General features: G+C 38.7%; 3 protein-coding genes across 5 annotated transcripts in view; 1 reads left to right on the top strand and 2 right to left on the bottom strand.

Annotated features, from left to right (window-relative positions):
* The window catches only part of snx18a (sorting nexin 18a), a 14,652-nt gene extending 1,708 nt beyond the window's left edge, over nucleotides 1–12,944 (top strand). The window contains exons 1-2 of the mRNA XM_031305719.2: nucleotides 1–195; nucleotides 11,480–12,944. The exon at nucleotides 1–195 is cut by the window's left edge and continues 1,708 nt beyond it. Of these exons, the coding sequence (XP_031161579.1) occupies nucleotides 1–195; nucleotides 11,480–11,733 (449 nt within the window). The 3' untranslated portion in view covers nucleotides 11,734–12,944. The remainder of the gene's footprint in view (nucleotides 196–11,479) is intronic.
* A 15,839-nt stretch (nucleotides 12,945–28,783) lies between these two features.
* On the bottom strand, nucleotides 28,784–58,072 carry cspg4b (chondroitin sulfate proteoglycan 4b). The gene is made up of 10 exons (XM_031305682.2): nucleotides 57,773–58,072; nucleotides 52,550–52,713; nucleotides 46,257–49,832; nucleotides 45,134–45,607; nucleotides 44,153–44,329; nucleotides 37,830–38,028; nucleotides 36,215–36,346; nucleotides 33,876–34,048; nucleotides 33,176–33,359; nucleotides 28,784–32,657 (listed from the first exon to the last, which is right to left on the bottom strand). The coding sequence occupies exons 1-10, from the start codon at nucleotides 57,897–57,899 to the stop codon at nucleotides 30,598–30,600; spliced, it is 7,266 nt and encodes a 2,421-aa protein (XP_031161542.2). The 5' UTR covers nucleotides 57,900–58,072; the 3' UTR covers nucleotides 28,784–30,597.
* Nucleotides 58,073–59,199: 1,127 nt separating this feature from the next.
* si:dkey-193c22.1 (uncharacterized protein LOC567837 homolog) lies at nucleotides 59,200–63,902 on the bottom strand. 3 transcript variants are annotated; one of them, XM_031305737.2, is made up of 9 exons: nucleotides 63,811–63,902; nucleotides 62,713–62,740; nucleotides 62,468–62,617; nucleotides 62,252–62,372; nucleotides 61,832–62,044; nucleotides 61,526–61,609; nucleotides 60,887–61,028; nucleotides 60,477–60,639; nucleotides 59,200–60,020 (listed from the first exon to the last, which is right to left on the bottom strand). In XM_031305737.2, coding segments are annotated over exons 2-9 (1,110 nt in total). In that variant the 5' UTR covers nucleotides 62,715–62,740; nucleotides 63,811–63,902; the 3' UTR covers nucleotides 59,200–59,785. The 3 variants fall into 3 exon arrangements, with proteins under 3 accessions (XP_031161597.1, XP_035854838.1, XP_031161599.1); XM_035998945.1 differs by having other exon boundaries at nucleotides 63,700–63,884; XM_031305739.2 differs by having other exon boundaries at nucleotides 62,713–62,745; nucleotides 63,705–63,850.
* Nucleotides 63,903–72,089: the final 8,187 nt, after the last annotated feature.

Raw genomic sequence — 72,089 nt, 5'->3', positions numbered from 1 at the left:
AAGCCTTTGAAATGGACCAGCAGGCGTACTCTACCGGACTCAACCAGGCTATATCCTTCACTGGGGAGGCGTATGAAGCCATTGGAGAGTATTTTGCTGAGCAGCCCAGAAAGGATCTCGACCCAATCATGGATTTGTTAGCTCTATACCAAGGACACCTGGCAAACTACCCAGACATCATCCATGTCCAGAAAGGTAAAATAATAATACTGTACATTTTATACATTTGTCACTCACTGATTTATCATTTTGTATAAGGTTGCTTTCGCAGGATTCATGAAATCATGACACCAACCTTTAATGTTTAGTTTCATTTCTTCTTGTCTATTACAAACTATTGTTATAGAAAAATTAGACTAAAGACAAGATGGTTTCAAATTAAAGATATAGTCAGAATAAACTCCAAACTAAACTGAACAACACAGGTACACACAATTCAAATCCCAGAACAACACTAGGAGACAAATCTCACTCGTCTACTACTGAAATGTTTCATAATCCCAGTGGTCCAGTCAGTCTAAATTCACCACAAATACACTTTAAAATATATTAAACATGAAACAAAATGGTACCTGTGGGATCATAAATGTCGTTCCCAAACCTTACTTTCAAACACAAATTTGGCTGAGGATCAATCAACATGTTTTAAAGTAAAGAAATAAGTGTGTTTGCTGGCCGTTAAAAGATAAACTGTGTTATTTGTTTTAGGCTATTTGAATTGTTATACTTGTCAACAGCAGTCAGCAGTCAGGTTACACTTATAGCTTACGTCACTTTGTAAAACAAATAGGCAGTGTTTGCATTTGGGAATCGGTTTACATGCTGCTGCCCCTGTTTGTCCCACTTGCTTAATCAAATGGGCGGCACCCGTTTGGCTGTTTAATTTTCCATTTACAGGGTGATACTTTACTTTATTCTTTATTCAGGACACAAAAAAACGGTCCATAGCACAATACAAAACAGCAAAAGACAGACAAATACAAGACAAAACACATACAATAAGAAATGACTACAACAGTCAGAGTTCCACAATACACAAAAAGAGTGTTCAGATATTAGCATATAGACTAAAATGCCAATGGTTCCACTATATCGAAGTGAACCTAACCGCACTCATTGCAGGGTTCACTAGTGTTGCAATTATGCTGTTGAATGACTCAGTTAGTCTACACATACATCTGTACATGAGATTCCTGAGTACAGCAGGACAGGTACATAGTATTACATGTTAGTGCCCTGGAGAAAGAGAATGTCCTGCCTGGCTTGTCGATCACAACACTGACGCAAAAATAACATTTGCAGCTAAATCCTTTACAAATGATTGTCCACAAGTTTAGTTGTCTTTGCACAGAAAGTCAATGTTGGACTAATCTAGGCCATCCTACATGACCCTAACCCGATGATTGTTCTCATTGTGTGGCAAAATGTCACTCTCATGAGAGGCAACACTGTTATGCAAGAGGCACAGCATTGTAGCATATGTGTTTAGAGGGAAGCTCTCACTGCTGTTTACCATGTGGGAATGTGGCACAATTGCTTCCTTCTGATGGGAATTAAATCACATGAAACGTAAATCTTCACAATCACAGACAACTGGAAAGAACCCCTACCAACAGTGCCATGTAGGACACCATATATAGATGGGATGGGCCTATACAGAGGATGCCGTGAACTAATCCTTCTCATTCCATGCATTATGTTCAGTCCCAGTGCTCTAACCTCCTAAAACCACATGGCTCTCAAATCAAGGTGGGAAAATAATCTCTTCATCCACCAGTCAGAGTCCCCTGCGGTGTCAAGTATTTAAATAACTAGGTACATGGTTACTTACCTGTTGACATCTTGGTTTATCATTTGGCTCTCCCTACAAACACTGGGCCCGTTCAGTACACAGTCCACAATAGACAACACTAGGGGGAAACAGGACAGACTGTGTTTAGGCTGCAGTGGGACACAAACTTCCCAGTCAGCTCAAATCAAGCTTGCCACGTAGGCCACACACAGCCCAAATAAGGCAAACAACCATTTAAACAGTCTGGTGTGATAAGCCCGGCCTTAAACCACAGATACGAAACCCTGATTCGATACCACACGTGGAAGACCTTGCTGCGGGCACAGTGTTGAGGAAAGACGTCAGGGTGCAGTGAAACAGGGCCTCACCACAGACTGGAAACAAAGCTGACGGTAAAGCCAGGGCATGCAGCAGATGAAAAGAGAGCCGCGTGTAGCATATTGAATCCCAAATGACTTTGATCTTGTTTTGTTTTTAGTGGACTAAGGTTGTTTAGTCCAGTTGAGCTTGTTTTATTTTCATGCGTGTATCCCTTTCACCCTTTATCATTATACAAGCGAAGAATGCATTCCTTATTTATTTACTTATTTATAGGAAAAGTAAATCACAAAAAAACGGTTAAAAGTGCAAGCAGGATCTTTATGTAACCACTCATACTACTAGACCTTTTGGTTGCTATATTGTGCCAGTATATGCAAGAGGCTATAAACATTTATTACGCCACATGGTAGTGACCGTGATATACAAGGGGGTAAGCTTCGCTTCAGAGCTCGAATCTCCTATGGCGCCATTTTGATGCTACAAAGCGATCACCCCCCGTTAGCATTCCATTGACTGCCATTCATTTTGACGTCACTTTGACAGCGAATAACTTTACATCTGAAGCGTTTAAAGACTTTATTTGTCCATTGTTTATTTCTAAAGAAACACAACAATGTATAAAAGGCTCCATTACCTTGTACCTCACGGTATGGCTCCGTAGCAGACGTTTTTGTAAAAATAGGCTAACGATATCATAACCACGCGACTTACTGTCGCATAGTAGAGGAATTACCGTATAGTACAGGAGAAGCTCGCAGGCAGTTTGGACTTACATTAGCTGTTTAAGTTTAATTACTTATGTTAACTAGCATTTTAGTTAGCAATAATTAGCCTGTGTCCATGTTATCTCCTTACATATACCTACGCTCTCCTTCTCTGCAAGATTGGGAATTACTGAGATTTCTCTTGGCACAGCTACCAGAAGACTTCCAACTTTCAGACACGTTGCTCACGTCACATTTATGTTGTTTCTCTCAGTTGGAGGCTGCGCAGTAACGCTCAGCGCTCACCGGAAAAGTGCTTCTAACGGCCTTCACTGGTCTCCGTCCAGAGCAACGGGATCTGTTGGTCCATTCTTATATACAGTCTATGGTGATATATTGGAACCGTTAATGTGCCTGCATCACATTAAAATATTTTCAAAAGTTCCCTTGTTCATGACAGCTGAATGGCTACTTGTTACGTAAATTGCCTACATGTTTCCAGTGCAAATGCAAATAGGCTACCCTTTGCAAAGTCTACTCACCTCCAAGGTTTTGTAGAATCATCCAGCACTTGACATACTGCAGTGAAATGACTGTAATTAGTAAGAATAGGTAGTTTTTAATGAAGCCATAAACACTGAATTTCACTGGCATATCATTGTGTGAAGACAATATGCAGATCGGAGCTTAAACATACACCAGCTGTGGACATGTTCTGAGTTTGGCATTTTTTCTGTCCCTTTGTCTCCCTTTTCCTTTCTCTCTGTCTCTCATATATTTAATAAAACAACCTTTTTCCATCCCGTGTACATCATCTGTTGCTCGGTTCTAATACGCCTTTCCTGATAAACGTGTGGAGGAAATGTTCACTAGTGCTATTCTTCTGTTATGAAGTGAGGTTTATTGCTGCCTTCTCGCAGTTATAAACATGAAGAGAGGCTAGGCCACATCCTTTGTTGTCATAGACCAGAGTACACATTTCCGCAACAGAAGTGGTCACACAGAAACTCATTGGACCAAGTATGGCCGGCTGGGACTCAAAAGTGCTGTATTAATGCATTGGTGGGTGCTCAAGATTTAAAACCAGTCAGAAAGTAAAATGGTCAGCAGCGTTAAAATTGTAGGTTAAGGCTAATATGCTTGGTCATTAACCCTATTTAAGAGGTTATCTCTTGCGGTCATATCACTGTTGCTCTGTTTAGGAGAAATCTGTCAACACATTGTCAGTTTTATCAACAACTCAATTCCATTAATAGCTCCCTATGTCCGTCTCATTAGGGCTGCAGACAGCAGGCAGGTTTTTATTTGTCCCCTTCAAAGTGACCAGTGAAATGTGAGCTGTCCCACAGAGGGACACTGAACATAACCATATTGATCGCCACCTCTTCTGGGACCCCATTAGCCATTAGCGTGGAGCTTGACTGGGACAATGTTAGCTCATGATATTGGCATCATACTGTATATTGTGTGGCTTCCAGAAACGAGTTTCACATCCTTTATTTTTGTACAAAATGATATAGGGGCCTTGACACAATATCAGATCAGGACATGGTTTTGTTTTATTTTCTTATTTTGGGTTCTTGGGAAAGAGTAAGGGAAGAGAAGGGTTTCACAAATGCTCACTGTTTACAGTTTAACCATAAGGTTAAGTCTGGTTTGGCTGGCTACAGAAGAAGCTATTTTGTGTTACAAGTGAAGAATCGTATTTCAATTCAGCATTATTGAAGTGTAAGAGGAGGGGATAATTGAATATTAAAACTTTTGCATGTGTTAAATTGAAATCTAAAAAAGGTCCAACAGTTTATGTTTAGGTGAAAACACGTCTCTTTTTTAACACAGCTCACAGTCTTTGTCAGGTAATATTGAAATACAACCAGTTCTTCTGCTTTAACTTCTTGTTCAAACACTTACTGTCTGATCATGTTGATCTTGCCTGCAGTGTTTCTTAGAGGTAAAACTTGTGGTTGACTTTAGACCAGGGCATTTTAATAATTTAGCTAAAATAATAGAGCGCCACCCATATGCAAGTAATATTTTTATTTAGTAGCTAAAAACACTTAGAAATCGAGTCTTCATCGGCCTCACAAATTAGACTATTTTCAGGGAGGAGCCCACAGTGAGTATGTTTACATGCACACCAATATTCCACTATTATTCCAAATATGACAATATTCCGAATTTGATACAGGTCATGTAAACAGCATATTCCGTCTGCATATTCTGAAAAAGGCCTTTTTCCAAATTTAGCATACTTTTCAATTAAAACGTGGGATATTCCAGTATTATTCGGGTTGTTGAGGCATTCTTTGGACATGTATACAGCGCATTCGGAATATGCGTCTCAATCGGGTTTTTTACTGTAGTTTACGGCCTACGACCAGCTCTGTGCGTTGCTATGGTTGTTGTACACAAACCAACTAGCCAACATGCTGCAGTAGAGATGCATGCCCAAAAGAAAGGAAGGAAGGAGAAACACACCTACTTTTAAACACACGAAAGACGTTTTTTGGATATGTGCAAACATATTGTGATCAACATGAATGCAAAGAGGAATGTTCTCAATTACATTTACATAATACTTTATCCTTTTTTTTAATGTGTTTTGTTTCCCTTGTTAATTGTATCTATTGAGCACATCAAGAGGATCAATTTTGTTTCTCTGTGTGTGCCTAGAAATGGCAATAAAGGCACCTTTTAACCTTTTAAACTTTACCTGTACCTGATCTTTACCTTTACCTGATCTCATCACACTTTTATCACTGCATGAAGAGATAGAACAATACCAGATAAGTAAGGGAAAGCACCAATTTACAACAATGTCATGTTTTCCTGCTGAGTCATCCTTTCGGCAGACACTCCTGTGCAAACGCTGCAGGTCTGTCTGATATATTGCTACAGGCTATTTAAAAATCCTCTGATGCACAAATGAATGACAGGTGGCTGAGTGATGAGGTGGGGATTGCCGCTGGTTGTTCGGGTCACAGGCCCGCAGTAGCTCTGTGTTGTGTAACCAGGGATTACGTAAGAGCGGAAGTGGCTGCCTCCAATGAGTCTAGGAGGGCTCAATGCCACCTACGTACACCCAGAAAGGATTTCTTCAGGGGCGTTCATCAGAGTGCCTCCTTATTCATGGTGTGACACTGCAGTATGCTACAGATCTCATAGGGGGTGGTCAGTAATCAGTAGCTCTATATCTTGTATCTCCATATATTAACACAACAGCATTATCAGTATCTCAAATACTGGTGGTGTACGGTATTTTTCAGTCACTCAGTAGCAGTGAAAAGGAAAGATAGGAGAAGCAGCGGTTGTGCAACAAGACATGCAATATGCCATGACTTAACATAAGAGGTGATATATTGTGATGAAATGTGTTTTTTTCTTCTTCACATTTTGTATTATTATTTATTTGGAAGTAACACACTACAGAAAAACTACAAAATTCCTGCACTGCAGAAAGTGGTACAGACAGGTGTGTTGGATCATAAACTCTGACCGTAAAAGAATGCTCCTGCACACTGTCGATCACTTATGACAGTAAAGTAAATATATTGTTGTTGGCTGGACAAGACAAGCAATTTGAAGACTTCAACTGACATTTCATAGACTAAACAATTGATTAATTGAGAAAATACAGATATGATGCAAAACATCTATATTTGCAGCCCTACTTGACAGACTCAGTATCTAATTGGTGGTTTTGTTATTGAAGCAGGGCTGCAAAGAGTAGCCTACTTGCAGCAGCTGTGAAATGATTTGGCTCTCTGTATGTTACAGTTTGCTGACACCATCTTCTATAACTGAACTCTTGCCTTTCTCATAAAATCTCCATGACAACAATTATTCCACCTTAGTCCATTAGTGGGCTTTTAAAACGCAGGAAGCCAGAGACCTTTAAGGTACAGTACAGTAAACACCTTTGGGATTGGCATTTCAGTCTTTAGACAGCTGTGTTTGTTCCCGCCTCCCCTGATATCTTTACGTCTCTTTCTGTCATGTCCAATCTGTTGTGCATTAAAGGAATTTCTAAGATTTGGGTCAAACTGTAGCTGAGGGAGCTACAGCCAGATAGCAAACTGGGAAGACTTTGTGGGGAAGGGCAAAAGAGATGTCTTTTTGGGGGATTTTGTCAACATAATTCTTTGCCCTGCGGGCTGTAATAGCCTAACATGTTTAGGGTTGTGAGTGGAGAGAGAGAGAGAGACAGAGAGAGAGAGAAAGAGAGAGATATATTAAAGTGCTCATATTATGCTCATTTTCAGGTTCATAATTGTATTTAGAGGTTGCACCAGAATAGGTTTACATGGTTTAATTGCCGTACTGCACATTGCTGCAGCTCCTCTTTTCACCCTGTTTGTTGAGCTCTCTGTTTTAGTTACAGAGTGAGGCATCTCACTTCTGTTCCATCTTTGTTGGGAATTGCACATGCGCAGTAGCTAGGTAATGACAACTAGCCATTAAGAAGCAGAGCATGAGGGCGTGCCACGCTAGCAGCTAGGCGAGCATTATAACATGTGTTACAAAGTGACGCACGTTTGTCTCTGAAGTAAAGGCTGGACTACAATAGAGCTGTTTGGACCAGTTTGTGAACAGTGTTTTCTGTTGGAGATGGTAAGTCCCTTTGGGGTGGACTTTGGGCTTTTTCACTCTTTAAACCTATAACGTGCACAAAAAGATATATAACACAATAAAGGAAAGGGAAAAAGCCAAAAAGCATAATATGAGCACTTTAATGTTTATAATGTTTATTGTGTTCTGTCCGAATATTTGGACAAATTGTATTTTGATGCTTTGGCAAGATTGTTATTGAAACTTTCATCATGCCAATGAAGCCCATTTGAATTAAATTGAATCAAATTAAATTTACAAAAAGAAGTTGTAAGGCATTTCTGTGAACCTTAAGGGTAGAAAGAAGCCAAAAGCAGGGTTAGGTTAGAAACTCTTCTGTGCTCCCTCGTTTCAGGAAGCAAGCAGGCTGAATTAGACTTTCAGTGTGACTTTGAGTGCTGGTGACTAAGCTCACATAATGACTACAAAATCCCACGATGGGCCAATACAGGAAGGTTTACTGCATGCCTTAAGGGCCCAAATATCACCTGGTGCACCGATCCGATCTTAAGATCGGATATCGGTCCCGATATTGACAAAATAGCTGGATCGGGGATCGGAAAAATTAACAGATCCATGGGCCGATCCAGCTTTGTTAGTTTGTTTCCCTTTGTCGCACGTGTGTCGCATGCTGGAAGAGTTTAGGGTACAAATAAATAAGAATTCAATACATTACATCTATGTTATTTTGTCTTAGTTAGGAAAGTAATGTTTAGGAAAGTATGGTGCCTTTAGTCTCTTCCACATGGTGAAAGGAAGGTATAAGTTGGAAGGTATACAGTGTATTAGTAATTCAACAACAGTATCGGATCGGTATCAATGGTCAATTGGTCAATTGGGTCTTTATTATCCCCGAGGGGCAATTCGTTGTGCAGCAATAGAATGCAACATAAACAACACATAAGCCATACAAACAACAGACACTATCAATAGAGGGCACAAAAAATACATACTACACAGAAGTCCTCATTTCACATTGAATTATTAACAAAGCCTATAGCAGCAGGGACAAAGGAGTTTTTGTGTCTGTTTGTCCTGCATTTAGGCAGACAGAATCTGCGGCCAGATGGCAATAACATGAAGTAGCCGTTCAGGGGGTGGCATATATCAGCCAAGACTGACTGGGCCTTCTTCAAGGTCTTTGACTCATATAGCGATTTTAAGTCAGTCAGGGAGTTGTCGGAAATTTTGCCACACACTTTAGTTATGTATTGCAGCCGATCGACAGATACACAAAGCCCAGGCATCGGTATCGGGACTGAAAAAGTCGGATCAGTGCATCCCTAATCTCACCTTGGAACACGCCGCCCTAAAGCCAATGCTCAGAGATTACATTGTCTGTCAGCTGGTTATGCCATGCGTGGAGTTGCACTTGCATTTGTCTGTGGCCTTTTGAACAATTACAACATGTCAGTGTTGAACACTATAACCTCACACCTGCATAGAGTAGTACATCTGTGTTTCAAAGTATTGAGTCAACCAATGTTTCTGCCACATTGAACAACGAACAAGGACAGAACTAGTTTCATAAAAAGTTTGATACAAAACATCTGACGGTGCCTTCCCACTGTACACAGACAATTCATATAAACGCGCATCCGCCCTGCCCCGCCGGTCGCTTGTTACTTGGTCCACTCGCCAGGTATCCCAGAATTCTTTGTGCAGCGAATTAGTCGCTTCCCATACACAATGAATGAGTGTAAATGTTATTGCCAGTCAGGTCGCGTACACTGGGCAGGCACCGTCAGGGCTACAACTATTATTTTCATGATCAGTTAATCTGCTAATTATTTTCTCGATTGTTTGCGCTTTCGAATGTCAGAAGATGTTTGGAAAATGCCAATCCCAATTTTCTAAAGCAGCTTCTTGCCTTACCATCTGCTTCTGCTTAGAATATCACAAGGGCTGCAAAGTTAATAAAAAAAAAAGCAGAAACATGTCTTTTAAATTTCAAATCTTTGGCCCACAAAACAAGTTTGAAATCCAGAAATAATTTTGGACAAGCACAAATTCTAAGAAAAACACTAAGAAATTATGTAAGTACACACACATTAGCATTCATGTCACAGCCCAAGGAAACGTTTCTTTGACTCCAGATGTGACATGTAAACATTTTTAAGTAGTTAGATCAGACAGAATGTCATATCCTGTCAGTTTCTCTTGCGTTTCAACTCGATGCTTATTGCTCATGACATTTCTTCCTAGACTCGGTCAGAAAATGTCAGCAGTTTGATAAGTCATCTGTCATCTGCTACTGGTGATTTGACCCTGCCTTCTGCTCCCATTGAACCATCTGTCTGGGAACTTTTAGGCTAATTTCTTGTTTTGGCAACAGTATGGCTGAAGGCTTATTCCGCAGTAAGCAAAACTCAGCAGGGTTTTTGTTAAAGAGGGGAACAGCAGTGACAGTTGATATGTGTGAAAATGGTAGGTTTGGAAACCATCATGTCGTGGTCCTCTTATGCCATAAGAGTCCACCACAGTGACGACTGCAAGTAGCTCTTCCTGGCAGAGTGGAAACTGAGAGATGAAACTCTCAGTATGAGTGTGATATGCTGACGTTCTTTTTGTTTTTGCAAGGTATAGTTTTTGACCTGGTCATGGTTTATTTAAATTCACGTGTCGTGATCAAAGCAGTGTCCAACAGCTGAACAATTGAAACTCATCAATAACCACCAACTGACAATGATGGGTAAAAGCAAGTAGTTGATTTTTTTTTTTAAATAATTTCGTCTTCATTTTTAGCCTTGTTTTAATAAAAGAATTCGCGTGAAAGAACTTGAAAATGTCTAACTGCAGTTGACTGTTTTACCAGCCCCACCCCCTTTAGTTGCTGTTGCTAAGCGAGTCTAGCCTTCTGTTCTCACACAATGATGATGGAAGATGAACCACTCAAAACTCATCAATTTATTATTATTATTTTTTTTAAACAATGAATTCCTGATGTCAGGCACATTTATACAAAAGTTCTCATTTCTAGAAATAACAAGTGTCAATTGCAGATTTTGTCAGTCTTAGCTAGCTAGCTAAAGTTAAGCTAACTTCAGCTTCATGAAAATGCTGTCTCTGACTTACATTTTAATGTCTCCATCTAACTTGTTTCAAACTGAGCATCCAGTGAAAAAGTTTTTAAATATGCTCTTGATGGCTGGGATAGGCACATGTTTAAAGGGTATACTTTTTTTTTATTTTTTTTTTTACTTTTGAACTTCTATTATTACTTTTGATGTGTTTTGATATTTGAGTCTTTGTACTATTCCTTGTTCAGTGTGGTTTGTAATGCTGCTGTCACATGTGAATTTCATCCCTCCATCTACATATTGTGCTAAACAACAAGACATAGAAATAAAGAAACAGCATCGTACTTGTATAGCATTATGAGTATGAAAAATGGAAGATCAGACAGAATCGTATTTCATTCCTGTTAAACAATGAATTGCTTAACCGTGACATCAGCATTAAAGAATAGCTAAGTCTTACAAATCAGACTTATTCACATTTGGTTGTGTTCTTACGTATTCAAATTGCCAACAATCATTGGTAGATGGTATCAAACTGGCAGCAAAATCCCCTTAAATGGTTGTTTAGAAAAGGCCTTTGAAGTGACATAATGTAATAGATATATTTTTAGAGTCGGGCCCCCTCACATTCTCTAACTATAGACACGGATGTGGTTCTCAGGGAGTTTGGAACAAACTGTTCATCAAACTATTTTTGGCCAGTTCCTTGAAGTTATACATTTACTGTAAAGCTGTGCTCTTGAATCTTTTTTATAGCAAATAATATTGAGATTATTAATTAACTTTCCTGTGAAAGAGTCTGAAGGTCAGATGTCTGTTTGATAAGCTCATGTCTTAAGGAAAGAACATTGTTTAAAACCTAGCCTTCTTGTGGGCTGTTTTCCCAGGCTGGTTAAAATAGTATCTGGATGATTGAACATTGATAAATAAAAGGCGTGGGTGTTTTCCATTTGCAGAACATGCACTCTTGTGTGATCATGAAACAAAAAATAAATCTTGATTTTTTTTTTTTTTCCTCTCTCGTCCCCCAACAGGAGCCCTGACAAAGGTGAAAGAGAGCCAGAAACATGTAGAGGAGGGCAAGATGGACCGGGCGCAGGTGGAAGGCATCGATGAGCGCTGCAACATTATCTCCTGCGCCACGCTGGCTGAGATCCAGCACTTCCACCAGATCCGCGTGCGTGACTTCAAGGCACAGATGCAGCACTACCTACAGCAGCAAATTGCCTTCTTCCAAAAAATCACAGGCAAGCTAGAGGAGACTCTGCAGAAGTATGACGACGCGTAATTGACTGCTTGTCTCAACCCGTCGGTTTAGTGACACATGCAACTCCCTCACCCAGCGGAGTGACATACTGGGGAATGCTGTTCAACCAGCAGGGAGAGACATTCAAGGAGATGACGCTCCAGTAATAATGACATTTCAACCAAATCCAGGTTTCTGTGTGTGTTGGACACATTTCTGGGGACTGGATGTTCTTGTTTAGAGAGGATGTGTAATTTAATGAAGTTAGGCCAACTTGTAACCCAAACAACAGCCTTTAGATTGAATGAGAATCAGTAATAACGATGGTGTACCACTTGGTCCGGTGGGTGGGTGAATTAAATCTAATCAATATTATGACCCGCAGAGAGAGAACCTTGTATCTGCTGCTGCGTAAACACCCGGCATAGGACTTCATATATCAAATGTTTTTAGCCTTACAACACTGTTTTAAACTGACTGTTTATACGTGACTGCCACTCCAAGAGCAGCGATGCTCCAGTGGGTAAAACACTGCCTTCTGGAAACACTCAAGCCCTTCCTGGTATCTCTCTCCTTGGACAAACGGGACAAAATGTTTACAGACACCTCGCTGTGCAGCCACTGTCACCACTGTCCCGCTGTGCCTTCTGGTTACATCTCTCTGGTCATTTTTGTTAGTGGTTACTCAAAAGCTTTATATACTGTATATGCAGAAATATATTCTATTTGTTTTTACAAAGCTACAAATGTTGTAGTCTTTGTAAAAAAAAAAAAAAAAAAAAAAGATCACTGTGCTTTGAACGAGGGCAGTGTCTTACATGGGAGATATTGTTCGATTGTGCCATTTTTTTTTCCTCCAGTGGCCCCAGGATTGATTTTTCAACACTTACACAGTGTGACAAAATCAGGATCTAGAGAGGATTACCTGCTTTGACAATAGGAACCTATGCCTTACACAGGGCACAGTCAGCACTGCACAATTTAAGGGACGAGTAGGATGGACACTTGCTTTGCCGGATACCTGAATTTGTGTCAACAAAATGTTGATTTTCAGGCTTAGTTTTGGCTTAGTGTTATGAGACAGGCTGTTAATGGGTAGAGGGTTCCTCACCTGTTTTAATAATACAGTCTTTTTCATAGCACACACTTCTAGACAGTTCACCTGTACTGCTGTTTTTAACCTTTATGGTGTTGGTTGCATCATGAAGAGATTAATATAGAAGCCGAAACGCAAAATAAATTCCTCCTTCACACAAAGCTGTTGGTTGGTCCTGTGTGTTTTGTCAAGTACTTTACTTTCATCTTTTGTTGCTATTCATGTGATTTGGACTGCATATGTCTGATCACTTCAGTCCAGAGTATAAGCCTGAATACAGTGAACAACCGGGAAAAAGACAATAAAAAAACTGTATGTGCTGACAGCTTAATCTGCCCCTTTTCAAAACGCCTCAGACACTCACTATAGACTTTATACGACCCTTGTAATGCAGCCACCTTCCCATTTTATAATGGCAGAAAGACAAAGAGAGAAAATGGTACAGCTCTGCAGGTTTCCTTGGCTGCATCCCTGGAGGACTGGTGTGCCATGTCAGTGTTTCATGCTAAGCTCACGCTCGGTTTGCAGATCTGCTGACAGCACAGAGCCCAGTCAGCCATCTGGGACATCTGGCCACTGTTACGAGTGCCGGAGCGTATGACAGTGAACACGTAGTCAACAGGAAAAGGTCAAAAATTGTTTTTCATTAGCTGTCATCTCCACCACCTATAACCCAAGATAACCAAGATGCAGAATAGTGCTTATTGGAGATAACATGTTCTCCTCGTACAGATGGTCTGATTTGTTATTAAATTCTCCCTCGGCGCGTTAACAGTTTTGTCCAATGCTGGCTGCTTTGCGCTGGAGGGAAAATAAGAGTATCACCAAAGTCATTAGCATACATTTTCTGAGAACCATGAATATTGAAAAATGAAATTTCAAGGGATCACCAAGGTTTTTAGGATTCATCCTCTGGGCATCATGAATATCTGTACCAAATGTCATGGCAATCCATCCAGTGGTGAAATGTATCTAAGTACATTTACTCAAATACTGTACTTAAGTACAAATGTAAAGTACTTGTACTTTACGTGAGTCTTTTCTTTTCATGCCACTTTCTACTTCTACTCCACTACATTTCAGAGAGAAATATTGTACTTTTTACTCCACTACGTTAATCTGACAGCCTTAGTTAATAGTTACTTTACAATTAATATTTTTGCACACAAAACACATGTAGTTTATAAAATACGATGTTTTATTATAAATGAAACTACCCAACAATTTAACGGCCTAGTCCATTCCAGCTGAAATGATTAGACAAATAAACACAGAACTGTTTTGATCGTTTCCAGTTTCTAAAATGTGAGGATTTTTCTGCATTGAGTACTTTTACTTTTAATACTTTAAGTACATTTTCCTGATGATACTTACATACTTTTACTTAAGTAACATTTTCAATGCAGGACTTGTACTTGTAACAGAGTATTTTTACAGTGTGGTATTATCACTTTTATTTAAGTTAAGGATCTGAATACTTCTTCCACTACTGAATCCATCAAATAGTTGTCAAGACATTTAACTAAAAAAACAACTGTTTTGTCAACATGTTGGTGACGCTAAAGGAAAAGTCAGTAATTTCACCTTCTGGGCATCACGAACATCTGTCAACAAATCCATAGTAATCCATCCAAAGACGATGAGATAATACAGGAATAAAGTGGTCGACCGTCATTGTAGAGCTACACCGCTAGCATGGCTAATAATATCCTATCATGTGGGGAGCTACGTCCGCTTGGAAACTCACCATCTCCTTCCTCTTTCCTAACCTCTATTTCTCTATTGTAATCTCTGGTTTTCATTTGCTACATAAACTCAATACATAATGCACACAGCTTCTAGTATTCTCACCCCTCAGGCCTTCTGTCAATACTGCCAACGCCCGAGGAAATGGGTGCTCCTGTTTTTACATTCTTGCTTCTCCCTGCCATAAGCTTTGGTTGTTCTGAATTAGTAAAACTGATAAATGTTAGGCACATAAAACTCAGAAAAGAAATTGGGTTGACAACATTTTGTAATTGACAATTTTAGACCCACATATGATGAAGAACAATAACTCCATAGCTAGTGCTGAGTACCGAATTCAATACTTTTTAGACCGAATTGCCTTCTAAAGTATCTAAATATGCCTCGTCATTCAATACCCAATTTCAATACATAAGGAGTAAATCTCATCAGTGTCAGTGAGCCTATAAGCATGTAGCATGCTTCAACCAAGATCTAATAATGTTTGTGATTGGCTGTCTAACGTTACACATTGTAGAGACATGCAGGAAAAACGCACGTTACGCACAGAAACAGGACTCACGTAGTAAGAGCTGAAAAATTTAAAATTGTGCCGTAATGTGTAATGTTGTAATTTCTTTTTGTTTTATGAAATTGGTTTCGAAAAAAGTATTATAAGGAACCGGCATCAAAGTGCTACTGATATTGAATATCTTTTAACGATACCCAGCCCTAGCCATAGCATAGTGGTATTTTTGGTTCTGCTTGTCATTTGTTTTAGTTGTTTAAAAGTGCAACTCTTTTGAGTGGGGTCATCATCAGTGCAGTGCAGTTATTCTAAGAAAAATGGGGGCTTCTTACTCACCACAGTCAGGCGCGCAGGAAACAACAGCTCTTGATTCAGACTTCAGACACAAACGGTAAGTGTGGGAAGCTATGGCCACACAAAATGCTGCAAGGTTGCATGATAACATAGCATGACACAAGTGTAATTGCTGAAGGGTGAAAACATAGAGATTGAGTGTGATTTTCTGGAGGATTTGTTCTGGGAGAGTTTGTTATCGAGGCAGTCGTAGCATTTCAGCTCTAATAAGAAACATCGTTATGTCCAAAAAAATATGGTCATCACCGCTCCTTTGAGACTTGGCTCTCTTCCTTTTGAACAGCGGCTCTCTGGAATTCACTGAATGTAACCCAGAAACGGCTGTACCTTTGTCGTCAGTGTGGCGACGACCCAAAAATGACTACATCTGGCTGAAATCCTTCCCAGCTGCTCATTTACTGCTCTCACACAAGGAAAAAAACTAATAATTTGACAGCATATGTTCACCTCTATCATAGCTGAATAGTAGTTTTTGATTAGTTTTTTACTTCTTGAGCATGTTTCTGTTTTCATGAGACTTGTTTACACGTTCCATATTCTAGGTCTGGGTTTGTTTTCCATCAGTTTTAATAGTTGGCACTGAGAAGCAGAACAGTAGTTGAGAGAACAGGGTTTCTCCCCTCTAATGACCCGGGCACTGACGCCGCAATTAACCACATTGCTTTCATAAGGACTGAATCAGTGTCTCGAGATCCTTGAGTAGATTATACCCAATTCCTGTTGCACCCTCCCTGTGCAACACTCAAGTCTGATTCCTAAGTGAAACCGAGAAACCAAGAAAAAAACCTCTAAAACTGGGAGTTCAGGCTCATTTCTGTCTGTAAAAGTGAATCTGCTTGTCAAACACAACGTAGGTATCCTTCAAATCACTCATCTCTGCTTTGATCCTACCGTGCCACCTGTGCTCATTTCACATCTGCTAACTAATACCCCCTCAGCTCATCACCTCCCTCTTCAGAGCATTTCCCATGACATCATTTCACACCTATCAAGTTTGAACCTGACTTCCTCTTATTGGTTCAGCTGATTAAAGCCTTCCAAATGTCACATAATAATGCCAGGAAATGCCCTGAGGCAAACCACAACGATTTATTTCCTCATATTCCTTATTGTAATATTACTACATTATTGAAAGCTGAAGTGCAAAACCAAACACAGGATTTCTGTTAAAAGAAAATGGTTTGTTTTGGATTGTGGTACAATATTTCAAGTCAAGGAGGAACTGAAAAAACAGAACATGTTTTTGCAGTGTGTTGAAACAGCTGCTGTATGGTGCACCCCAGATAGTTGAACATTTTAGGAAATGCATTTATTTGCTTTCTTTGCCAGATTGAGATGAAAAGGTTGCTACCACTGTCATGTCTGTATGCTAATTGTGAAGCAAGTAGCCGATTAGCTTAGCAGACTGAAAGCAGGAGGAAACAGCTAGCCTAACTCCAAAATTTAAAAAAAATATACCTACTAACAACTCAAAACCTCACAAATTAGCACATAGTGTCTTGTTGGTTTAATCTGTACACAAATGTAAAAATGACAGGGCGTTACAGCTGTGCACAGTGACTTCTTTTCTTGTTGTCACGGTGAGGTTTCCAACCAGCAGAGACGCTGCTCAGACATGTTGGGCGGTTGGATAAACTATTGTTTCTGAATCTCCATACTTAAACCTGCAATAATGGATTTACAACAACACCGACTTATCATCTCCATTATTAAGTTGACCTGGTGAACTTCTTATCAAACAGTTGCCTTTATAAGCATTCGGCATATACAGAGCAAAATTAGCATTAGCATCAAATAAGACTGTAATTTAAATAATGAAACTGATAGAAGTGTTCAATATATTGCAGGACATTGGTTAATAAAGACAAATGGACTTAAACCAGAAGTCAGAATCCACTTGTCATAATGTGCAGATGAAGACGTTGAAGATGTTGTTTATTAACATATTCATCACTTCAAGTAAGCGTCTTGAAAAAGCAGCTGCACATTTAAAAACTGAGACTGAAGCCGCACTTCATAGCATGTTGCTTCAGGTTAAATTATTGCTCTTGAGAGTCATGCAGTTCATTTTTCTCGCATGGAAGATGAAATGGTCCAAGCATCATGATTCCATTTCAGGAATTTCAGTTCTTTCAAATTATTTTACAATGCTGGCTGGTATTAAACAATAACATGCAGGTTGGTTGTGTGCTACTGCTGAGACAGAGAAAACCATGCATTGCAGGTCCACAGACCCCCTCCCTCTTTGTCTGCACATGTAAAGCGGAAGCAAACTTCAGGTGCTGTTTCTGTTCTGTCTCGTTTTTTTTTTTTTTTTTTTCCAGAGTTCATGCTTTTGGAATGTGAGGCGTTTGCCTGTACTCAGCATATTGCTGCTGGAGGGGAATTCAGTCTGGATCTGTTTTCAGTTACAGCCGGGTCTATACTGGCCTTTGATCAGAGTCTGGGCAGACTAAGGCAGAGGGGAGACCCGGTCCTGACACAGCTGACTCTGGGCTGAACAGATTCTCGCTCTCTGGGGAAGAAACACAGAATCACTCTCGAACACCGGCTTCACGTTACAGTCCCAGTGGTACAATCCCTCTATTAAAACGTTAAAAACAGTGTGTGTGTGTGCGTATGCGTGCGTGTCCTCCAGATGCCTCCTGAGATTTGTTTTAAGTTGGTCCCCTGTGAATTTGTCATTATAGTTTCACTTTTAACATTACTATAATGTTTGGAGCTGATAATCTCCACTCCAACATGTGTGATGCTTTACTACAAAAACATATGATACAAAAAAGACTTTTTGATTTAAATACTGTCTCCACAGGTATGGAAAATGACATCTTCATTCCTTTCTGTCATATGAGACCTGTTCATGTAACAGTATAACTGGAAAGTTTGGTCGTTGTGGTTATCTGCAGACTGTTGATTTCATGGTAGCTGGTTTTAAAACAAAAAATGACATCAATGTTCTTTCTTCCTCTATTGTTTAGCTTAGCACTTAACATGCCTAAAATGTTTAAACTCTGTCGTGTGTTTAAAAGAAACTGAAAGTACCTGATTGTTTTTAGAGCAGTGTTACGTGGCAGTGTGTGTTTCAGGCTGAAATTTAATTAAGTCTATTTAATTACTTTTGTCACTCCCGAAGGGTTATGTTGCTCAGCCAGAGGTTAACTGTGTATATCAGTCAGCGGGTTTAGTCCAAAATACTTTGTTAGTTTTGACTTTTAATGTTCTTATACATGACTTGTTTGTCTTATCATTATATTATTTTTATTTTACTGTGTGAAACAGAAAAACCTGCTAAAAAAGCTTTTAACCGAGTCAAGCTCACAGTAGATAATGTTTCTCAACATTATTTTAAGGTATATTCCTATTAAATAAAGACCAAGCAGAACTAAGTCTGTACTTAGAAAAGAGCTGAATCTTTTTTTCTCTTTTCTGTGTTTTGATATGATATGATATTTATGATTTTGCTCTGGGCACAGTGGAATTACAAGCACTTTTTAGTTTAGCAGGAAGCGTGATTAGACAAACATGTCATGAGATCATCCACTGACCTCAGCGCAGCAGCACCATGCCTACTCTCTGGGGTGAGGCCCTTAGTACTGAAAAAGGCTCCGACATGCTACACCCTGCTTATAAAAAAATATTTTAGGCTTAAATCACATTTGCTGTCTAAAATTGTGTACTGGGTTTAATCTAATTTAGAATCAATAGAGCACGTGACTGTATGGTTTGAAATAGCAGAAGAAACAAACAGAAAATATGTTGCCTTTGGGTTTGTATGGTACTGGCATGATAAAACCTTCTAAAACTTCCTGCCACAGCCACACCCATTGTCAGTGTTACTGGAAAGTGCAGAATAAAACTACAAACGTCTACTAATCTCTTTTTTATTGCCTGCTAAAAACAGTTTTCATAGAAGAATACTCCAGCTTGTCTCAATTATTTTCTCCATTGCTGAATTATTTTCTTGTTAAAGGAGTGGCTACTATTGAATGTTTTCTTTCAATAATAGAGAAAAAAAGATTTCCAATACATTTTCAGTTAATATTTGTCCTCAGAGGGTAGATTCTAATGAAGCTCAGTGTAAATTCTTTCAGGAAGACTTCTAAACTTCATCCACCTCTCTCTCTCTCTTCCTAACTGATCAGCTGTTTCGGGGCGTTCACTTTTCAGTTAAACCAAACAGAATTGGCCATGAATTTCACAAGCCAATCACAGCATGGCATCCTTGCTTTAAATCTGTTCTTCTCTCTGCTGCTGTCAGTTGTCATTTCAGGCAAAGCGTGCAACCCTCCTCCTCCCCTTTCACCTCCGGTCATCTCCATCCACGGCACCTTGGATCCTCCTCCAGCGGACCGCTCCCGTAGGCTCCTTCCATCCGGTCTTTGGGCTCCTTCACCACCACCAGTGTCTAGACTCCATCGGGGAGTATGCCTGCTCATGGCTTCTCTACCCCTTATATTTTATTTAAATAACGATGGAGTATAATCTCCAAAGACTCTGTACATTTCATATTGTGCATACAGTATGTATAATAAACCTTTGTATATTTGCAACAAAGTCTCTCCTGTTTGAAATGTTTTTGGTGACCTCCCGGACCGTTCCTCTATTGCCACCATCAGTACAATTTCCTTTCCTTTTGCTGTGGCATTTTGTGAGTATGTTTCTGCTCCCCAGAGGATGGACCTTTTCCATTTTACACCACCATCTGGGCCAAATGAGACCTTTACACAAAGATATTGAACGATCTAACGGGCTGAAATGTGTTGGAGGTATGCATAGCCTCAAGGGGATGAACCTGTTTGATCAAGGTGCAATTCAGGGAAAACTATACAATTTCCACCACATACTGTACAGTAACTGGTAGAGCTGTAAGAAAAGAAAAATAATATATTTTGTGTTTGTTGTGTGAGATGTAATGAACATGACAGCTCTATGGGGCATTCGCATGTCTTAGATGCAGCATTTAGATGCAGCATTTACCTTTAGTGGCGTACATGTTTTCTTGTTTTCAATCAATGGCAATGCATCATGGGAATTGTTGTATTTTTCTATTTATAAGGAAAGAGACGAGGACATGCTATGTGTCCTGTACCTGGCAGAATGTTCAGGAATGTGGGCGCACTCGGCATTCTTTAGCCCCGGTTTTGTTTTTATAGCCCTCACACAGGAAGCTCGTTCCGGTGGGGCCTCATTCATGTAGTCTGAAAAACGCTGACTGCCCTCCCACCCCCACCTCTCTGGCTGCTCTCCAAGATAGACACACACACACACACACACACACACACACACACACACACACACACACACACACACACACACATTTTTTGTCTTTGTGGACCAATGTGCATTCTCCCCTCCCCCGTCCCCATCAGAGAGTTTCATTTATAGCTCTAATTACAATAAACAAGCAAGAACAACTAGGGAAGAGGCCACTTCCCCCACTCATAAAGTTATTTTTATTAAACAAACAACATAACACACTTACAAACCAGCAGCATGTTACAGGTAACAGAGTTCAACAGAAAACATACATGTAACACTCCCCCATCCCACCCCAAGGAATAGTAAAAATAGAGAAAAAAGAATAAAATGAATAAATAAAATTAGTAAATTATAAGGAAATAAGGAGTACACACACACACACACACACACACACACACACACACACCCATATATACATATCTAAATACATACACATGAAACACCCCACCCTCCCCAGGACACTGGAGTCACAGCCGGCCTTTTAATGTCTCAGCCACTATAAGCCACATGTCCACATTCACCTGTCTAGCTCCATTGTTGCGGGCTATTGAAAGTTCAACATAAACTATGTCAAGAAAGGTCAGAAACCACTGCTTAATGCCCAAAGTGTGTGGGGGCTTCCAGCACACTGCAACCATTTTCTTTGCAGCTGTCAGCCCAGCAAGGACTATCCTTTTCTGACATTTAGAAATCTGGAGTGAAGAAATGTCATTCAGCAGCAGAAATTGTATTGTTGCAGGAACTGTCCCAGAAACAAATGTTGTCAGTTCTGAGGCAACATTTAATAGAGTTATTTTGTCACTCAGGAATAGAACCACTCAAATGTCTGTCAATCACCAGGTTTAGTATATTCCTGTTTTCAAAATAAACTGTGTTAGAATTGTTGCAGGTTACTTGTCAAGACCATCAGATAAATTGTGAGGATCACTGCTGGAAACAGCTTTTCAATCTGTATGTGCTAAAATTGAATTATATTTGTGAGATATTTAATTGTATTCTAAAAGCAGAATAACTTGAGTCATTTGAACTGGGTAGGTCATGCAAAACTTAACTTAACAAACGTTAATATTAATGTTCCTTTGTCCCCAATTGGAGGGCAATGACTAACCACCATCCACTTTGAGTACTGGTTTTGTTTCTTGCTAGCTTCATATTCAAAATGACAGGATCTTTCAAAGTGTTTTGTTCATGTCATGGTGAATACAGGGACAGGATGTCCGTGTTTGCATATTGTAACCTTAAAACTAGCCTCTTAAAAAAGTGAGATGAGCAAAATGTCACTAATTTTAAAGGATTACCCTCATTTGTTTCTGCGTGTGACTTACTGGTCCTTGTGTTTATAACAGACCCACACACGGACTCTCTCATACAACATCAAGCACACTCTCACTCTTTCTCTTCAACACACACACACACACACACACAGTGCTGACCAGCTAACCGCCCTCTTTGTCCACTGCCGCCCACAGACCGCAGTCGACCACAGTCATCAAATATACCAGCTGACATGGACGCTGAGGGTGGTCTGACCTCTCTTACAGTTACAACGCACATCTCCTCCTGTACAGGTTCATTGTTCACAAGCTCACAAGTTATCTGCAGGGCTTCAGGGAGAGCACAACATCAGGCCGAACATTTGATGCATGACGTCTGTTTTATGATCCCACTGTGGATGAATCTATTGACCGATTTTGACAGGGAGTTAATAAATCAATGGACAGCGGGACACGTGGGAGTTGACAACACATGCATTTGTGTATGTGTGTTGGTAGCCTACTCTGTGTGAATGAGTGAGTGAAGAGATGCTGTTAGATATTAGATTACACAGATGTGCCTTTACAAGGAAAAGTTACAGGCTTCAAAATCAGGTAAGATGCCGCAACCAATAAGTCCAAATGATTAAAATGTTGCCTTCAGTTTGCAGCAGATAAACACGATGTTGATTGTGTTGTAAAATACACTGCAACAAAACAACTTCATGAATAACAAAAAAAAGGTTGTATTCAAGTTAGCAAAGAATGCAGTCCTACAAAAACGAAAATATGAAGAAAATGAAAGTACAGACACACAGTGTAGCCTATGCTATAAATTGCCGTCATACCATTTATCAAAAACTGTCCCAAAAGTTACAGATGAGGGAGGAATTATCCAGCAGAAATCCCTCAAACTAAGTAATCACCATTACCACTTGTTTACACCTGCAAAACTTAAATGAGATGAATAAATATCAGTTTCCCCAGCCATATATTACTTTTAATATGTGCATGATCTGTTTCTCTTTGGTGCCATTTCAGATCAGCCATGTGCAGAGCAGCTGCCAAAAATCATAGAAAAGCTTATCTATGAATCAAGCAGCTAATCCTTTCCTCAGCTATGCTCAAGACCCAGTTTAGTAGCAGATAAAACAGTGCCTGATACCAATGCCACTTGGGTAAAGAGCTCTGGGAGGAAAGGAAAATAAGTTAGACTGCATAGTGGCTTTCTGTTTTTCTTCCTCATTTGCACAACAGGGCTTTCCCCTAAAAGCTAACTGCTGTGGCTTTCAACAACAGCATGCTACATTCTGAAACCCTTTGCAGTATTTTACGTGGCTTGATTAGCTTTTTACGAATAGACTAAATGACACTTTGTGGATGATACGTTAGTGGTACTTCAAATGCACAGACATTGTTATTCTTGCAATAGTTTATAAGATGAGAGCGAGAAAAAGGAGTCTTTGTAAAAATTTAACTGGCGGTTGAAGTGATTCAATTAACCATCTGGGTTTGTCTCTGTGGAACATTATTAAACCAAATGAGCCAAGACTGCTTTGTCTCTCTTAGTCTTGTCTTGCAGGGTGCTATTGTTCTTTAGCTCTCTGCCCCACAATTACCAACACTTAAATTACAATGAGCTCTCTGAGATCTAATATCTGAGGGCAAGAATCTCGATTAATTATTATCTCTCTCTGACTCTTGGCTTCTCTCACACACACATTGGAAAATTGCATTAGTTGTATTGTAAGTGTGTTAAAAGCCCAGCGCTAACACTGCGAGTGTGTAACATTGCAGACATCTAGCGTAATGCTAATTTAAGCCCTGACTGCTCTGAATGTCTAACATGTGACTGCTTCCTGCCAGACGTCCGTGTTTTGTAACTAAATACCATGATGTCAGCATGTTATCTACACTAGTTTCCTCCTTTTGAGACCATAATTTGACTTTGGTTCATGGAAGTACAAAACAGTCATGATTGTACGGGCTGAGTGCCAATTCTGTGCCAAACCTGGTTTGGTACCTGCAAATCTAATGATATTCCCATAAGCCTCAGCTGTACCTTGTTTAGTGCTAATTAGCAAATGCTAACATGGTAAACTCATATTATGAACATGAGGATGTTAACGTTGACAATGTGAACATGTTAGCATGCTGAGATTAGCATACTCAAAGCACCACCATTCCTAAGGGACCGTTCGGTATTTATGGAATGGACCACCGGAGGAAAATAGGGGAGGGTCATGTCTTTTGATATTTTGCTGAGTGGAGGGTCATCCAACATATGCATATTTATTCATGTAGCTCTCAGTCTCGGCCCCCTAGCAGATGGTCTGACCGCATACGCGGAGTTTGCTGGGGGGGGGGGGGGGGGTGCAGGAGGAGCACTGCCCTCCTTGTGGCTCAAACGGGTAATTTCATTGTTTAAAAAATTAGTGGAATAATTACATCTGGCATGACCAGATATTAAATAAATATCTTAAATAACACAAAACAACTAAATGGTGGTAGGTAATACATCAGAGTTCATATACTGCTTTAGTAAAAAAAATATTACCTGGCTGACGATGAGAGCAGCAGGACACAAAAAAACGAAAATTACTGTTGCACCAGTCTGGACATCTTGCTGTGCCAACCTTGCAATAAAGGTTTCCTAAATGCCATGTATATAAATGTGATGTCAGCTTACTAATTGATTGCGGGTTTTGTGTAGATTTGGACTTTTATACATTTATTCCACTTTGTTTAAACGGCGAAGTGGAGAGGCCTCGTATGTGACGCTCATATCGGCCTTGCTGGATACACCGTATCATTTACCTTTTTGTGGATCTACTGATCACTGTGGATTACTTTTTTTTGTGTCATTGGATTACGGCAAAATGCGGATCTTTTTTCTCAACGTGTCTTAACGTTTTATGGTGAGTTTGGAGAGGCATCTCAACAGACTGTAGGTCCAACACTGATTGTTCACTGTTACATTTTAGTTGAATTTAAGCGTCTGTCTATTGCGTTCCAAAACAGCCGTACCGCGATTGGATTTCATAAGGGCGAATTGTTAAATTGTTACAATGTAACTTAAAAACTTTAAAAATAAACATATGTATTTTGGAATATAAGGTTCAGCTTCGACAGCTTTACCTATGTGCTAAAATATACAATGACGATAGTGACAAGTCCATAGCAACCAGTGTTGAATTGGTTATATCCCAGCGTCCTTTGCTGAATGGTCTCAATGTTTTATCGTTTTATTTCATATAAATACTAGTTTACTAGAGGAGTAACTTAGTATTTGAAGTAATGCATGAAGTGTGCATTTAGTTTCCATGCTTATTGTGTTTCCACAACAATGTTAGTAAGTAAATCTACTGAAATGGCCACCACACCATAACAGAGGAGTGGGATGTGTAAGATGAGAATGCAGAGGTTAACTCCTGTACATCATGGCCGTAAAAATCAAATTGTATATGTACTTCTTTGCTAAGTGCGAACTTGCATGTGAGGGGAGGGTCATTCCTTTTTTTCAAATCGTTTTGGAGGGTCATAGGAAAATTATTATTGATGAGGGGAGGGTCACGTCTTTTTAGGTTAGAGGCCACAAAACTCCTCCGGTGGCCCCTTAATTAAATAACGAACAGTCCCTAAGTGATCATCACAGATCCGCTAGCATGGGTGAATGCAAAGCCTCTTATTGCTATACACATTGTAACTTCAGCTCCACTCCAAACTGTCCAAACCAGTAAAAAGGCCTTGTAAGCCTTTATGAAATCCTGTAGAATGTATCCTTGTAGTATTCAAATTGTGACATTTTGATCAATACGACCAAAATGTAACATAATGTCACATGATTCGTGTCAACACCAGCTTTCAATATAGAATCCTAAAGTCACTATCTAATCTGATTTATCTGATCTATTTCACTTTCCCCTCTGTGTTAAAGCCTGTTCTTTTCCATTAGACAAAAGACTGAAAATCTGACATGACGTGCAAAGCAAAACCATGCATCTCTGCAAATATTTTCAAGCAAGAATGTATAACAGTTGTGTGGACATGTGTGCATGATTTCACTTGTGATGATGAAAGAACTTAAGTAGAGTTGTTTTTTGCCACAAAATAACAAGGTTTTTTTTGCCACAAAATAACAACGTTGTTTTGACAGTTTAGGATTGAGGTTGGAACTCCGTTTTGGATTCAGATCGGGGAAGTACAGGAAAGCACAAAGACAGGTCTATCTTTGTATTTTTGTTAATGTGTGAGGGAGGGAGTGGGTGATCTTCTAAATCCTGCTTCACTTTGAGATAATCCCTCTCCCTTGTGTCTTTGAAAAGCTGCTCCTTAATACCTCCTTCCCATACTGTAGTTTGAACACACTGTGTGCTATATCATCATCACAGTTGTTTTTTTGTTGTCTTTTATCGAAAATGTTCTGAGAAATTATGATTGTGGCAAAACACCAGCCTGGTAATCATACTGAATTGCTATTTCATAGCAACAGAACTTGGTTTCTCTAACCTGGCAAACAGATGTCATTGAACAAAACACCAGACCTGTTAGAATCACTGAAAGAAATGGAAATGTGGGCAGTGACTTGGGGGTCTGAAACTAGGCTAGCAAGACACCACACCAGCACTGCCTTAACTGTAGTAACTGAGCATTAGTGGTTGAAGAAGTAATTATATCTTTAAGTAAAAGTAGTAATACCACACTGTAGAAATAAAAGTAAAAGTCCTGCTACATTTTATTTTAGTAAAAAGTAGTGTCAGAATCTAAATATTCCTAAAGTACCAAAAACAAAAGTACTCATTATGCAGATGGCCTGTTTCAGAATAATGTATATTATATTATTGAATTAAAGTTATTGATGCATTGATATGCACGTTACTTTAGTGTGGCAGTTGGGGCTTATTTTTTGACTGCCAGGTAGCTTGTGAATTTCCCCCCAGGATCAACTTCTTATCTTAACTGATAATAACTGATAACTTGAATCTGCAAAGTAGCTAGTAACTAAATTTATAAACTAAATGTAGTGGTGTAGAAATGTAAAGTAGCAAAAATAGGAAGTAAAATACAAGCACCTCAAAATTGTGCTTGAGTAAATGTACTTACCGTAGTTATTTTCCACCACTAGTGAGCGTTCACCTTTTACCATCACATTAAAGGGGCTGTACTCGAAATCCTGAAAAAAAAACTGCGGGCTGAGATTGCCTCCACATGGCTCTCACAGACCGTTCCCCAATAAGTGAAATACCTATTACTTAATAACTACTAACATTTGTTTAACTTTGTTGTCTGCCCATTTTGCTAGCTTGCCTGTATGGTCAATACACCACGCTTATGGACAGTTTTCAACTTTAACTTAAACTTTTCTTCAAGTCTTTTAATAGTGTCTATGTATAGTTAAATAATGATTATTCTATTTTTGATATATTGTGTTGCCTGTTGTACTTGAATAAATATAGAATTTGCACTGACACTATGATACCATTGCACCTTTCTGCATTTTTTCCACACCGCTCCTTTAAACATGCTACAACCAAACTTTACTGTAAGGGCACACTATTGATATCTTTCTTTGTATTTTTGTAGTATGTGTGCGTGGATGTCATATGTCTGTGTGCCTATGAGTATGTATGTTGTGTATAAGCTATTGGATACCTTAATTTCCTTCGGGATAAATAAAGTATCTCTATCTCTATTGTCTTTGTTTGTATCTTTCTCTAAATTTGTTTTTGGTGCTGGCAGGCAACTGGAGTCAACATACTTGGTCAGTAAAGTTAATTCTGAATTAACAAATTGGGACAAATTTTATTGTGTTTGTGGTGTTGACGAAGTTCAACCATTGTATCAGTGGAGGACTTGCATGCTAATGTTTAGAAGTACGTTTTATTTAGCTGTTTCTTTTCCAGCGCTTAGTATGTCAGACTGCACACTTCTGAACAATTTGATGATGTCTGTCCAGAGTTGTACTAGAATTTCCTCTAAATAAATGACAATATTGTGGTCAAAAACAGTATCCGAGTGAAGTTCCTCTTGGTGAACTGTGTGGCATGACATCATTGTGCTAAGTTTGCAACTCACATGTGATGTTATTGCTCACCGCTCCTATTAGCTCATTTACTGTCAACATGACCATTTAGCACACCAGCACTTATTGTGTACGAATCCTGAGCTCGGTGCATTTTTGGTGAAACTATTTGCATTCACTGTGAGCTCACAGTAATCTTTAATTAACACCTGTGCACATGTGACGGACACCCTTAATGTCCCCAGCATTGAGTGTGTTTGGAATCAGGAGAACAAGCAATTGCTTTCTTCGCATGATACCATCAGTCATGTGGACTGACTCACAGCAGCTTCAGCTGCAGAAAAAGATCCTTGTGCTTTTCCAAATCACATTATGTGTTTAACTTCGGGGTATTCACTCAGATTCTTAATGGCCATTTGGAAAACACACAGCACCTTAGTGCAGATCATGTGACAAAGTCCAGCTGATTTTATTGTTTTCGGATGTGAGAAAAACCACAATTAAAAGTAATTGCAGGAAACTGTGAGAAGCGATGATGGTAATAAACATTTTCTAATTGGTCCTCTGGTGCAGTGTATCTTTTGTTGCATTGAGTAAAGTACTATTAAGTGGAGGGCAACGGGCTGCAAGTACAGTTTAAATTATACTGATAGAGCAAACTGACAAAAACTCATCTAAGGGGAAGAAATAAGGGGACAATTTGGACGCTAATGAATCCTGTTAGAGGAGGAATGGGCAAAAAGACCACACACACACACACACACACACACACACACACACACACACACACACACACACACACACACACACACACGATTATGCTACTGTATGGTAGCAGAAAGTGATTCCTTGCAAACATTTTAAAGTGGTTTATTAAAAATATGGTATAAATAAATATGACACTTCTGTTACATAGTACGTTACATCATTCAGATGAGACTGGAATACAGTGGATAGACACTTCTCTTAGTACAAAATCATTTCATAACCTATTACAGTGGTTTTCTGTGACAGCATTTTCTCATCTCCCATAGCTTGCCAAAACACAGAGCAGTACCATTTATTTCTTTCAGTAAATGCATCATTACAGTGTTAAATCACCAGTAGATAATTTCAAGAAACGGGCTTATCAGCCTTTCCATTTTTATATTAATACCAGCACTCATTTCAGTCGAAGAAATTGTCTGTTTCTTGTAATTTGTCAATGAAAGACATGAACTCTCTCTGAACATTCAAGATGAACTCCTTGTAATCTTAAAGATCAGTGCCTTGATTTTTCATACTGTACATGCTTCTTGAAAATATATAAATACTGTGCATAGTAAAATAAAATAAAAACATATGAAAACAGTGCTAAACTTTTAATCAGTGTGATTTGATCAGGGCTATACATAGTGGTACAAAACCAGCCATTTCAATATACAGCCATGCTGGGAAGTATTTTTGACAACTGCCATTTTTATAACAATCAATCAATCCTGTAATGTTCAACAAAGACCTCACTTATTGAATTATGAATACATGCAACCTTCATTAAAGGTAACATGAAGTAAATGACTGTTAACAAAATACCTGAGTTACAACAAGTTAATATACTATAATATATAATACATAACAATATAAAAGCTGCACAATCAATTGAAATGCTTAGACTATACATCTTTGTGCCAGTGTCAGTCTTAGTAATTCACAGTTTCACGCTGTTATTAGCATCACTTTCCACTCTGATGATCATGACCCATAATGGAAGAGACTTCAACGTGCATGAGGACCAGATAACAATGTAAGTGATTTAACGTACATTAGGCACCAAACATAGGTTATAATTTACCACGACGATGACCACTTTGTAAACGCTCAATTGAACAAAGTCTGTCCCACCAACTCAATATACAGCAGTGGTTGTAAATCAACGTTTCAATGGACTGTGCGACCCAAAGCTGTCCTGATGCTGATTCATGTACCGCAAAGGAGTTTGGCCATTGTAGTTTTCTGCTTAATCCATCCTTAAAGCGACAAAAATAAAATGTTTGGCCAATAGAGGGCAGAAGACCTTAAAACGAGCTAGTACAGCCTTGACATACAGTATTATGGCCTTTAGAAAGTTGTTATTCTAAAGGTTGCAAGCAAACAATGGCCTAATTATTCATCCAGCAGACACAGAGCAACGTCATCATCCCATTAGAGGTGTAGCTTTTGCATTTTGGTGACCTTTTAGCTCTAGCTAGAAGTGTGTGGTGGTGTCAGTATCTGCAGAGGCCCAGCCTTCTGCCTGTATTTTCTCTTTTCTTTTCATTTTGCTGTATACGGGGCATTTCTAGAGGTCAGCCTTTGGGCACTGGGTGTGTAGCCACCAGCCACAGTGCACAGACACGGACAAAGCTTGTTCCAAAACAAGAGTGAATCTCGGATTGGCTTTCATCCTGCTGGATGGGGATGAAGAGCAGTCGCGGTCAGGGGGAGTGCGCTTCTGGTGTCGTTGAGACGGAGGGGAGAGGCCAAGTTTGAATGTTGTAGTTTGAATGTTGTGTTTACAAACCAACAATCCTACTCACTCTGCCTTTAATCTAATTCATCGCTGCCTCATTTAAGTACACAACCACATATGTTATCAAAACCTGTAACATTATTCTCTAAAACATTTAACTACAAGTTGGTTTGTGGAAGATCATACCCAGTACTGATTTGTCTGCAGAGTGGGAGTGGCGGTTCTAATAATTTGGGAAGATGATGAAGGGGAACCATTACTCCAAGAACTTATGAGCATGTTTGAATCAATGGTGTTGTAAGCTAAACCCTGATTTGGTGTCAATAACCGATCAAGAACAGGGCTACCTGGGCAGCTTGGGTTTAATGGAGTGACAGTCACTGTGGGAACTGTTGTGCTTCTTTGGGGTTGACCTTGGTAGGACTGACTGCTTGGAAGACTAATGGAAGGTGGCTCCTTTGGCGCACCAGTGCTCTTCTTCCTATGCCTGTTGTGTCGAAGAAAGACAACCACGACTACAAAGATGATTATAAGTAGCAGCAGGGCCAGTAGTGGTAAGATGACCAGGAGCGGACTAGAGGTTTTTTGAGGGTAGGACTCTACACGTACTGGTGTGTTCCTAAAGGGAAAATCCTCTGTTCCACGCGTTGGTTTGCCAAGAGTTGTACTGAAAATGCTAGTTCTGCTGGAGTTTCCCCAGCGATTGCGTGCCTTGAACTTTTGCTGATTTTTGCTTGGTTGCTGGGTGGAGAGGAAAGCTGTAGACAGGACTGGTGGAGCAGTTTCATTTCTGGAAGTCTGGATTGGTGTCTGAGGAACAGATGATGTGGTTGGGACAGGACTCTTTGTGGTTGGAAAAAGTGCGGAATCATATGGCACAACTGTAAAGTGGAACTCCCCTTTAGCAGGTTGGATGTTATCAGCTTTCAGTACAAACACCAGTGAGTCATTCAGCTCTTGAACTCCAGTCATGTTGGCATTCAGCTCCAAGGCTACCTTCTCCTGCATCACCTCCTGAAAGGTGAAGGACTCAGCTGGAACAGCTGTCCTGGACATTTTAGGTTTTATCCGAACCACCTTCCCATACTTAGGCTGGGAGATCATTTCAAATATAGGGTCACTATCACTGATATTAGCTAGTTCAGAGGCATTAAGAAAGCTAGTGTTGAGTTTGACAGTAATGCCATTGGGAATCCTCAAACCTTTCCCAACCTTAATCAAAGGTCTGGCCGTTATGTTAAACACTTGGCCAGTTAAATTTGCCTCTGAAGTGAAGACAGTGAAGTCAAAGCTGTCTTCTGCAGAGGAAAGGGAGAGTATGTGGTAGGACAACCATCCAGCCTGTAGATCCTCCTGTTCAAACTGCGTAACCTCTTTATTATCCTTCAAAAGTTTGCCAAAGTTTGGAGGCCTTGTAATCTGGTAGTGAATGGTGATGTTTTTCCCATTGGTCTCAGCAGCAAGGTTGTCTTGAGTCAGTAATACTGAAGTCTTGCCTTGCTCCAGTGTCAACCCAGTGTAGTTGACCAGAGAAATGCTGATTTCTGTCACTTCTAAGTTAAATAGTTTATAAATTGGTTTATGATGGCCATCTGTGACACTGAAGTAGAACACCCCAGAGACAGAGCTTCCATCATGGATGAAATAGACGCTTCCGTTATTGATTTGGGCTTGGGTGAAGGCCACTATTGATTCATTCAAACTTCCTTCAAGAGCTAGGTAACCATTGTTTGGCTTGCTAATCACAGAGAACTTAATATCATCAGGAGGATTGTCTAAATCTTCAACTTTGAGATTCTCAGGCCGGAGGGCTACTGTGTCCCCTTGTACCACCCTCAGACTTGGAGCTTTGGTTTTTAGCAAAGGTGGCTGATCATTTACAGGTGTGATTGTAATGTTAAAACGCTCCTCAACAACGTCAATATCATCTTGAGGGCGTTGCGCAGTTTTGCCCTTAAAATTTAGCCATGCACTGAATGCAAAAGAATCAAGAGTTGTCTCTGAGTTGTCGTGCTTGTAGATGATACCGTATTTGTTAACGATGAACTGGGAGAAGTTAGGTTTCTCCTTGGTGAGGTTTCTCTCACCTACCACTATGACACCATGCTGAGGCAGAGATGTGACCTGGAACCAGACCTCATGGGAGCTCCGCTGAGGAGTCGGCAGCTTGGACATTAGGTTAGTGGCATCCAGTTTGGACTCATCAATGATGACACTCTCCCCTTCTGTTACCTCAGCACCTAGCACCAATCAAACATTACGTTAATAACCAAGGACAACATTGGTAAACATTTTTAAGTAATAAAAACATAAACAAGAGCATAGTTAGTGGTTTTTAGCCATGGGTGGCTTTGGTCCAGACGTGCTCTCCTCAGCATGAATTATAATAACTTTAATGAACCCTTAAAAAAATGTCTCTTTAAAACTCTATGGCTAACCTCTTGGCGCGTGTGTGTGTGTGTGTGTGTGTGTGTGTGTGTGTGTGTGTGTGTGTGTGTGTGTGTCTTGTATATCTCCGCATTTGTATACTCTGCACTGATTGTTTTTTCACTTCCACTTGTTTTATTATTATGTTCGTTTTACTTTTTATGTATCATGAAGTCAAAATGTCCGTGACCAAATACTTGCAAAAATAATGACATTCTCATCAGTTTAGTGCTAATTAGGAAATGTTAGAATGCTAACTCGCTAAGCTAAGATGTTTAACATCATACCTGCTTTACTCGTGGTCATACTAGTGCTAGACTCGTGTTCATACCTGTGTTTGCAAGCAGGACTGTGTTGTGTTCAGGTCCAGTATTCTCATAAGAAATGTCTATTTTGAAGGTCTGGCTGTCCAGAGAAGTAGGCGGGGATGCTACAGAGAAGGTCATAGAGTCCATGGCTTCCCAGCCCACTGACTCGATGGGGGTTTGCATGTACACAACCTCTTTCTTGTCCACCTGAGGTACAAAAACACCACAGATCCTCAGGCAAACCACGATCCAAAATATATTCACATCAGCAAATATGCAGATTAGCCATCCCTAAAGTGAACTGATGGTTTAATCAACTGTATAAAACAGTTCAGTGGCCTAAATAATTATTCACCATTCTGAAATACATTACTACAGTATGTGTAAGATTTCATCATTAATTTAAATCTGCTTTGCTCGTCAGTAAATAAAGTGCACAGAGCATCACAGCTTTAACTGTGTCAGATCATAATCCATCAGAAATAATTGATTACATAAGAGGCTTACATGTTCCATTTAGCAAAAGAAGTGCAAAGTCAATTTTCTGAATGAGGATGCAGACTATTATTCATACCTTGTAAATCTGGCAACTTTCTACATTCATGGAGGAACCCTAATGTTTAATATTAAACTGGTTCACATCCCTTGTATTTTAAAAATATCCAGTATATCTTATGTAAAATGAGAGAAAAGTGTTGATATGACTTTCAGTTCTTCACTCACCATGTCTTGTGTGAAAGTGGAGATGTCCATCGTTGAATTATCAGGCTGTCTCTTCAACAGACGGCCCAGTTTAGGCTGCCGAATCACACTGAATGTAATGATGCGGTTCAAGGTGTTGCTGATGTCATTGGTCACTGCTTGTAAATCCTCATTTGTGATTGGAGTAGAAGAGCCTGGAGGAAAGACATGAAATTAAATGAAGAGAATTACTGGTGAAGTGGCTTGGATAATTGATCATGAAACAATATATGGAAAGAAAATTACTTTTTCTTGTCTGGTTTTCAGTTTAGCTGCCAACACGCTGTTAAAACTCTTGTGTGACTGCATCAAATGCTGCAAGCTTCTCCTCTGGAAGCATTTTACATCTTTTTTCCACCAAATTATGCAAAACAAGCACTGACATAGACCAATGAGAGTCCTTTGATGTGTCAAATCAAAGCTGCACTGCAGACATCACAGGCTTTTTACAGCACTGTCCAACTGCAGTGCGGGGTGTTACATAAAATCCAAACAAGAAATTAAAAGTGGATCAGCTCCTTGCAGGCGCAAAAATCTTCCACTTGGGGAAACTGTAGAGAGACATATATGCATGATGACGGAGACTGACTACTAAGAGCTTCTTTTCTTCTTAAGATGAATAACAGATATTCCAGCTCTGCTGCCACTGTGACGATTGTAACGATCCTAAAAAATGACTGCTGATAAATGATGGAAGGCAATGATAGAGGGAAAGACGGATCAAAGTACAGGGAAATTCATTCATTGTTGTGAGCACTCCCACCATCCTAGTCTGTCTCTCATGGGAAATTTCCCTCTTAGAGGAAGAGGGATAGATGCGCTATTTTATCTTTTCACAAAACCTATCTTGCTCTGAATCTGCACAAGATGGGTTTTGGCTATATTGTCAGATATTTGTGCAGCATTTCGTGACAGTAGTATGTAAAAAGTAGAAGTAGTAGCTCACAGGAACATAGACAAACTACATAACACAATCAAAATACTTTCTAAAACTCCTGTGAGTTGTTTAGTGTGTGTGCAACTTTGGTAATTTGAGACTGAGATATATAAAAATAAAATAAAAACTTGTGTGAAACATACTTACCACTGCACAAACACACCATAAATGAAGTTTATGTTTACGAAGCGTATGGGATAATAATACATCTACATATAAAATGATGACAAATGATTAGAATAATACAGCAACATGGAACTGAGATAATCCATATTAGAACAGTATTAAGGCGCTACTATACTCCTATTTGCAATGAATGTCTTCCAGAAGAGACTGCCTGAAGGTGTGTCATTATCCCCACACTTCTGAAAACCAAACCAACGGCATTGGTTATTCCCATATTTAAACAATATTCATTTTTCCGTGACCTTCAAATATGGCCAGCGTGAAAGTGTCTCACGTCACCCCTTACCCCAATAAAACCCTTCATTGTCAGTTAAAGCTCCCAATCCCGCCCCACCCCCCCTTCATCTGCCCCGCCTGGCACAAAGCACAAACAGGGCTGCCTAAGACAGACAGTGGCACAGCTTTTCAAGTACCCACTCACCCTGTGGCTGGGAAGCTCAGCAGAGCGTGCCAGTTGGCAGTTTGCTGCTCTCACAATATCCTTTCCCTCTAACTCACAAGCCAGACTACTGGGAATCTCAGAAAATCTTGAAATGTATTTGCAGACACAGACGACAGCCAGCATGCTAAAAGTAGCATACTGTATATCAAAACTTTAAGCAATGTCAGCTGATTCACCAGTCTGGTATTTGGGTAAAGTAATGACTTGGCTGTTGGAAAGGTTCTGAATTATTTAACCCGAGCAGCTACTGGTGCAGGTAAAATCTTACAAAATACAGCAAATAAGAGGGCAAGGGTGACACACACACACACACACACACACACACACACCAATAGGAACAAAAAAGAGGAAATCAATACTTTTGTTGTGGATATTAAAAGCACAACTAAAAAGCATGACTGAGAGGCGGGCAACAATATGTTGTTTCAGTTCATTTCAGGAAGCAGCTGCGTAGTATCATTAAACAAAAGGAGAAATTCCACTTCAGTAATTCTACTGATCTCATATTGAAGGGAGGACAGAAAAAACACAGCTAAAAAGAGATGATAAGTTCAGACTGAAAATGCGGTTTGAATTCAAGTTTGGTTTGTACTTATATCAAACCAGTGACCCATTTTTAAAGTTTTACATCTTTGAGCTGAGCACCACAGAAAAGGGAAGAGAAAAAAAAAAAAAAAAGAGACACTAGCACACTGTTGGCTTTGTTTGACAATAATACAGATATAGAATAATTATCCTTGTTCTTTAATGATTTACCTGGAAACACCTTGAGTGGACGGTTTTTCTCTAAACTGAGAACTAAGGCCCTGGCAGTGATGCTGAAGATCTGCCTGGGAGTGAAGTTCACACCATCGTTGACTTGGAAGTTGAACCCTCCAGACATAGCTCCTGAAAATGTGATGAAACAAAAAATAAACAATTTAAAAGCAGTCAAAAAGACTGAGGCAAGTTTGTTCAATTTTGTCTGCTGCAGTGGATAAACTGAAACTTAGTTTTGTGAGAACATGTTTTCACTTTGTTCTTGGCAGATAAGATGTCTGGGTTCTGTTAAATATACATAAAAAAGTACTTGATCAGCACTCCTGATGCTGGTCTCAAGAAAAACTGCAATACAAGCTAAAATCCTTATTCCGAGTCAATAAGGGAATACTCAATCAAAATCAATACAGTCTATTACACTTGTGTGTGCAAAAAAGAAAGAGGCATACTTCAACATATTAGGTGGGGCGAGTCCCTTACACACAATTAATACAACCTTTCCTGGTGGTACAAGAACAGGCAAAGAAAAAAGTAGATAGGATTCAGAACAGTAAGCAGAAACCTGATCCGAGACTGACACCATCAAATGTTGACAGATACATTTACAGGAAATGGTTGATATTATCAGCTCCAACCAGTCTGTCTGTATCAGTGTTGCTAGAAATGTAACGGCCAATAAAGGAAGTTGCACATTGTTCTGGCAGATGACTATGGTTTCAATGTGAGTTGACACAAGTAGAAAGTAAATCAAACATTAGGAATTGTCAACAGCATCTTCTAGTGGACACAAATGGAACAACAACCACAACAAGTTATCTTGAATCTAAATAAATATTTGGCACTACTGCAATTCAATCTAAAGCATGTAGAGGAATAAAAGGAATTTGGAATTTGGAGCAAGCCATTACAGGTTATACTTGTAGGATTTAAATCAATATCACAATATTAAAAAATAATCCCTTTTCAATGTCAACATATATTACAGTGTGGCTGCTGCTTAATGTGTTCCACTGTTGATCAATATTTCACACATAAAAATCAAAAACATCAAATATCTATTTTTTATAGAATGACAACATGATCGAATTATCAAAATACAAATCTAATGAAAGTCAATAAATGATAACTGAGTACTGAATTACCGACCAGCCCATATTTATATGATAATAGTATTTTCTTCTTGAATACCCCTCTCTACAGAAACAGGAATGCTTAAAAATAGATATTATTGTAGTCACATTTCTGTTTTTTGTGTCTGTTAATTTTTTATCAATAGTTTTTTTTTTAATATATGTATATATATATATATATATATATATATATATATATATATATATATATATATATATATATATATATATATATATATATATATATATAGTTTTTGTAGTTTGTAATTTGGGGGGAGGACCAATGTATAAGTCTATGGCTTCTTCACTTCTCCTGTACCGCCCGTCACTTCTGTTTTTCATGCGGTTTGTATAAATGCAAAATAAAAATAAAATCAAACACAACATTTCTAGCTTTTGATATTTAAAAAAATTCTCTTCTGGCTTCTCCAGTGATGTGCAGTGTTAATATTTCAGTAGGTGATAGAAAAACAGATTTTTACCTTTGTGAACAAACAGTAGCTGGCCCTGGTCTATGTGTTCTTGGGTGAAGTTAAGCACTGCTTTCATGGGGGCACTCTTCAGGGCCAGGTGTCCATTGCTGGGTGGGGTCACCATGAAGTGCAGCCCCTCTGGGGGTGTGTCCAGGTCCTCCGCTCTCAGATCCTCTGGCCTGATCTCCGTCACTGAAGACACCCAAACCTGACACACAAGGCACACAACAGGTGCCATTTGTAATCTCCATGAAAATATAGACCTCAAGGAACATGAGGGAACAGAGACGTTTTGTATGACATGGCTCATGATGTAGGGGCTGACAGCTTAATGCCAGTTTGACATTTATTTTCAAAGAAGGAATTAAATACTGTCAAATTTTGTTATACAATGGCTACATTAAAGTTTATTTCCATTTGCAGATGTCAGTCTTTGAACACAACCCCCTGATAAATAGTAAATAAGATTGTCTGTAGGAAAGAAGGGGATTATGTCTCATGTACCTTTCTCACTTGTAGAGCACCTATGCAACACCTACTTACTGCTCAGATATATAATTGAAAAGGAAGCGAGACACATTAGGACCAACGGAAACAGCTGATGGTCCTCGTCATTCATCACCGCATACAATGGACCCAGGATGCAGTGAGTCCAGCTCTCTCTCTCTTCTCCTGTCATTTCCCATTGTGCAGTATATTATCCAACCAAGCAGAACTGAAAATAATCTCTAACTGAGGCACCTTTTGATTATAAGACAACAACCTATGGAAAAATGTCCCTTTGAGCATCACTCAAGTCCCGTTCAACATCATAATTCAAATGAAGGACATCGCAGGACTAGATATAGGCATGACTATAAAACACAGTTGGGTGAACTGCAGCGTGTTGGAGAGGCACAGTTAAGGTCCCGCTTCCATGTAAATTCAAAAGCCTCGAGCTAACACGAAGGAACAGAGGAACTCATTGACACACAGAGCACAAAGCAACTGAACCGCACAGACACTTGACAACAAAGGATGAGCCTCTGTACTTCAGGCCGGAAGAAAACTATTACATAACATACCACAGTCCCTCACACTGGTTATAATTCCACAGTAATTACTGACAGGACAAAAATCATGAGAATGTACGACTTACTCAAATCTGATTACTTGAAAGGACTAGGCCCTTTTTCACAGCAGATATTTTGACTTGTCATAGTAAGAAAAGCACAGGTGTTAACAATAACATTCACGATGGCTCTGTTCTATTCAAGTGTCCCAGTGAGCCAGCATGCACAATACATGAACCCTAAAACTAAAGCAGCTAAATGGAATTCAGCCATCATTCATATTATTATTACCAGCTGCGCTTTTCCTCCTGTAACATGTCTTCTGTGATTGTGATCTTCCATGAGGCCTATAAGTATTGGTGATCAGTGCTTGCAGTAATATAAAGACAGACATAATGTATTTGGCCACTTGGGGGTAATGGAAACAAGTTGCAAACACTGACATATAATCACCTTATATAGTTGTCATCAAAAACTTCTGAACCAGAAGGCCCGGTCATGTGCACTGATGTCTAAATAGCTTGATATAAAATGTTTTCCATCTGACACAAAGAGCACACGTTTTTATCCAAAAAAGCAAAAGGTTGGTATATATATATATACATATACACATTCAGCAGATACAAGGCAACACTATCTTTCATTTGGTGTCATGTTTGTGGCCACCTGGTGAATGTAAGTAATAATTATCACATTACATGCAGTAATTTGGCCCTTCTTCAAAATATAAATATTGATTATAGCAGCTTGTTTTAAGGTTAAAATAAATATTATATTAACAGGTTTGGTCACAAAGTCCACTCTGGTTGGAGTTCATGGTCTGAAATGTATTCTTATGTACCATACAATTTACAGTCCTTTTTATACAAATAAATGTCCTGTTTAGAGCAGTTTTTAGTAGGCCATACTGTAGTACAATGCAGCCACAAGATATGAGTTCTATATAAAGGGTGTGATCACAGTAACATCTCAGTGTTTACACAGTAGCTAACTAGCAGTTCCCACTGCTGTTCTATGAAAGTTGGTATATACTTGTATTTTGGGTTTCTACTAGAACATAATTACATGCGTTAATATTCAAAAAAACACATTATTTCTGCCATGCTGTCTGTCTGAATATACCTGTATTCATATATCTATACCTGTATTCATATATCTATACCTGTATTCATATATCTATATCTCTATATATATATATATATATATATATATATATATATATAGATATATATCTATATCTATATCTATATCTATATAGATATATATCTATATATCTATATCTATATCTATATCTATATATATATATATATATATATATATCTATATCTATATCTATATATATATATATAGATATATATATATATATATATATATGTATATACACACACACACACACACACACACACACACACACACACACACACACAGTAAGAGAATCACAGGTTAAGTTTTACCTTTTAAAACCACTAAATATTGGGCTACATTGGAGTCTAAATAGGCCTACCCTAAAATGACCAAATTAAAGGCTTGGGTGTAACTGGCAGTGAGCTGGCCTCTCACTTGGTTATAAGTGTTACTTACTGTAACAGAAGCATGGGGTACTTTTTCAATTAGCACCTGCAAACCCCACATCCACCCACCACATGGGGACATAACACACATCTCATTGGTCCCACAGCATAGCGTCTTCACACATGAGAAGATCTATGAGTGTGTGTTCAGCTAGCGGAAAATGACTATACTTCCAATAATCCCCCACTTAACAGGAAGTCACAGCAGGATCAGTCTGAGGAACAACATCAGTGTGACTCACCAAAATTCAAAGAAAAGACCAAAATCCAGACCTTCCACCTAACATCTAGTAAAATAATAACTAATGCTCACATTTAAATGAAACCGATTATCAATATGTGCAGACCAGTTTGTCAGTGACTATCACCAAAAATCATAAACAGCTCCCTTCTAAAAAATATTCTTAGAGTTTCTAATTAAAGCCACTTTAATTCAACTGATATCCCAGTGTTCTTCAGTGCAGTGAAATTTAAAAGTCGCTCTTCTCTGAGTCTGCAGGATCCCAGAGGAATTTGAGGCATTTGGTGCAAAGCTGCACAGACAATAGAGACCTATACTTCAGCCTCTCTTTTCAGCTGGACGGTTCACAACTCTAGCCACTAAAGCTGACAGAGTACAAGTCAGCATTGCTCAGCACATGGACACACACGACAACTTCCATCTAATTTACAAGTAAAACATTTAAAATGTATGCGAGTAGAAGTGCTTTTCACAGATGGGTGTTAAAGGTGCCATATTATGCTCATTTTCAGGTTCATACTTGAATTTTGGGTTTCTACTAGAACATAATCACATGCGTTAATGTTGTAGAGCAGTTTTTAGTAGGCCATACTGTAGTGCAATGCAGCCACAAGATATGAGTTCTATATAAAGGGTGTGATCACAGTAACATCTCAGTGTTTACACAGTAGCTAACTAGCAAGCATTTTTATTGGCAAGTTCCCACTGCTGTTCTATGAAAGTTGGTATATACTTGTATTTTGGGTTTCTACTAGAACATAATTACATGCGTTAATATAAAAAAAAACACATTATTTCTGCCATGCTGTCTGTCTGAATATACCTGTATTCATACATATACATATATATAATGCATATAATACATGACACAAGGGTAAGGGAATCACAGGTTAAGTTTTACCTTTTAAAACCACTAAATATTGGGCTACATTGGAGTCTAAATAGGCCTACCCTAAAATGACCAAATTAAAGGCTTGGGTGTAACTGGCAGTGAGCTGGCCTCTCACTTGGTTATACTTACTGGTTGTGTTACTTACTGGAACAGAAGCATGGGGTACTTTTTCAATTAGCACCTGCAAACCCCACATCCACCCACCACATGGGGACATAACACACATCTCATTGGTCCCACAGCATAACGTCTTCCCACATGAGAAGATCTATGAGTGTGTGTTCAGCTAGCGGAAAATGACTATACCTCCAATAATCCCCCACTTAACAGGAAGTCACAGCAGGATCAGTCTGAGGAACAACATCAGTGTGACTCACCAAAATTCAAAGAAAAGACACATGAGATCAATTTGCCCGAACAGCCCTGTGGAGTGAAGCTTAATCCCTCAAACATGACGGGAAGTGTCTGCTGCTCATTAGGTTGCAGCTTAAACGATGGAGATGACAGTCAAGTTTGAGCAAAACAAACTCACATAAGATTAGTACTACATTTGACTTCAGGAGAGTCTGCTCACAGCTCTATTCTACTCTCTAGTCACACTTTAAAACCCTGACAGTTAAACAATGTTTAATTCCATCTCAGAAAACCTCCACAGACTGCTGACATGAGTCCTTGGGATGGAATTATTTCTAAATGTCTGTCACAGACCTTGGAAAACAGAAACAGGTCAAATGTATGTCATAAATGTTAGTACTGCCATACTTTGTAGTGGATTAAAGTTCACTGGTTTCAGTTTAAAAAGTGTCTGCAGATTCTGATATTTGTTGGCATAGAAAATATTTTTTTAAACCTAGAAATCACTGGATGATCTTTCTTCTGTCTGTTTTCTTTTCTTCATTTTTGACAAAATAGTTGTTTTAAGACAGATGTATCCATTTCACAGGAAGATCATATTAAATCTTAGGGCTAATATAAATCTTATTTAGCATGTAAAAGTAATCCCTGTGGCATAATTGATTAATACAAATCGGATTAGTCCTTTTTATATATAAACATCAAAGCGGTTTCAAAACTTACTTTACAATAAATTATATGAGGGAATAAATAAATAACTGTGATTGTAAGAAGAAGACCTGTACACCTCTCAAAATCTTCCACATGTTTAACGAAGTGCAGTGGCAGAGAGCCACCTTGTGGACAAAATCCAGACCTTCCACCTAACATCTAGTAAAATAATAACTAATGATCGCATTTAAATGAAACCGATTATCAATATGTGCAGACCAGTTTGTCAGTGACTATCACCAAAAATCATAAACAGCTCCCTTCTAAAAAATATTCTTAGAGTTTCTAATTAAAGCCACTTTAATTCAACTGATATCCCAGTGTTCTTCAGTGCAGTGAAATTTAAAAGTCGCTCTTCTCTGAGTCTGCAGGATCCCAGAGGAATTTGAGGCATTTGGTGCAAAGCTGCACAGACAATAGAGACCTATACTTCAGCCTCTCTTTTCAGCTGGACGTCTCACAACTCTAGACACTAAAGCTGACAGAGTACAAGTCAGCACTGCTCAGCACATGGACACACACAAGTTCCATCTAATTTATGAGTAAAACATTTAAAATGTATGCGAGTAGTAGTGCTTTTTACAGATGGGTGTTAAAGGTGCCATATTATGCTCATTTTCAGGTTCATACTTGTATTTTGGGTTTCTAATAGAACATAATTACATGCGTTAATGTTTAAAAGGTGCTGTAGGTAGGATTGCGAAGATCCAGGACTTAGCCAAAAAATGTGAGCATCGACAACTTCTCAGTCCCTCCCCCCTTTCTGCTAAAGCCCAAAACATTCTCCTAAGCACCTCCCCCCACAAGGGAGAATGAATGTGTGTGCATGAGCAGTGACTGACATGCAGTTAGACACTTTTTACAACATGGCGCCTTTAAATAACTAGCATGGTTTCTTTGGATGAGCAAATAGTAAAGAGAGAAAGTAGAGAAAACTGGACTGAACTGAGGACATGTGGTCACAGTGTTTGCTATTTCCAGGCCATGCCATCATGCCAGTCAACACTAGGATGCCTGCAAAGTAGACTAAATTCAAGCGAGATATTTTCAGCAGCAAGACCGTGCCTGTGGGTTTTTCATTTTGTTTTAAACTCTTTTGTATTCATAAGAAGCATTTGAAATAATATCCAGTCAACCCAAACTATGCAAAATAGCAGCCCCCTCTTCAATTCAGTTCTTCAAGCAGCATTGCTGGCAACTGACCCACCAAAAAGCAGTGCTTTATTGTAATACTAGGAGAATTAGTTTGAAAGCTTAACATCCTAGCACAACAACAGGCCTTTCTACAAGTCCCAGGCACCTCCAATGTATGTCAATTGTGCTGCGCTGCCAGCCCCCTGAGACCCTCCTCCACATAGCAAACATAGTTTACCTAATCCAGCCAGCCAGCCAGCCATGACAACTTGCAACACTGCCCACATGAAAATTGTCTGACAGTAAGTTATGGTGCCAGACCTGCTAGTGAAAAAAAATGTCCAGAGTTTAAATATAGAGCAGCAGTGCCAACTCACCCTGAGGACCCTGTTGGCTGTAATAACAGGAGGCTCATCGTTGACAGCTGAAACCTGGATGTACACCGTCTGGGCTGCACTCTGCTTCCTCAGGCCCGTGTCATTGGCCACCACAGTGAAGTTGTCAGCTAAGGTTTCGCTGCTGTCGTGGATGTAGTAAATGAATTCGTGTTCCACCTGATTAAAGATAATGGAAATGATTAGAGAGACCCTGAGATTAAAACTGCAAAGATTTATTCAAAACAGAGAGGTACAAAACACTAGAATTATTTTTGACTCTTAGGTCATTATCATCACTTGGTCTATGACATAGTATGCATATACAGTATGGACAAAAACTAAAACCATTATTACTTTGCAAAATTTTGGAAATTAATTAGGAGCACAAACATAATTGCAATGCCAAGAGATTTCAGCTGGGGTCAGATGAGATGAAAACGTGGTCAACCAAAGGTAATACTATTTTCTTTTCTTTGATGTTGTGATTTAATTAAGGATGCATTTTAGGTTACAAACATTGTAAACATAAAGAAAATCTGTAGATTAGGGTCAAATTTCAGAATGAGTGACAGAAAAATACAGAGGACATAAGCCCCGTGCCTTCAGTGTTACTTACTGCAATAACAATCAATCACATGTTTTATCCATCAATCAAGTAGTCAAACATTGCTTAATATTATTCTTAATATTGCTATACAGAATTGTATAAGAATGCATGTTAGGTAACAATTCCTGGTAAGTTAGGTAAGTAATTCCTGTAGATTTGTGTCAAATCTGAAAAAACATCCTCTCCTTAAAATCATTTTATGCCTGTAAAATGGCAATGATCATGGTAAGACATGACCTCTGTGTCTTCAGTGTTAGTTATGGGCCTGAAAAATATTACCACCACATTAAATCAAATTATATCCATCAATCCAACTGCTGGTCTATTGCTATTTTTCTGTTACCACTATAAGAGCGTCTGTCAGAATTTCTCACCTGCCTCCTGGTAAAAGAGGTTATGGCCACACCGGGATGTCGAGAGTGCTCAATGTGACCATGCTGCGGGGGCTCAGTCAAACTATAGGGGAAGTTGATTCCAGAAAAGTGTCGGTTGGTGACTTTGAGCACATCCTGGGTCAGCGCCTTGGAGGCACCCTCATTCAGCGTGAAATTAAAGACCTGAAGTGGGATGAGGCGTGGGATGATGTCAACAGACATCCTAATGCCGTTGACGTCTGTCACCCCATTGGTGGCATCAAGGATGAAAGTGTCGTTCACTTTGTTGGGCTCCACCTGCATGTACTGGATGTTCCCACTGTTAATGTCCTCTTGGGTAAACGTCTTGACAGGGGACTGTTTGGTTCCGACGTAGCTCTCCCCCGCTTCGACAAAACGCCGGAGAACGCCATGAGACGGGGCTACCTTCACTGTGAATACAATCTCAGATGGCAGGTTGTCCTCGTGAGTGACCTGCAGCAATCAGAAAACATATTCACTGGTTAAATTTGAAATGTTCCAAGCGTCACTAAAGCTTAGTTTTCATTTTGCTCTCAATGTAACATGGCATTATCGTAAAAAGGAAACGCTGGCCAGCATTCAGCGTCTTCCCTTTCATAAGCCTTTAAAACAGTAAAAACTGCTCTTTTACTGTAACATTAGAGAGATATTGTCCTTTTATCATAAACTATCTGCTAAATGTTGTTCCCTTCTGACACCGTAACTACACCACGACATGATGCAGGTTATTTAATGAAATATTTTTAGAACCAGGTTTGGAAGCTCTTAACATAAAACGTTGAAATGAAACATTGTGTTCAGATTCCACAAGAATGCATATCATTATTTAGAATATATATAAATTATTATTATAATTCTTATCATTATTATCTTCTGTAAAGGAGATGTTTAGTGACCACTGGTCAAATAATAAAGAAAAACAAATTACTAGATTTTTGTGACAGATGATGTGGCATTGTAATGACATTTAAAACATAAATTGCAATATGACATAAAAGGATGGTATTGGCCTTCAAAATGGCCATTGTGTGATTTGAGCCAAAATAGAAATTGCATGACTTTTGATTAAAAACTCAATCTGGGTCTTTTCTGAAACACTCACCTCTAGTTTAGTTTCACTGATCTTCACTGGTTTTCCCTCTTCTACCAGTAAGATGTTGTGATGCAGCACAATGGGTGGCCTCTGATGACTTTCTAGGTAAACTTTCACATTGACTCCCACTGCAAGCTGAAGACCTTTAGCTTTCACTGTTAAATTAAAATAGTCTGCAAGATGCTTGCTGTCATTGTGCCGATAGGAGATCAGCCCATCCTTAAAGTCAGACTGTGAGAAGGAATCCACCTTTGTTTCATTGCGATAAAGTCCTCCATACTTGGGAGCCTCATCCAACTCAAAGAGGACCTCCTGGTCATCTCTGATGTCCATATTTGATATGACACTAAAATTATTGGTGGAAAAGGTTACTGATTGGCCCTTCTGAACCAGTAGGCCAGTGTTTTTGTCGACCTTCAAGAAAGGCTCATGTGCACTGATGTCTAAAAGGCTTGATATAAAATGTTTTCCATCTGAGACAAAGAGCACAAACCTGCCAGTGCTCACACCTTTATGAATGAACAACACTCGCTTTTCTTCCAAATCCTTCTGTTGAAACTTGAACAGCCGATGAGTAGTGTCATTAACCAGCACTAGGTCTCCCATCGGGATTCCACGTCGAGTGTAAATCAACTGGCCATCATCAAAATCAGAGTCTTCATCATGATAACGCAAATCCTCTATAGTAAGTAACTTCTGTCCATCCCTAACTACATGGAAAACTTTATCAATAACACGTACTGGCTTTCGGTCATTTAATAGCTGAATAGATATGTTGAACATTCCTTCTTTGGAGCCAATTTCATCTTCTGCGATGGAGGATTTGAAACCTTGGCTGGTGGAGGCTATGAAAGTGAACTCATCTTGAGTTGTTTCACTGTCGTCATGGATGTACATTATCCGTTCCTCTAATATATCCTGGTTACTAAAGGTTAAGATGTTGTCGTAGCTAGCATTGGAATTTGACTGATTAATACGGACTAGCTTCCCATGTTTGGGGCTGCTTATGACAGTGTAGTACATATCCTTTGTACTCAAAGTCTCTGCAAACAGGTCATCTTTCATTATAAGTTTACTTTCTCCCTCCAGAAGTGAGAGTCCATCGTTTCTCATAAACACACTGTTGACATCAGCTTTAATGGAAAACCGGAAATCATAGTTTTGTGACTGAGCATGTCTAGAAACCAGCTGAAATTTGAACCTGTCGCTTGTATCTTCATAAGGCCTGTCGACTAGCTCGTAATGTATTTTTAGATCTGTTACATCTCTTTGGCTAAAGGTTGAATTCTTGCTCAAGACTGTGGTGTCGCGCAGGAGTTTCCCTTTCTTTGGTGTGGTGAGAACCCGGAAATAAAGGTCATCCTCTGAGAGGGTCACACCTTCAGCTGTGGCAAAAAGATACTCTGAGTCCAGTGTCACTTTCCTAACTTTATTCATGTCTATCATAACATTCCTCAATAGGTGGTACTTCACCCACTTCACAGTGATTGGGAAGAGTATTTCAGTGGTTTCCCTTGCAGCCACATTAACTTTGCTCTTAAAGTAATCAGTGACATTGGATGTCTGGATTTCTTGAAAAGTGCTAACATACCTCAGGCGCTCTTTTTCTAGAAGCCTTTGGGAAAATGAGTCAGTAGGCCTCCATTCACCGCTTGAGTGAAGTCTCTGGAGTTCTCCAAACTGAGGGGGTTCAATGATATCATACCGGATGTCTATAATTTGTTTCACAGCATTGGTTTGCACAGCCAGCTGCTTTGAACCAAGTATAGCTGTCTCTCCTTGAATGATCTGAAGGCCTGTGTTGTTGGCAATCTTATACTCCAGTGCTACAGCCATGATCCTTAGAACCACAGTATTGCTGACCTTTTCCCCATCGCCAACTCTAAGAACTATCCTTGAGTTTCGAACTCCTGTGTGAACATAGTACACCCTCAGTTCCTCCAAGTCTAAATATGAGAATGAGGTCACTGCCTTGCCAGGTTTGTTTTCAATTTCTAAATATCCTGCATCAGCATTTAGGTTCCCAAGCACAGAGAATGCAAGGTCGGTGTAGCTGCTGTCAATATCTGTGGCCTTTAAAATATCAGTGGTGAGGCGTTTCTTTGAGTTCTCCAACAGGACAAAAAGGTTTCCTTCAGGGAGACTCAATTCAGGTGCATCGTTGGTGGGTGTCACAGTAATATTGTAGCGGTACAACTTGTTGCCCTTCAGATAATCAGGAACTTGCTTTTTACTGCTAGAATAAATTGAAAACATGAAGAAGTCATCTGGTTCCTCTGAGCCTCCATGGATATACATCACTCGTCCATGCCAAAGGTCCAACATGCTGAAGGTGTTCTCCTCTTGGTCCTGATCAACATCAAGTCTTATCTGACCACGAATTGGTTGCTCCCGAATTCGGAACATAATCTGAGACTGTCTAATCCCAAGATTCTTGAAGTCCAAGAGTACCTTGATGTGTTTGGCCTCAAGAGATGCTCGACCACCTTCCTGGACCACAAGGTTTTTGAGCTGCACAAAATTTGAGCTATACTTTCTGTCCAAGCCCCTTGCAATGGTGGACATGTGAAGTGATGGTGTTGGTGTCACCAAGGGAAAGAGGGATCCTGGAGCACTTGTTGGAATCACAGTGGTCGATGGTTCTGGTTCTTTCTCTGGCTCACAGCCAACTGAGATATCCTTGGTGACTACAGCATTGGAGAGACCTGTTTTCACTCCGTTGACTTCAATGTTCTTCAAACATCCTTTAAAGGAACCTCCTCTGACACGCTTGCCAGACACAGAGACAAGCCCCACCTTCCTGACTTCAGATCTGGTGCTGTCATCGATACCGCCAACAAAAAGATAACCTTTAAAATGAAGCCCCTTTGAACGAGAGCTAATGCTACTTTTCACTATCTCTCCATCAACAGTAAGCTCAAGGCTTTTGGAACTGAAATGCAACTTGATGGAATGCCATTTCCTGTCATTGATGAATGTAAGGGATCGAAGCTCAGTTATGGTTCCACCTTTCCCAACAATGGCCACTGGTAAACCTTCCTGAATCTCTACAGCCAGAAAGTCCCCCTCTCTGGCTGAATTGTACAGGACAATTCCCTCTTTGGCTGAAGTGTGCACAACACACTCGAATATCGCTTCCTGCTGGGTGTTCCAGGTTGGAAGAGAAATGTAAGCCCTGGAGCTAAAGAAGCTGATAGGGTCCTCCTCGGTAGCAAAGAATTGGGGACTACAGCCTAAAGACACCTCATGGACATTCTTGAATCCGGTATATGGCCTCAGTGATGACAACAAGTCATGTTCGTTAAAAATCACCTCGTCCATGCAGCCTCGGAAGCCGATCGGGTCCCTGGGGAGGTAAAGTCTGTCCAGGCCTCCTGAGCCTCCGACATAAAGACCATCCAAAATCTGGAAATCATGATGGGAGCCTGGTGGCATCTTTGCACCCGTGTGAGAGTTCTTGTCTACAGTCAGAGTGATGTTGTGCTGCACATGGCGAACCTCCACAGAGTGCCAGGCCAGGTCATTAAGCTGGATGCCTCTCTCTGACTGTAACATTAGCTCCCTCGATCCAAGATCAAGTTTCAGCTAAGAGAAAAAACAAGACAACGGGATTAGAAAATATGTTATATTACAGAAATAAAAGGTAAATCCTCATACTGATCTAAGCAGCAATTTAATTTTATTTCAGGTTTATCATATTAGAATAGATGTATTTTGTGATGTCCCACATTCAAATATGATAGCTGTTACACTAGTTACGTGCTTCTAGGCAGTGTTGATCAGTTGGTCCACACAAATACTTTAAGAACTACTGAATGGATTTGCATGACATTTAGGTGCAGACATTCGTGGTATTTAGAGGATGAAGCCTACTGACTTTGGTGATCCCCTCCCTTTTCTTCTTGAACCACCATTAGTTTGTTGGTTTTATTTTTTATTTCTTAGTAACATTTCTGACAACTATTGCATGGATTGCCATTAAATGTGGTACAGATATGCCCAGAGGATGAATCCTGATGAGTTTGGTGATGTCCTTTTTTCCAGCATCACCATGAGGTTCACGTTTGCAGTTTTAAAGTCAAATGTCTTGACAACTTTTGGATGGATTGCAATTCAGTTTTGGTAGGCATTCATGACCCCCTCAGGATGAACTGTATTTCATTTGGTGGTCCTTTAACTTTTCAACTACCGCCATTATCAGGTGACACTTAACTAATATCATAAACATTATACCCACTAAACATCAGCATGTTAGCATTGTCCATACAAGCAGGTTAGCATGTTTTTAGTATTTAGCTCAAAAGTACAACCTCACAGTGTCTCTACCATAGCGGTAGACTCTTGGTTAAACATTCATAAACAGGTTTCAACTGTTTGGTATGATTATGAAGACATCATTGTAAAAATAATATTGTAATAAATATGAATATAACATTACAAAAATAATATTCAGAGTCCTAAAATATTGTCATTGTATCAAATGCTATAATTGTTTCTATAACCTATGACATTATGACTTATAAGAATTAAATTATTAAGTGTAGACACTGTGACACCTGGAAAGGGAAACACAGGATTTAGACTGCTTATGTTCCATGATGTCACCCGCTGTAATAACAGTGAGCTTTTCTGCAATTTAAAGCAGGAAGAGAACTATCATCTCTTTGCCTTGAGCTATGTCCACAGAGCATCATGTCACCATCTCAAACTAATGCTGCATTTAGATGACGTGCTTGTCAAGGCTTGCTGCTGAGTCCCTGCTATTCATGCACGGATTTCCAGGGAGCGACGCTCATGTCTGACTCATGGAATGAGACCCCAAGCCTGAGGATAAGTGAACAAAAAAAATTGGTGCCAGTTTAAGGAACAGGGACGAGCAGTTCACTCCAATGCAACACAGTCGTCAATTCATTTCCGGGAGCACAAGTCTGACACAAATAGAAGCTTAGCCACAAGGATTTCTCAAATTTGACGCACAAAGCTATAACGCATACCTCAGAACTCTGTGTGTTTCCTATGAATGTGTCTGCATATTAAAAAGGCTTTCTACAATATGTCTTTCCATTTTGTATGCTGATTTAGCCTGGCAGAGCTGCTTACAGGATACTTCAGATGAATAGTGTTGCAATATTAGCCTTTTTTACTACTAGTACACAATTTTAGTTAACTTTATTTAATTTTAATTAAAGCTGACTTCTCATATTTTTTCTAACCTGGTAATTTAAACGTATTCTACTATGGAATTTAGTGCCTTAAGAAATAGAGAGATACACTCTTTGTGTGTGATAATCATTATTAAATATTACCAGTGAGCTTTTTGAAATTAATTACATAATGCTTTTCAACTAACTAAGTCTTGAATTGAGCAAAAGGCACTCTAGTCACTGAGAAGACACATTTATGGCTGCACATTAGTAAGTGTGTAAGTGACAGTGTTAATAACAAAAGGACTGGACAAAGGAAAGAATAGCTTCTTTATAATAGAATATACCATTATATGAAGAGCACTATACATTGAATTAAAGCTGAAATGATTTGTTGATTAATCACTTTGTTGTTCCAAAGAAAATCAATAATTTTAGTAATTTCTTAAGCAGGAATGTCAAACATTTGCTGGTTCCAGCTTTTCAAATATAAGGATTGCTGCTTTGCTCTGATTTATACCATTCTAAATGGATTGAAAAACCAAGACATTTGAAGATGTCACTTTGGGCTCTGGGAAGTTGTGATGGACATTTAAAAAATAAAGTGACATTTCATGGACTAATTAATTAATAAAAAACAATTATTCAATATAAAAAATAGTCATTAGTTTCAGCCCTATATTACATTATATTAATGGAGTGATTATAGTACCAGAAAGTAAGTGCAGAGGCACACGTGTGTTACACTACTACTGTACAATATACAGTATGATCACACAATGATCACTCAATTATTCAAATACAGTAATACACAGATCAGCTGCTTTCATAATCTCCTAGTTTCCACTGTGACTGGTATGGAGTTAACGTTCACACCACACAGGCTTGTCTGCTTGTGTTACTGTGTTGAGAGACTGACACTGTCAACTGTGATGGAGCCATAGCTTACGGTGATCAGTGTGCGTGCGTGCGTGCGTGCGTGCATGCGTGCGTGTCTCTGTGTGTTTCATGTATTTTTATACGCGTGTATGTGGTCATGCACAAAGATCTGTATTGTGTATTGTATTGTATGCCTGTACATATATGCGCGTGTGCATGTGTGTGCTCATGTATGCTTCAACGCATATGCTCAAGTGCTGGGGCCATGGATGTACCCACCTGCAGGCGACCAGCATGGAGCTCTAGTAAGAAGTAGTCAGTCTGGCCAGCAGCAAGAAACAGCAGGCCGTTGGTGCTGGAGGTTCGAAAGCGAATGCGGAGCATGTTATGGTCGGACGACTCCGTTGCCTTAAGCTGTACAAAGCCGTCGCCATAGAAGGAAGCTGGAGAAAGAGAGAGAAAGAAGGATATATTTTTTTTTTTTAAAAGAGGAAAAGAGAGTATGTACAGTATGTGTTCAAATGTGGTGTTCACTGTGTCTTTTGCAGCCTGTTTAATTAACACTTAACACACTGAGTATGAAGGAGAACTGCAACAGAAAGTACAGTAGCAGCAAAAACAGCAAACACAGAACAAGTCGAGTCAAGCATTGTGGTCTTAATATAGCCAACATGTGACATTTAGATATAAAAGTCAGGCTAATTATCATCTTGGTTGTTCTTTACAAGTGGAGCAGAGTCTGTGTATTTGGGAAGCACGCACACACAAGCACGTGCGCGCGCACGCACGCACGCACGCACACACACACACACACACACACACACACACACACACACACACACACACACACACACACACACACACACACACACACACACACACACACACACACACACACACACACACACACACACACACACACACACACCTCTGCTGAGTTTAGCCTTTCTGGTGGGCCTGTTGTATTTGCACTTCAAGTGCTCAACCATAGTGATTTACATGCCTTCAAGTATGGAAATTATGAAGCACTAAAGCTGTACATATAGAATAATAAGCACCTTTAGGACGAAACTAAACCTGTGCATTGAGACAGAATTGCAGGTATATGCCTTCGCTCGTTTGTAGTTTTAAAAGAAAGTTGTTCACGGACTGTCCAAAATCATAGGAATGACTACTGAATTTAAAAGGTATTAGACTGTAATGCCACAACAGCAGTATACAAACTAAAGCAGAGGATGTGGAGGTGAGCACGGGGGAGTCAGACATGTTTGGACCTGCCCTGCCCTGACAGGAACCTTCAACCTGAACATGAAAGGCTCCGACATCTTCAAATTGTCCGTGGCCTCATGTTCCACAAACAACGTGGCGGACCGACCCAGCTGTTTCTTCTACCTCACATCCCAGCCTTTTCACATCACCCTGTATTTTGGCCTAACGCACTCTGAAGCTTTCTCATCCAAGCCTTCATGCCCAACAAACATTAACAACATATTTGCCTCTGTGAAGAAACATGTTTATTACACATTTGATTTATTTGTGGTTCGTGTCCCAGGGCAAGAACGGAGTACTGCTAATGGGCCAGAGTGACTCACTGGGAAAGCTAGATAAAGTTAATGTGGGTTAATGCATTGTTGTTACTTCTAGAAGGGTTAATGCACTAATAGGTAGTTTGCCTGAACAAATCCAATCTGTATGGACCGTGTAGTAATTTAACCCCATTAAACCAGTAAAGCATGTAAATTAGTCCTTCAGCCAAATCAATCAACAGGGGCTGATTTCAGAGAGACAAACAACTATATAAATCAACCTTAGTGTATCAAACATAACATGCATCCTGTGGAAACACATACAAAAACACAAAAGAAACACGTCAAATAACAATATCAATTTCTGCTTTTGTATCTCGGAGATGTCCCTCTGAACGTGTCAGTTTCTCTTCTTCTAGATGGAAATGATGTCATGCCACATCTCAACTTGGCACATATAGATCTTGAAACAATACAACATCATTTTACATACATGTTTTGTTATCATATGTTTATACAGTTTAAATTTGCTTCATATGTCAGATAGAGGTGTGAATCTTCACTGATCTCCTGGTTCAATTACGATTATCATGTCACCGATTCGATTCGATTCGATATCTCGATGCATCACGATGCGTCAAATATATTTTTCTATTAAAGCCATATAGGATATTTAATTCATAGCTTTTCAAGCTTCAAAAACAAAACATTCTGCAGTGCTCTAATACTAAATAAATTGGATACATAAAACTACAGCACTGAGCACATGGCACTTCCTAAATGTGCAAAACATAACAGAATATGTAAACAGAAAGGTTGTTAGGCATACATTAAATTGTAAACAGAAATAATCGATTATGGCCTGGCCGATTATCGATGCAGCATCGTCCATGTCCACGATTCGATGCATTGATTATTTGATTAATTTCAACACCTCTAATGTCAGAGTAACCTACTGTTCTTTGTATCTGTTCTAGTTTATCTTAACAGACAAATGTTGATATTTTGTAGGGCTGCAACTAACAATTACTTTCATAATCAATTTTTTTGCAGATTGTTTTCTCGATTAATCATTTGGTCTATAAAATGGCAGAAAATAATGAAAAATCACAATTTCTCTCCATCCAATATCCTAAATCCCGGCCTTCAAATATTAAAGTCCAAAACCCAAAGATATTCAGTCTACTATCAAATAAGACAAAGAAACGCAGCATATTCGTACAAATGATTTTGCATGAGAAATTAATTGGTTATCAAAATTATACATTTTCTTTCAATCGACTAATCAATTAAGCAACTAATCCTTGCACTCCTCTAATCCTCAATCCTCTAATCTTATCATAAATAAAAAACACAATACTAAACCATGGCTGCAAAAACAAAATGTGCACGTATTTTGACCAAGACTCGTTCATTTTGTTTATACCAATTAAATACATTACAAACAGTATTCTTCCATAACAAGAAGCTAAACATTGTTTTTCAGTGAACTTCACATGGTTGTCTCCATCTCATATTTCCCACTGTAGTCAGCTTCGGTGCTTATTTGTGCACAGCAACAAAACAGCACTGTTTTGCACTAACTCACACTGACATATTTCTTGGGCCCAGGCTGAATAATCAAGTAAAGTGCAAACTTGAACAATTATTAAATATATACTGTAAAACATAAAACACATATATATATATATATATATATATATATATATATATATATATATATATATATATATATATATAAAGTGCAAACTTGAACAATTATTAAATATATACTGTAAAACATAAAACACATATATATATATATATATATATATATATATATATATATATAATATATATATATATATATATATATATATATATATATATATATATATATATATATCCTCCAGTTGCTTACTTTCACCAAAGATTCCTCTACCTGCTGATATACAGTACCTTTTATTTATTTATAAATAAAATGTTCCCTTCAGAGAAAAAAAGTTTTTTTCAATTGCAGTTATTCCTATTGTTTGTTTACATCAAATTAACTGTCATTAACAGACCAGTCAGGTCATGTGTAATGTGCCTTTAGCAACTGTTTAATACAGCTGAAAATAAAGTAATTGATTGGCCCACAGGCACACAGCATCACTTATCCTTACTCTGACCCCTTGTCCTTTCTTATTTAGACGTCATGTTCATTCATCTGACTGGATCTGTGTGCATAACAGGGAGGAAGCATTCTCGTAAAACTAGCCAAGAGGAATGCAATGATATTTGTTCCTTAAATTCACAAGGATGGACATGCATGCTCAATTGTATTTTGGCGATGTCACAGTGACGTTAAAGTCGTATGATTGAACGTCATGTTTAGTTAAAACAAAAAGGTCTTTCCCACAGTTCACCTCCTTATATGGAACTGTATTCTTGGATAGCTGTAAAAGATGCCATAAAAGAACTGAACACTAACAACTAATGGTGCAATAGCAGTCTTTCTGCAAATACAAATGTGCATCTGACTTTTTATTTTATTTTATTATTGTATTTACTATATTTATTATTCTGTGTCTTTTGCCTTTATAAGGGTACTGAGGGTGAGTTGCGGAAAAATTTCGTCGGACAGCTGCTGTCCAATGACAATAAAACATATTCTATTCTATAAGATGGAAGAACATCTTAGTTGTTTCAGCTATTTTTGACATACTTACATGCTGAAACATGGACATTTTCGGGGGGTATGTAAATGAAAGAGCACAGTCCACTACTAGAAAACATTACACACACATAAACATAGCCGTGTACACCTGACTGTGTGCCTAAAGAAGCAGAAACAGGAGGTGTTTGGAGGTTGTTCTATAATCTACATGTCTGCAGGGGCAATTTCTGTGCGTCAGGGACATTTTTTTGGGTGAGATTTCACAAACTGCTCTTTCAACAACAAAGCCAGTGACCTTTTAGCGAACACCCGCTTACAGTTAATTTGAGGGGTGAGACCAGTGCTTGTCACTGCCTGTGTGCTCAATTTATACAACAGATCAGCGATGCAACTTGACTGAAGTGCCTCTTTGGGTTTTTGCTGACTGTCATGCCACTCTTTCGCTGATGCATTGTCAAAGCCTGGAACGTGGATGTTTTAGCAAAGGCTTGTTTCATAATTCCAAGGGAATACATACATTCTGAAATGCACTGAAGTAAAACAATTGTCTATACTGTAGTTATTTTCAATGATGGATAATGTGAGAGTGAGTCACGGTAATTCCTGATTATCCCCAGGGCCAAAGCCTTGTTCAACGCTGACTTTAGATGTCCATGCATCACACATGCATGGGATCAAATCAACCAGAGAGGCTAATGAATGACCACATTTGTAAATAATGTACATCTGAAGCTGTGACTCACTAAAAAACACATTTTCTCCCCCCCCCCCATTAGCGCTTTCAATGCAACGACAACTGTCCATTTCTGTCATTCATTTGAGAAAAGCATGCAGAATCATGCTGCTTAAAAAGCTAAAAATTGTTGCTATTCTGAATTGGTGATTAACACTGCAGCCAAACACCCACCAGCCAGACCTCATTCACAACGTATTCAATTCTGTTGAGGTCAACATTTAAATACCTGTGAACCACTACAGCAGCTCAACATCACGCACAGAAAACATTTAATAATTCTCTGTAAGGTGATACTACAGTAAGCCTGATACAGAAATAGTAGTGTAGCCTACTATGAAAGAAATCACAGCCAGCAAAAAAGGGTACAAGACAATTTGTTATGACCACTGAAGCGGTAGCCTGGAATTCTCAAGTAACGTTAACGTTATGCCTTCAGCCGGGAACTCCTATTCCCTCAGAAAACCACAAACACCTGGAAGAAACTCGTCAAAGCTAAGTAACATAATGATATGGTTACAGTATTAACAAATCGGCATTGAAGCACCTTCAAATGAGTTTATCTCTCATTTGTTTTCATTGAAAAGGAGTAAAAAAGTTGTTACCTCCCGACGCCAGCTCCACCAGAAGCGACCACCAAAGCAGACCGCGGAACCACAACTCCTTCTGGGTGTTTTTCACAACAGAGTCCATCTTTCTTCTCCCGGTGGAAACACGAATGTCAGAGGGCATGTACGGTTACATATTTACAGACATGATTTTACTTCTCTTTACGCTTCGGCAAGTACCGTCAAACACAACAGTTGTGTGCGTGTGTGAAGCTACGCAGCAGAGCAGAACCTGAACTGAACTGAGACACCGATGTAGGTCTTCGCTAAACTCCGCCTCGTGTGTGTGTGTGTGTGTGTGTTGTGTTGTGTGTGTGTGCGCGTGCGTGTGCGCGAGTGTGTGCGTGTTCTTCTCAAAGAAAAAAAGTATGTCAGTATATCAGTTTTCAAAACAAAAGATATAAGAAGAGGGAGGGGAAATTGCTGGCCAGCTCTATTGATCAGATTACAGGTAGGCCTACCTTAATGTACTAGCTATAAAAAGAACCTTCGTTTTTAATTTAAGGTGGAAATTCCTCCACATTTGGTCAGGTTAATTCATGGGTAAATTTGACTGCAATATATTAAAGTGTTTTATTTTGTTATATCCTCCGTTTAAAAGTTTCTTAAAACCCTCAAAAACCTGTTTTTTAATTTGAGCCAATCCTACATTTCCTATTAAGGGTATTTTAATGGGATAGCTGCATGGTTTAACAGCTTTTAATTTGGGAATGAAATCCACGGATTCACCCCGACGTTTTGTTATCATGGCTAAATAAATATTGTTCTGTAAAATGATAAAAGAAGAACCAAGCATAGCAACTTTTGTGTTGTTCCGACTGTTTTCCTCCTCGTTTTGACGAATTTAGCCCCTGATCAGCTCTGCTTTCTCTAATAACAGATCCTGGTCCAGTTTAGCCTCATTCAAGACGGGCTTTTCACAATAAGAGACACCTTTATGAAACAGCCCTTTGAGGCTGTAATAAATACATTTTAGTAGCTTTTTAATTAAAAATTGTGTGAGAGTGGCTATATTTTTAAGTCAAACGAAAATGTAAATAAAGCTGGGGAGGGTCTTGTTTTTTTATATTTTTTTTTATTTAAATGTTCATACAGTCCCTAAAAGGTGGAGTGGCACCAACAATAGAGACAAATCAATATGTGTATAAATGTTATGGTATAGCCCAAATAAAAAAGTTGTAGATTATCTCAGAATAATCTGGGCACCACCAACACATTCTAATCTAGGAAAAGTAGAACTATAAATAATGTATATAATAATGTAACTTCAAATTATGCCCAGTCCCTGCAGCAGACTGCAGCCACAGAAAAGATCTTTCGTATGTTGTAAAATGTATAATGCTCCTTTGTTTAGACTGCATGTATTTGAATGTGTTGTTGTGTGAGAGATTTGTAGTCAATAAAGAAAAAAGGCAAACAAATTGTTAGTTCCTTCATGTTGGGTTTAATGTGTCTGAGATCAATAAATAGTTATTCAAGAGAAAATATTACAATAAATCAAGAAAAAAGTTTCATTTTATAAAAACATGCAAGTTAATGAATCAAAATATTAAAGCAACGTCAGTAGGATATAGTTGGCCAAAAAAAAGAGATGTAGAGTGTAACTGTTCTCCCATTTCAATACTATGTATAAGTGTGCTTTACTGTGTTTTTTTTATTTATTATAATACTCATTGGTTCATAATTGATTTCACTTTTCTTAACTTGTATTTTACGTTACTGCAAACTGGACAACAAGTTTTCAAGACAATATTAGAATCATGCTATTCAGATTCCACTTCACACAAGAGTTGATATCAAAAACCAATCAGATGCAACTGCTGGATTTACTCAATTACAATCTGTTCAAAACATAAATCATTATTATGGAATCACAATCAAGTTAAAATCAAGGCTTAATACAATTCATTGTGAGGTATTAGAGCAGATACTGTAAACAAAGTAAGTGTATGGCACAATCATTAAAATATTAGTGATGATTGGATGTTTTTCTGATGCTCTGAAGGGTCGTCAGCAGGTTCCCAAAAGTTTTCTGTACTCATGTTTGATGCAGCTGTAGATGCAATGGTAGAAGCGCCTGTCTGACACCATGAGGTCAGTGACGATCTCAGTGTGGTCAACTCTGGGCAGCAGGTAGAGCGACACCTTTATGGACAGCGTGGTGAGGAGATCAGAGAGCTTTATGGAAGATTCAAAAGGAACGATAATGTCATTGGTCCCGTGGAGCAAAACAAACGGAGGCACTCTGGCAGAAATGGAAACAAGAGAATATTGTGTGAGAAACGTGAGAAAGGGCAATAACTTCATACTATTATATACTATATATATATTTTTGTGAGGACTCTTGTTGTGTTTATTTTGATATTTTCCCTCTATTAATGGATAAGGCACCAGTAGGTTTTGGAAATATGCCTGAATATGAATGCTCTACATTATTTGTTGTGTGGATTCATTATATAGAAATCGACATCCATGTACTATAGATTGCCATGGAATGATTACTGTATATATATATTATTATGGTTACTATAGAGGGGTTGTATTGAAGTTTAAGCTCTATCCATAGTAATGGATATGTGAATGAATGTTATGCACTTCTGCCTGATTTCATGTGGAAGCTGTTGATTGGTGCACAAAAAACAGTCACCCCCTACAAAAGACGGCTTCTCAGGATGTGACACCATTTGTCGTCTTGTCTCACCTGTTCAGTTTGTCCTGGCTCAACGTCTTCAGTAAGTGTGTTGGTGAGTAGTACGGGAAGTTCTCCACTCCATTCATGGCTTTATGCATGGTGGAGACATATTCGACTGCCCGCTTCTGCTCGTGCTCATAATGGTCCATGATGTTGTACACGCCACTCAGGCCTGTCCGGAAAAATATGAGAGATCAACTGAAAAGAATTCTGGCAATCAATTTTCGGAAAAAATATGAAAGAGGGAGATGTTTAAAGTCCTATTCAGATCACAGCAAAGGCAATAAAAAACATTTTCAACAACAATTCAGAAGCCACAAAATTATCTTTGTGACACACATACATTTATTAAAGTTGAGTTTACTTTAGCACAAAACATGGTTGCAATTGTGACTGATGCACTGCACATAAATCCTTACCAATAACTCCTCTAATTGCCAGTGTAATGTCCTTCAGCTTGCTGGCCTCTATGAAAAGCTCCTCTCTTGCATCAATGAGAAACAGAGTGGTCAGTGCACACAAATGTGCACCCGCTGAATGGCCTATTAATACTATGTTGTCCTATAAAAGACAAAAAAACACAACAACATGTGTAATGACATTATTTAAAGTGAACACTGGGTCAATGTGGATCAGTACTCTCCAAGAAAACATTATTATATTAGCTTGTTAATAAATTAGAAACCGATCAGATCGTTTGGATCAGTGCTACTCATCCTGAAAGATAAATGTTTTAGAATTTATTCATGATATGAGTTTAGTCTGTGAGCTTAAAGGACCCATGAAATTGCTTTAATATAATCATTTCCCACATGCTTGGACAACTTTTTTTCTGCATGAAAAGGGATTTTGGTAAATGGGAATGGATTCAGGAAACGTTAAGCTACTTGCAGGTTTTTAAATTATTTTTTGGAACATATAAAAGATTTCCAACTTTTGGGGGTTTAAAATAAATGGTCAATCTTACCATTATAATCTGAAAGTTTTCCTCAATTTCCAAAGAATCCCTGATGTTATATCTTATACTTATCTTACTTGAATACTAAGATATTTCTTACTTTGTCAAAGTTGAACTTCTCACCACTCTCTTGGACCCAAACCAAGCAGTCAGCAATATCTTGGACCATCCCTAAAACGTTCCCCTGGCAATTAGATGAAACAAGCAGTCAGTTCAGATACCACAGTAACATTTATAATGAAATGTCTTATCTGTCATTTGAGTTACTGCAGTATAATTCTTACTTACAGTTCATAAATATGAGAAATACTGTTCATATTCCAGTGACACTCTGAATTTGAAGAATTGTTTGTTGAATAAATCTTTAACCCAATTAGACAACGGTGTGCTGTTCTAAAGATTTTACCTTTGGATAGGTGAAGTAATCGGGACATATGACAGTTGCACTCAGTTCTTCAGCCATCTGCCTCGCCAGTAGACAGTAAATGGATCTATCTCCGGAGCCCCATGCGCCTCCATAGACGAAAACCACCAGCGGTGCAAGCACATCTTTAGACATGCCCACATTTGGAGGGTGGTACAAGTCCAGCTTGTTGCTTCGGCGGCCAAATTTTATTCCCTTTGAGTCCAGGCAGACAAAACTGTGAACTCTGACACAATTTTTAGGTATTGCATAACAAATGTTCCATCGAGTTAAAGTGATGAATGCTGAGACAAACATAACTTTAAGATTATTTCATTTTAATATTTACTAAAATGTCTAGCCCCTGCCATGGAAAGACACATACACTTCTAACTTTGTCTTTCTAACTTATCGTTAACACACCTTTTCGTAATGCTTACGGTTTTCGTCATTCTTGTACCATGACTTCCACTGAAAGTAAAGTCTCCCATATTGCAGATATTTAAGAGTTTCCAGCACAGCTTTGGTCAAACAGTATATTCGCCTGAAGGAGAGGCCAAACATGAAAAAGGGGATTAAAAACTAACTCTTCCTAATGAGTAAAAAACAAGTACAGATCTACAGTATTTTACAAGTTACCTTGGTTTTAGTGCTTCTATGTACTTCTTATATCCAGGCTTATTGGGCCAGCCATAAATCCACTGGGTAGCTAGAGAGATGGAGTATGGGAGGCCCACCAACAGGACGCCTACCGACACAGGCAGTGACATGTGATATTTTAACCCTGACCTTCAAAAGTAAAAAGAAAATACATTAATATATTTCTCTTTCAAAAGTAATATCACTCAATGTTCTTTAAAATGTGATCTTTGAGAAGCTCTTACATGTTGTGGTTCTGTCTGTCTGTCTTACCTACAAAGAAAAGAGAAACCTGTCATTGGTTATATTGCTATCAGATACAATGTTTAATAAATAATTTACTAATGTTTCATAGATCACTTATGAGGCATTAATAAATGGGTTGGCAGGTTGTGTTCATCATCATCCAGCTTTTTGGGTCATCATAAAAAAAGCTCCAATCGACCGTTTGATCACTAAACTTTTAGAAAAATGCTGCAGAGCATCAAAATCCATTTGCTATTTGCAATAAACGACCTGATGGATTGCTATTAAAAAAAACCTTCTTATTAATCATATTTATGATTCCAAATTAATTACTGAGTTTTGCTGTTGGCTTATTAGAAAGTGAGACCCTTAATATCACTGCCTTATTAACATTTGTAAATGCTTGACTGATGGCTAATAAGTAGAAATGAATTAGACACGTATTACCCTTAATTAATGACTTAACACAGCCAGAGAACATTTTCACAACCTGGCTACCCAAACGTTGTTTTAATTAATGGCTTATGACTTATCTATAGAACATTATTCAATGGTGTATATATATATCATTAATAACGCCATTATATATACAACCTTAATATTGGGTTACTTAGAAAGTTGTACCGTTACCCAGTTTTCTTTACATGTACCAGTGCGCCCTCTAATGGGCCTTTACACAATAACGCCGCTGCTTGTTACAAGCTTCATCAGTGCTGCTTCTACTCAGACATGTCTATGCTTCTACTCGGTTAAAGAATAACACACATCACATCATCCTTTGATAAGGGATACTGACGTCGCATGGTCATTTCATATTAGCTAGCTAGCTATGAGCTAAATTTGAGCAATTAAGGTTACATGTTGTGGTCACCTGCTTTTCACATTTTCGGTGTAACGGTAAAACTAAGTTAACCTTAACGTTAGCTCTTTCAATTTGAACACGGTAATGTTAACGGTAGCTACACCGGAAGCCAGCGTAAACATATCAAAATATAATCATATGTAGCACTTAATGCTTAAGCCCATGTCCCGATGTGGTTTGGTATTGAATTCTTTGACTCGGATGAAACGATGTGGTGGATAACCTCACACATTACCTGACTGTCCTCCAAGCCGGTGTCGGCCTCACACATACAAAGTTAAATACGGCTAAGCGAGAGGATAAACCTCCTTACCTTCCGTTTTGGTAAGGAAAACCAGCTAGCTTCCGGTGTTCGTCAGAAGTATTAGCTAAGTATTGTAAACCAAGTGAGTAGCCGTATAGCTGATAAAAATTATAATACACAGATAAAGTATGTAATCTATTTATTTATTAATTTGGGTACCCGCTGATGTGCCCACGTAAATTAAGTTTTGATGTGTCAAATTACACGGGTTTTTATCTTTTGATACTCAACATCTCTGCACTGATACCCCGGAAATAGATACTAAAGAACCCTAAAGAACGAGCCCCTTTTATGTAAATAGCGGAAATCTAGTTTGTTTGTCAGGTTTATTGTTGATAATTGAATATTTGTTTTCTTCTCGTAACTTGAAGTCAGTTTACTATCTTTTACTGGATTTTTAAACTGCGTCTCACAGTCTTCCCCAGCAGATGGACCTGTGGTTGGCTCATGTAGTGGACACATTGTTATCTGCTTCGGTTGCATAATGACAGCTGTGCAAACTCTGTGCTGAGGAAGACCATGAAATGTGTCTGAAAGCTAATTTAAAAAGGAGTGGACCTGCCCTTGATTAAGCTATTGGCTAATTTAATCTTTTAACTTCTGCTCAACAGTTTAGTGAGGGTTAAGTTGGGGTGAACTTGGTAAAACTAAAGTAGTCAAACTATATGGTTTTATTTAAGGATAGATATATATATATATATATATATATATATATATATATATAAATAAATAAGTATTTGAACACCCTGCTATTTTGCAAGTTCTCCCACTTAGAAATCATGGAGGGGTCTGAAATTGTCATCGTAGGTGCATGTCCACTGTGAGAGACATAATCTAAAAAAAAAAAAATCCAGAAATCACAATATGATTTTTTAACTATTTATTTGTATGATACAGCTGCAAATAAGTATTTGAACACCTGAGAAAATCAATGTTAATATTTGGTACAGTAGCCTTTGTTTGCAATTACAGAGGTCAAACGTTTCCTGTAGTTTTTCCACCAGGTTTGCACACACTGCAGGAGGGATTTTGGCCCACTCCTCCACACAGATCTTCTCTAGATCAGTCAGGTTTCTGGGCTGTCGCTGAGAAACAGAGTTTGAGCTCCCTCGAAAGATTCTCTATTGGGTTTAGGTCTGGAGACTGGCTAGGCCACGCCAGAACCTTGATATGCTTCTTACAGAGCCACTCCTTGGTTATCCTGGCTGTGTGCTTCGGGTCATTGTCATGTTGGAAGACCCAGCCTCGACCCATCTTCAATGCTCTAACTGAGGGAAGGAGGTTGTTCCCCAAAATCTCACAATACATGGCCCCGGTCATCCTCTCCTTAATACAGTGCAGTCGCCCTGTCCCATGTGCAGAAAAACACCCCCAAAGCATGATGCTACCACCCCCATGCTTCACAGTAGGGATGGTGTTCTTACGATGGTACTCATCATTCTTCTTCCTCCAAACACGGTTAGTGGAATTATGACCAAAAAGTTCTATTTTGGTCTCATCTGACCACATGACTTTCTCCCATGACTCCTCTGGATCATCCACATGGTCATTGGCAAACTTAAGACGGGCCTTGACATGTGCTGGTTTAAGCAGGGGAACCTTCCGTGCCATGCATGATTTCAAACCATGACGTCTTAGTGTATTACCAACAGTAACCTTGGAAACGGTGGTCCCAGCTCTTTTCAGGTCATTGACCAGCTCCTCCCGTGTAGTTCTGGGCTGATTTCTCACTTTTCTTAGGATCATTGATACCCCACGAGGTGAGATCTTGCATGGAGCCCCAGTCCGAGGGAGATTGACAGTCATGTTTAGCTTCTTCCATTTTCTAATGATTGCTCCAACAGTGGACCTTTTTTCACCAAGCTGCTTGGCAATTTCCCCGTAGCCCTTTCCAGCCTTGTGGAGGTGTACAATTTTGTCTCTAGTGTTTTTGGACAGCTCTTTGGTCTTGTCCATGTTAGTAGTTGGATTCTTACTGATTGTATGGGGTGGACAGGTGTCTTTATGCAGCTAACGTCCTCAAACAGGGGCATCTAATTTAGGATAATAAATGGAGTGGAGGTGGACATTTTAAAGGCAGACTAATAGGTCTTTGAGGGTCAGAATTCTAGCTGATAGACAGGTGTTCAAATACTTATTTGCAGCTGTATCATACAAATAAATAGTTAAAAAATAATATATTGTGATTTATGGATTTTTTTTTTTAGATTATGTCTCTCACAGTGGACATGCACCTACGATGACAATTTCAGACCCCTCCATGATTTCTAAGTGGGAGAACTTGCAAAATAGCAGGGTGTTCAAATACTTATTTTCCTCACTGTATATATACAGTATCTCACAAAAGTGAGTACACCCCTCACATTTTAGTAAATATTTCATTATATCTTTTAATGGGACAACACTGAAGAAATGACACTTTGATACAATGTAAAGTATTAAGTGTACAGCTTGTATAACAGTGTAAATGTGCTGTCCCCTCAAAATAACTCAACACACAGCCATTAATGTCTAAACCGCTGGCAACAAAAGTGAGTACACCCCTATGTTAAATTCCCATAGAGGCAGGCAGATTTTTATTTTTAAAGGCCAGTTATTTCATGGATCCAGGATACTATGCATCCTGATAAAGTTCCCTTGGCCTTTGGAATTAAAGTAGCCCCACATCATCACATACCCTTCACCATACCTAGAGATTGGCATGGGGTACTTTCCATAAAATCATCTCTCAATGCAAATCAAACCAGTTATTAGGCTAACCGACATAAAACCATGCCAATCTCTAGGTATGGTGAAGGGTATGTGATGATGTGGGGCTATTTTAATTCCAAAGGCCAAGGGAACTTTATCAGGATGCATAGTATCCTGGATCCATGAAATAACTGGCCTTTAAAAATAAAAATCTGCCTGCCTCTATGGGAATTTACTGGGGTGTACTCACTTTTGTTGCCAGCGGTTTAGACATTAATGGCTGTGCGTTGAATTGTAAAATGTATTGAAATGCCACAGTCTAATAACTAGGCCAATAGGCTACATGCAGGCATGCAGCAGCAACTTCCCATCAATTGTATGAACCACGCTGAAGACTAGTGTTTTTTTTTCCCCCACACACAATTGTGGTCAATTATTTGCCCCTCCAACATCTTACTTTACCAATGACTCAAACAGTTAATTATCTTGGGATTTTCCACATAGATCTCAGGCCTACTGCTCAGGTTTGTTTTTCTTATTTCCACACATTAATTCAGGTCAACATCTAGCAAGACAAGATAAGAGATTCTCAAAAGCTTTTCATAATGACACTGGTCTTAATATATGTGAGCATTAGAACATAAGCAAATTTTGGTTGAATAATAGATTTCAATTTAGCTAGCCACAGCAATATAGTGCTACTGTGATGAAGACATGTATAAAGATATTTCTTACAAGCTTTAAGTTTATGTTATTTTGTGAGATCATGGTTTACCTCCGGTTTCTTTTCTTACTTCTTACTACTTTTGTGGATTGCAAAAGGTATTTTTATCAACTAATGAATCAATCATAATTCTTATAGCAATAAAAACAGATGTTATATGTACATCACTTTAAAAACACATACACACACTGTGAATCCAATTTTCTTGTTTCTGGGAATTCATTTTTACAAAAGCATACCTTTGTTCTAAGTATCACTATCACAGAATTGGTTGTGTTTCATCAAATGCTGTTTGCACATTTGCTTCCAATAAAAACTTCAAAAAGCCAACTACTGATTTCAGCCTTTATTGGAAGTGTGTTTAGCTTGCTGCATTACAAAGTTATCCGATTAAATATACTTTTATTTATTAATCCAATTGATTATATTTTTTAAACAGTGCATCAGTAGACTTACAGATAGCAGCACTTCCAGCATATGCACAGCAGAGGGAGGAAGAATTCTATCACTTGCTCCTTGAATTGTAGTTTCACAATTTTATTCTGCATGTCTTGCCTGCAGTAATTCAGCCATATGGCATCTACCCAATTAAAGGAGACTAAACATAAGACAATATGTGAATTTAAAACAGTTTATGCTTGCTTCACACTGAAGCACAAACTGGACAGCATATCAATGTGTTAGAAATTGTTTTATGGACTGTACCAATTGTTCTATTGTTAGTTTTAAGTTTGAGCCCTTTAACTACTGTACACAGTTATATTACTGGGCTATTATTACCCACCTCAAGTTTCTGCAAGCTCTTCGTCATATTGTTATGACAGTGGCTGCTGTGAAAAATGCACCAATGTAAGTATTTCTGATGTTTGGGAAATTGGAACAGTATCATAGATTCCTTTATGGAATCATGGCAATCTGTTAACGATGTAATTCAATAGAGATATTGTTTGGTCCAATTATTACTGCTCTGTGCTCTGTTCATGCCCACCTTGCACTGAATAATTCTCTTTAAATTCACAGAGGGTAGTGCAGTACTGGACAGTGGTTTCATTGGCCATGACCATGGAAAACCTTGGATTCAACATTGCAAATTCATTGAAAGCAGAGCAGCGTACAAGCGCTGACCAGCACAAGGGTTATTGTTATGTTTGGCCCCACAGCGGAGCCTCCAGCCCTGAGTGCGTGTGTGGTTGTTCCTCCATCTGCCACGATGTGGGGAGGCCCAGGTGCTTTTTCAGAAGCCACAGTGGAAACGTAGCTGTTGAGTGAGTGCAAAGTCAGGCATTCAGCCGTCAGTATGAGCAAAGTCAGCCCGTTTTGAATGCTGTGGTAAAAATTCACAGCATTTACCATGTCTTTTTAAGAATGATATTATCCTTAAGGGAATTATTGTATGCATAGTGGTATTAAGATAATAACAATTGACGTGCACAAGCCTGTATTCTATGTAGGTATAGAGGAGTGTTAGGGAGCTATTCATCGTTCTTTGTGGAAAAGGTTTTAAAAGTCATTTTATTTTGTAGTCAAGTGGGAAACCATAAGAATACAGCATCTGCTTTTAGGCCTGTATTAGAGTGGAGTGTACAAATGCTGAAAAGCAGTGACAAGATGTCACAATCATATTTTTTGCTCTCTGAGAATTCAGATCACATCAGAGCTCAGAGATTCTGTGGATGCTGCAGGTAAGCACAGTGACCCATCACACTACCTCAGGGTGTCAAGCAAGCAAACACCCTCTTACTGACATGTCCTGGAGTAAGATGCTGTATCACTACCAGCTGAAGTGATGCTGTTCTCACTGTTGAGGAAACCAATATGACTGGTATCAAGAGGATACCAGTCTGTTCCCTTTTTATGTGTTTAATATCAAAAGGTTAATTTTATCCTTTTTTTTTTTTTTTTGGCCCAATTGACTCCACTTTAAATACAGTAACAGACAATGAACAACAACTTTACCTCTAAATATTCTCAGGGGCAGATTGGCTTAAACCAGGAAACAGGGAACAGTTGAAACAGGTCTTTCTGACACAGTTAGATGATTACTATCATATGCTGATTGCACGTAACTAAGATACAGAATCAAGACAGGAGGGCATTAGGGGTGGGAATCACCAGAGGCCTCCCGATACAATATCATCACGATACTTATGTCACGATATTATTGCGATTTTAAACATATTGCAATATTCTGCTATATATTTTATAATTGATTACCTTTTTTCCATCTTCAAATTTTTCCCAATTTCAAATTATGTCCCCAAAGGGAAACATTGTCAACATCTGTTTTATTTAAAAAGATAACTTTGTCTGTTTGTTCATCTCACTTCAATTGTATTGCTGCAAAATGGAATTGTCAAGCAGACAAACTGACCAACACATATACAGTATGTAGCATAAATGAGTACACCCATGCTAAATTTGACTAAAAAGAGGTATAAAAAAATCATCTTTTGGAAATTGATCTTAATGCCTTAATTAAAAAAAATGAGGAAAAGTCCAACCTTTAAGGACACCAATTTTCTTTGTGAATGAATAATGTATTGTGAATAAATAAATGTTCTTCCTTAAAATAAGGCATAAGTGAGTACACCCCTATGTTAAATTCCCGTAGAGGCAGGCAGATTTCTATTTTTAAAGGCCAGTTATTTCATGGATCCAGGATACTATGCATCCTGATAAAGTTCCCTTGGCCTTTGGAATTTAAATAGCCCCACATCATCACATACCCTTCACCATACCTAGAGATTGGCGTGGGGTACTTTCCATAAAATCATCTCTCAATGCAAATCAAACCAGCTATTAGGCTAACCGACATAAAAACATCATATCATATCAGTAGTATTGCAACTTAAGTGTAAAAACCAACAGAAGGCTGATAGGGTTGATATTTACATGCACACCCACAGGAGCAAGTCTGGTCAAAGCCATATCAGCTCTACATGGACTCACTGAAACATTTGAACTTACATTTGTCTTAAAACCTGCATATCCATAGTTAGACACATTGAAAATCCAGGAAAAAACAATCAAAAACACCGACAAACTCATTCAATCATTAAAATCATTAAATAAATAAATACAGCATCTCACAAAAGTGAGTATACCCCTCACATTTTAGTAAATATTTCATTGTATCTTTTAATGGGACAACACTGAAGAAATTACACTTTGCTACAATGTAAAGTATTAAGTGAGAGATTGGCATGGTTTTATGTCGGTTAGCCTAATAGCTGGTTTGATTTGCATTGAGAGATGATTTTATGGAAAGTACCCCATGCCAATCTAGGTATGGTGAAGGTATGTGATGATGTGGGTCTATTTTAATTCCAAAGGCCAAGGGAACTTTATCAGGATGCATAGTATTCTGGATACTATGCATCCTGATAAAGAGATGATTTTATGGAAAGTACCCCATGCCAATCTCTAGGTATGGTGAAGGGTATGTGATGATGTGGGGCTATTTAAATTCCAAAGGCCAAGGGAACTTTATCAGGATGCATAGTATCCTGGATCCATGAAATAACTGGCTTTTAAAAATTAAAATCTGCCTGGCTCTATGGGAATTTAACATAGGGGTGTACTCACTTATGCTCCCTGTATTTTAAGGAAGAACATTTATTTATTTACAATACATTATTCATTCACAAAGAAAATTGGTGTCCTTAAAGGTTGGACTTTTCCTCATTTTTTTAATTAAGGCATTAAGATCAATTTCCAAAAGATGATTTTTTTATACCTCTTTTTAGTCAAATTTAGCATGGGTGTACTCATTTATGCTACATACTGTATATGTGTTGGTCAGTTTGTCTGCTTGACAATTCCATTTTGCAGCAATACAATTGAAGTGAGATGAACAAACAGACAAAGTTATCTTTTTAGATAAAACAAAAAAAAAGCATTTTCAATTTCCAAAAGATGATTTTTTATTCCTCTTTTTAGTCAAATTTAGCATGGGTGTACTCATTTATGCTACATACTGTATAATAATAGATCGATACTTGGCGTCTGTGTATCGATACAATACTGCCACAGAAAATGTCACGATACAATGCTGCATCGTCCTCCCCACCACTGGAGGGCATAAACGTGACGTGATAAACACAACAGATTTCTTACAAGATTTCATGTCTAGGTGCATTATCAATGCTGCCACCAGGGGCCTGAGATTTCATGACATTGTGTTTTTAATTGCTTTAATTCAGAATACCACAACATGGTATTATTTAGTCATGGTCTTAGGGGAGAACTTGTGGTACTAAACCCAAAGTACATTTTTAACTAATATATAAACACTTGCCTCAAGGTGAAGTCTTTGAAAAGAGAAAGTTGAATTTCCAGAATATCTGTTAATGTCTCATATAATTGTTCCTGTAAAATTACAAGTTGTGACATGCTTATTACTGGTGTAACTGACAGGTGACAAAAGCAACACTCAGAGGAGTTGGTGCACAAATCTAACTGGAAAAGCTGGTGATACTGGTTGTCTCTTTGAAATCAGATTGTTCAGTCTCTTTTGCACATTTAACCTGTGCTTTTGTAGTTTACTATTTAAAACTAGTCTACTATTTAAAAATAGGAAATAAAACCTAAACATAAAGGTGAATCACATATCCCATTTCCTGTAAGTAGGCTATCAAAGAATTGATGTATCATATGGAATAATTTCCTGATATAGTGTTTTGTAACTTTGTGAGAAAATACTTTCTAATGAAACAAAGTGTTAAATGTATTTGAAAATGTATGTATGCATTTAGTGGCTTATCTGGTTTTATTTGAACCATTTTCACATTAATGT

Source organism: Sander lucioperca, chromosome 2, assembly GCF_008315115.2.
Source record: "Sander lucioperca isolate FBNREF2018 chromosome 2, SLUC_FBN_1.2, whole genome shotgun sequence".
NCBI lineage: Eukaryota > Metazoa > Chordata > Actinopteri > Perciformes > Percidae > Sander > Sander lucioperca.
Note: the sequence above shows the minus strand (reverse complement) of the source record. Positions and strands in the feature narration are given on the sequence as shown.

What these genes read in the sequence shown, in the direction of transcription:
- cspg4b (XM_031305682.2), bottom strand. Translation starts at nt 57,899, where the DNA reads ATGCCCTCTGACATTCGTGTTTCCACCGGGAGAAGAAAGATGGACTCT. An exon ending in GCTACTGTTTGTTCACAAAG is followed by an intron (nt 36,347 to 37,829) that starts GTAAAAATCTGT and finishes TCACATTTTCAG; the next exon opens with GAGCTATGTCTGGAGGGTTC. An exon ending in CCACTTTCACACAAGACATG is followed by an intron (nt 33,360 to 33,875) that starts GTGAGTGAAGAA and finishes TTTGTACCTCAG; the next exon opens with GTGGACAAGAAAGAGGTTGT.
- si:dkey-193c22.1 (XM_031305737.2), bottom strand. An exon ending in ATAGAAGCACTAAAACCAAG is followed by an intron (nt 62,373 to 62,467) that starts GTAACTTGTAAA and finishes CCTCTCCTTCAG; the next exon opens with GCGAATATACTGTTTGACCA. An exon ending in GGCAATTAGAGGAGTTATTG is followed by an intron (nt 60,640 to 60,886) that starts GTAAGGATTTAT and finishes TTTTCCGGACAG; the next exon opens with GCCTGAGTGGCGTGTACAAC.